Here is a 67395-nt window from a genome sequence, read left to right on the forward strand (position 1 = left end):
CTACAGAGAGGCAGGTCGAATATCGTGACAGCAAGAAATCTGTTTCTGCGCAGCAATCCAAATCTAGTATTGGCTTTACTATCAAAGACTTTACTTGGCACAACAATGCAATAAAATAAAGATAAGGAGAGGTTGATACAGTAGTAAAAAACTTCCAAGACTCAAATATAAAATAAAGTGCGAAGTAAAATAATGGGTTGTCTCCCATAAGCGCTTTTCTTTAACGCCTTTCGACTAGGCGCGAAAGTGTGAATCAAGTATTGTCAAGAGATGAAGCATCAACATAGGTGTTGGGAGTTTTCTCAACTATGCATTTTATCTTATCTATGTGAGTTTCGGAGGCTCCCTTTTCATTATTCTTAGGTTTGCTATCCTCGTCAAACAAATTTTCGGGGACAAGCCAACCATAGTTATTCTCTAGAGCGTCATTCATTCCCGAGGAGCTTACAAGGTATTGTTGTCTTAATCTCCCCACCATCATTAATATTATTAGTGTACCTTACTCTCTCCATATCCATCTTTTCAAGGATACTAACAAAATTGGTATAAGAGTCAAGCATATTGTATTTGATAAAGACCTTTCTAGCCTCTCTTGCTACGCCACCAAATTCTTTAAGAAGGGTTTCTAAAACAAAATCTTTCTTTTCCCCTTCTTCCATATCACCGAGTGTGAGAAACATGTGTTGGATTATAGGATTGAGATTAACAAATTTAGTTTCCAACATGTGTACTAAAGAAGCAACCGCAATTTCATAAGTAGGAGCAAGTTCTACCAAGTGTCTATCTTCAAAATCTTCAGTGGTTCTAACATGAGTGAAAAAATCTTCTATATTATCTCTCCCAATTATAGACCCACGTCCTACCGGTATGTCTTTTAGAGTGTACTTAGGAGGAAACATGATGAAATAAACAAAAAGTAAATAAAGTAAATGCAAGTAACTAATTTTTTTGTGTTTTTAATATGGAGAACAAGACAGTAAATAAAGTAAAACTAGCAACTATTTTTTTGTGCTTTGATATAATGCAGCAAACAAAGTAGTAAATAAAATAAAGTAAAGCAAGACAAAACCAAAGTAGAGAGATTGGAAGTGGAGACTCCCCTTGCAGCGTGTCTTGATCTCCCCGACAACGGCGCCAGAAATTTGCTTGATGCATGTAGTTGACACGTCCGTTGGGAACCCCAAGAGGAAGGTGTGATGCGCACAGTAGCAAGTTTCCCTCAGTAAGAAACCAAGGTTTAATCGAACCAGTAGGAGTCAAGAAGCATGTTGAAGGTTGATGGTGGCGGAATGTAGTGCGACGCAACACCAGGGATTCCGGCGCCAACATGGAACCTGCACAACACAATCACAGAACTTTGCCCCAACGTAACAGCGAGGTTGTCAATCTCACCGGCTTGCTATAAACAAAGGATTAGATGTATAGTGTGGATGATGATGTTTGTTTGCGAAGAACAGTAAAGAACAATTGCAGCAGATTCTATTTCAGATGTAAAGAATAGGACCGGGGTCCACAGTTCACTAGCGGTGTCTCTCCCATAAGATAGCAGATGTTGGGTGAACAAATTACAATTGGGCAATTGACAAATAAAGATTGCATAACAATGCACATACATATATCATGATGAGTACTATGAGATTTAATCAGGGCATTACGACAAAGTACATAGACCGCTATCCAGCATGCATCTATGCCTAAAAAGTCCACCTTCGAGGTTATCATCCGACCCCCTCCAGTATTAAGTTGTAAACAACAGACAATTGCATTAAGTATGGTGCGTAATGTGATCAACACAAATATCCTTAGACAAAGCATCGATATTTTATCCCTAGTAGCAACAACACATCCACAACCTTAGAACTTTCTGTCACTGTCCCAGATTTAATGGAGGCATGAACCCACTATCGAGCATAAATACTCCCTCTTGGAGTCACAAGTATAGACTTGGCCAGAGCCTCTACTAGCAACGGAGAGCATGCAAGAACATAAATAACATATATGATAGATTGATAATCAACTTGACATAGTATTCAATATTCATCGGATCCCAACAAACACAACATGAAGGATTACAAATAGATGATCTTGATCATGATAGGCAGCTCACAAGATCTAACATGATAGCACAATGGGGAGAAGACGACCATCTAGCTACTGCTATGGACCCATAGTCCGGGGGTGAACTACTCACACATCGATCCGGGGCGATCATGGCGATGAAGAGACCTCCGGGAGATGATTCCCCTCTCCGACGGGGTGCCGGAGGCGATCTCCTGAATCCCCGAGATGGGATTGGCGGCGGCGTCTGCGGAAGGTTTTCCGTATCGTGGCTCTCGGTGCGGGGGTTTCGCGATGGAGGCTTTCGGTAGGCGGAAGGGCAGGTCAAAGGGCGTCACGGGGGCCCCACACAGCAGGGCCGCGCGGGCCCCCCTTAGGCCGCGCCGCCCTACTGTGGCGGCGCCCCGTGGCCCCACTTCGTCTCTCCCTCGGACTTCTGGAAGCTTCGTGCAAAAATAGGACCTTGGGCGCGTTGATTTCGTCCAATTCCGAGAATATTTCCTTACTAGGATTTCTGAAACCAAAAACAGCAGAAAACAGCAACTGGCTCTTCGTCATCTCGTCAATAGGTTAGTGCCTGAAAATGCATAATAATGACATATAATGTGTATAAAACATGTGAGTATCATCATAAAAGTAGCATGGAACATAAGAAATTATAGATACGTTTGAGACGTATCAAGGTTCTACCTTATACCCTCCAAAAAACACTGCAAATATTTTTGGCAACTGGCTAAAAAGGTGGATGCTAGGTTTTAGACTCTTGTTAGAGTGGGAGCGATTGCCGTTATATGGTCGATTTAGTTATGTACAAATGATAAGGTTTTTGAAAATAAATATTCTTCTCTTATGAGGTCTGATGCGTGTAGTTGACACGTCCGTTGGGAACCCCAAGAGGAAGGTGTGATGCGCACAGTAGCAAGTTTCCCTCAGTAAGAAACCAAGGTTTAATCGAACCAGTAGGAGTCAAGAAGCACGTTGAAGGTTGATGGTGGCGGAGTATAGTGCGGCGCAACACCAGGGATTCCGGCGCCAACGTGGAACCTGCACAACACAATCACGGAACTTTGCCCCAACGTAACAGCGAGGTTGTCAATCTCACCGGCTTGCTGTAAACAAAGGATTAGATGTATAGTGTGGATGATGATGTTTGTTTGCGAAGAACAGTAAAGAACAATTGCAGCAGATTGTATTTCAGATGTAAAGAATAGGACCGGGGTCCACAGTCCACTAGCGGTGTCTCTCCCATAAGATAGCAAATGTTGGGTGAACAAATTACAGTTGGGCAATTGACAAATAAAGAAGGCATAACAATGCACATACATATATCATGATGAGTACTATGAGATTTAATCAGGGCATTACGACAAAGTACATAGACCGCTATCCAGCATGCATCTATGCCTAAAAAGTCCACCTTCGGGTTATCATCCGAACCCCCTCCGGTATTAAGTTGTAAACAACGGACAATTGCATTAAGTATGGTGCGTAATGTAATCAACACAAATATCCTTAGACAAAGCATCGATGTTTTATCCCTAGTAGCAACGAGCACATCCACAACCTTAGAACTTTACGTCACTCTGTCCCAGATTTAATGGAGGCATGAACCCACTATCGAGCATAAATACTCCCTCTTGGAGTCACAAGTATCAACTTGGCCAGAGCCTCTACTAGCAACGGAGAGCATGCAAGAACATAAATAACATATATGATAGATTGATAATCAACTTGACATAGTATTCAATATTCATCGGATCCCAACAAACACAACATGAAGGATTACAAATAGATGATCTTGATCATGATAGGCAGCTCACAAGATCTAACATGATAGCACAATGGGGAGAAGACGACCATCTAGCTACTGCTATGGACCCATAGTCCAGGGGTGAACTACTCACACATCGATCCGGAGGCGATCATGGCGATGAAGAGACCTCCGGGAGATGATTCCCCTCTCCGGCGAGGGTGCCGGAGGCGATATCTCCTGAATCCCCTGAGATGGGATTGGCGGCGGCGTCTCTGGAAGGTTTTCCGTATCGTGGCTCTCGGTACTGGGGGTTTCGCGACGGAGGCTTTCAGTAGGCGGAAGGGCAGGTCAAAGGGCGTCACGGGGGCCCCACACAGCAGGGCCGCGCGGGCCCCCCTTAGGCCGCGCCGCCCTACTGTGGCGGCGCCCCGTGGCCCCACTTCGTCTCTCCCTCGGACTTCTGGAAGCTTCGTGCAAAAATAGGACCCTAGGCGCGTTGATTTCGTCCAATTCGAGAATATTTCCTTACTAGGATTTACGAAACCAAAAACAGCGAGAAAACAGACAATCGGCTCTTCGGCATCTCGTCAATAGGTTAGTGCCTGAAAATGCATAATAATGACATATAATGTGTATAAAACATGTTAGTATCATCATAAAAGTAGCATGGAACATAAGAAATTATAGATACGTTTGAGACGTATCAAGGTTCTACCTTATACCCTCCAAAAAACACTGCAAATATTTTTGGCAACTGGCTAAAAAGGTGGATGCTAGGTTTTAGACTCTTGTTAGAGTGGGAGCGATTGCCGTTATATGGTCGGTTTAGTTATGTACAAATGATAAGGTTTTTGAAAATAAATATTCTTCTCTTATGAGGTCTGATGCGTGTAGTTGACACGTCCGTTGGGAACCCCAAGAGGAAGGTGTGATGCGCACAGTAGCAAGTTTCCCTCAGTAAGAAACCAAGGTTTAATCGAACCAGTAGGAGTCAAGAAGCACATTGAAGGTTGATGGTGGCGGAGTATAGTGCGGCGCAACACCAGGGATTCCGGCGCCAACGTGGAACCTGCACAACACAATCACAGAACTTTGCCCCAACGTAACAGCGAGGTTGTCAATCTCACCGGCTTGCTGTAAACAAAGGATTAGATGTATAGTATGGATGATGATGTTTGTTTGCGAAGAACAGTAAAGAACAATTGCAGCAGATTGTATTTCAGATGTAAAGAATAGGACCGGGGTCCACAGTCCACTAGCGGTGTCTCTCCCATAAGATAGCAGATGTTGGGTGAACAAATTACAGTTGGGCTATTGACAAATAAAGAAGGCATAACAATGCACATACATATATCATGATGAGTACTATGAGATTTAATCAGGGCATTACGACAAAGTACATAGACCGCTATCCAGCATGCATCTATGCCTAAAAGTCCACCTTCGAGTTATCATCCGAACCCCTCCGGTATTAAGTTGTAAACAACGGACAATTGCATTAAGTATGGTGCGTAATGTAATCAACACAAATATCCTTAGACAAAGCATCGATGTTTTATCCCTAGTAGCAACGAGCACATCCACAACCTTAGAACTTTACGTCACTGTCCCAGATTTAATGGAGGCATTAACCCACTATCGAGCATAAATACTCCCTCTTGGAGTCACAAGTATCAACTTGGCCAGAGCCTCTACTAGCAACGGAGAGCATGCAAGAACATAAATAACATATATGATAGATTGATAATCAACTTGACATAGTATTCAATATTCATCGGATCCCAACAAACACAACATGAAGGATTACAAATAGATGATCTTGATCATGATAGGCAGCTCACAAGATCTAACATGATAGCACAATGGGGAGAAGACGATCATCTAGCTACTGCTATGGACCCATAGTCCAGGGGTGAACTACTCACACATCGATCCGGGGGCGATCATGGCGATGAAGAGACCTCCGGGAGATGATTCCCCTCTCCGGCAGGGTGCCGGAGGCGATCTCCTGAATCCCCGAGATGGGATTGGCGGCGGCGTCTCTGGAAGGTTTTCCGTATCGTGGCTCTCGGTACTGGGGGTTTCGCGATGGAGGCTTTCAGTAGGCGGAAGGGCAGGTCAAAGGGCGTCACGGGGGCCCCACACAGCAGGGCCGCGCGGGCCCCCCTTAGGCCGTGCCGCCCTACTGTGGCGGCGCCCCGTGGCCCCACTTCGTCTCTCCCTCGGACTTCTGGAAGCTTCGTGCAAAAATAGGACCCTGGGCGCGTTGATTTCGTCCAATTCCGAGAATATTTCCTTACTAGGATTTCTGAAACCAAAAACAGACAGAACAAGCAATCGGCTCTTCGTCATCTCGTCAATAGGTTAGTGCTCGAAAATGCATAATAATGACATATAATGTGTATAAAACATGTGAGTATCATCATAAAAGTAGCATGGAACATAAGAAATTATAGATACGTTTGAGACGTATCAAGGTTCTACCTTATACCCTCCAAAAAACACTGCAAATATTTTTGGCAATCGGCTAAAAAGGTGGATGCTAGGTTTTAGACTCTTGTTAGAGTGGGAGCGATTGCCGTTATATGGTCGATTTAGTTATGTACAAATGATAAGGTTTTTGAAAATAAATATTCTTCTCTTATGAGGTCTGATGCGTGTAGTTGACACGTCCGTTGGGAACCCCAAGAGGAAGGTGTGATGCGCACAGTAGCAAGTTTCCCTCAGTAAGAAACCAAGGTTTAATCGAACCGATGAGGAGTCAAGAAGCACGTTGAAGGTTGATGGTGGCGGAGTATAGTGCGGCGCAACACCAGGGATTCCGGCGCCAACGTGGAACCCGCACAACACAATCACGGAACTTTGCCCCAACGTAACAGACGAGGTTGTCAATCTCACCGGCTTGCTGTAAACAAAGGATTAGATGTATAGTGTGGATGATGATGTTTGTTTGCGAAGAACAGTAAAGAACAATTGCAGCAGATTGTATTTCAGATGTAAAGAATAGGACCGGGGTCCACAGTCCACTAGCGGTGTCTCTCCCATAAGATAGAAGATGTTGGGTGAACAAATTACAGTTGGGCAATTGACAAATAAAGAAGGCATAACAATGCACATACTGTTATCACCAGAATTTGACCGAGTCAGAGGTGGGCCGCGATCAAGATGGACGTGAAGAATATATATATATAAGAAATACGTGAATCGGCCTTTTATACCAGGTTGGGCTTAATTGCCCGTGTATCTGTAACATATTAGATCGCATCTTAGTTTAGAAGTTAGAGTTTTACCCGTGCACGGTTTAGTGCACGCCCACATTAGAAAGTCCCCTGGACTATAAATATGTATCTAGGGTTTATGGAATAAACAACAACCAACGTTCAACCACAAACAAATCTCGGCGCATCGCCAACTCCTTCGTCTTGAGGGTTTCTACTGGTAAGCATCATGCTGCCTAGATCGCATCTTGCGATCTAGGCAACGACAAGCCTGCCCACGTTGTTCATGCGTTGCTCGTATCGAAGCCTTTTTGATGGCGAGCAACGTAGTTATCTTAGACATGTTAGGGTTAGCATAGTTCTTCATATTACATGCTATCGTAGTGCAACCCTTGCATGTCTAGCCGCCCTTACACCTATCTTAGGTGTAGGGGCGGCACCCGCTTGATCATAGTTTAGTAGATCTGATCCGTTACGGTTGCTCCTTGTTCTACAAGGATTAGTTTAATATCTGCAATAGTTAGGCCTTACAAAGGGTTGGAGGATCCAGCGGCGTGTAGGGTGGCGTTTGCTAGCCCTAGAAAGGATGTTCCGGGGATCAACCTCGTGTTGGTTTTTAGGCCCTATCTAGGATCGGCTTACGGTCACCGTGCGCGAGCGCGAGGCCCAATCGTGAGTAGGATGATCCGATTATGCGGTGAAAACCCTAAATCGTCGTAGATCTAATCAGCTTTACCTTGATCAAGCAGGACCACCATATATTCGGACACCTCGTCCGAATCATGGGTGGATCGGCTCTTTGAGCCGATTCACGAGATAACCCGAGAGCCGATCGAGGCTCGTATTTAACGTTTACGTGTGTGCCTCGCAGGAAACTAAGCGAGGCATCATCCACACCTTCCCCGACCGGGTATAGGTCAGTGTGGCACGCCCTTTCGGTTGGCATCGGCGCGTGCGACCAGGAGGCTTTGCGGGCCGTCGCTCCGAGGGACTCGGGGCCAGCCGCAGCCCTAGTTGTTCCCGGCTCTACCGTGTTGCCCGTCTCTCGCCCGCCAGGGGGTTTCGACGTCAACACATTCCGGCACGCCCGGTGGGACCGCCTTCGACATCCACAACATCGCCATCTACATCCGAGATGGCGGAAGACACTCCGGTCACGTACGAGGATCTGCCTGATGAGCTCAAGAAGAAACATGACGAGATCAAGGCGACCCTTGAGGCCGAACTCATCGGCTCCTTCCACCGAACCCGCTCCCATGGCGTCAGGTGGAAGGTTTTCACACCTGAAGGCGCGCTCGATGGAGTGGACCTGTCCGCCCCGTCAGAAGAACGCACCAGGTCGTTGCGGCAGGAGATCAACTACATGGTGGCTCATTCGCTGCACCACCACTCTGAGAGCCTGGTGAACACCTTGGAGCGTGTTGCTCTGCGCGTCGTCAAGGAAATCATGGGCCACCGGTATTCTCCGTCGGGACCAGCTCTGGGGACTTTCAGGGGAGAGATACCACTCCAGCCCCAGCCGTTCGCATGGGCAGCACCGGAACTGCCGAACTCGTCGGCATACGTCGTCTACAAGATTGGTGGTGATCCTAGTGACTACCAATTCCTACCTGAGGCACCCAAGGAGATCCCGCCCGGATACGCGTGCGAATATGTACCGGACTGCAACGCCTGGGCACTCTCGAACCAGGCTGCAATATCAGGGGCCTCTGGAACGGCAGGAGGAACGTCAGGAGCTGATCCTGAGAAGCAATCGTGGCTGGCTAAGTACGCCACCCCGACAAACCTCCAAAGCCCAGCTCCTGCAGTTGGCTTAGAACCGGAAAAGCAAGCATGGCTGGTTAAGTATGCCACCCCGGCGAATCTTCAGGGTTCGACACCTTCAGCCATCACAACGGATCAGATTTGTGCAATTCTGAAAGATCAGTTCGGTATGATGCCGAAAAGGAAGGCGTTCGGCTACACCAAGCCGTACCCCAACAACTACGAACTGATCCCGCTGCCACCCAAATATCGGCTCCCGGACTTCACGAAGTTTAGTGGATCAGATGGGGCCAGCTCCATCGAGCATGTGAGCCGATATTTGGCACAGCTGGGCACGATCTCAGCGTCGGACGAGTTGCGCGTGAGGTTCTTCGCACGAGTCCCTCACAGGATCGGCTTTCGGGTGGTACACATCGCTACCACCGAACTCCATCCAGACTTGGAAGCAGCTTGGAAGAGCAGTTCCATGAGCAAGTATCACTCGTAGGCTTCCGATGTTGGCATTGCCGATCTAGCGCAAGTACGACGAAGCGCGGGGAGACAGCGGCGAATACGTCCAGCGATTCAGGACCATTAGGAACCGATGCTTTTCGGCTCATATAAGTGAAAAAGAAGCGATCGAGTTGGCGGTGGTGGGTCTCTCATCATCAATCAAGGACGTGGCCTCCCAAGCAGTACTACCCTTCGTTGGCGCACATGGTGCGTGCTGTCGGCATATGAACAGCCGCCACCCGGATGTTTACCGAGACAAATTCAAGCGGGTGGTGACTGTGGTTTAGGCAGACGAAGATGAAGGTGCCATGGGAGATCAGGAGGTGGCAGTGGCTGAATGGACTCGAGCGACAGGCCCCGTGACCTGCAAGTGGGTGAAGCCACAAGGCCCTCCAAAAGGGTTCGACTTCGACGTGACGAAGACGGAGCAGATTTTTGATCTCTTACTCACGGAGAAGCATATAAAGGTACCCGGAGGCCACAAGTTCCCCACGGTGCAAGACCTGAACGGAAGGCCGTACTGCAAATGGCATAACACGTTCTCCCACACCACCAACGACTGCAGGGTGTGGCGGCAGCAGATCCAAACGGCGATAGAAAACGGACGGTTGATTTTCAACCAATACGCCATGAAGGTCGACACACACCCCTTCCCCGCCGTAAACATGGTGGAGTATGCTTACCATGGAGGGTGCCGACCGGATTCTCGTGCCAAACCAATATGGTAGATCTTGGACACCACGCTGGCAAGGATGGAGATGAGGGCAGCTGCTCTCATAACGAGGATACAGAAGAAGCCGCTCCACGCGATCGGCTCCGCCAAGATGGCAAGCGCTATGTAACAGAGGGAGAAGTGAAGAACATAAGATATCAGCGACCTCTCTCTGATCACCTCCTCAACAAGTATGTGAGTCAGTACGACCAACGCCGACGGTCCAGCGATGATGATGAAAGAGATCGTCTGGCTAGAGAAGCCAGAAGACATCGTCGGCATAATCGCGATGAGGAGGAGCACGAGCGTTGTGCCAAGGGAAAGGAAAGGGAGCGAGACGACGAGGACAGGCACTGGGATTGTCCTTTCTTCAGGCACTGCTGGGATTCAGGAATGAGCCGATTGCCAATAATCGGCAATTGCCCAGAATGCGACCGGAAGAAGAAGGAGGCAGCCAACGTGTTCGTGTTCGAGCGCTTAGGACCTCTCCCGCCACAGAGCAAACGAGCTGAGTCCCCTCGGTTGAAAGATCTCGAAGATTCAGAAGACGAGGGAGAAGAAGAAGACAGGTATCACCGGCCAAGGTGGTGCCCTGATGGACTCAACCGTTCCCAAAAACGCAGGGTTCAACGATTGCGCGGCCTGGAAGAAGCCGAGAGGTTATACTTGCATACATTGAGGAAAGCAAGGCCTGATCTGGCTGCGAAGGTTCAGCGAACCCTGGATGAAGAGGGTCGACCACGGAAAATGGAGTGGCGCCCCAAGCAAAGGAAAACCGATGATGAAACATCGGCTGGCACAAACATGGTGCTCGTTCTTCCGACGAAGCTCAGCGCTCCACGATTACACGATGCACCCAAGGTGGGCGACAGCAAGCGCACCAATATAAGAAAGTCAGAGATTGGGCTGGTTTTGTCTACCGGCCTAAACGAGTAGCAAGAGCACATCAATGAGCAAACGTGGCGAGGCCGATCCTTGTGATCGGCCCCAAAAAATTTATGAAGGGACATTACAAAACCTTCACCAAGCAAGCAAAGTGCAGGCCGATTCCAGCAATCGGCCAAAAAATTATCCTCACCATCCATTCTGCCTGGGTTCAACATGTTATCCAACGGAGCCGATACCATCAATTCTCTTGACAGAATCGGCTCGGGGGGGCACCCAGGTGGATAAAACACGAGGATATGCAACGGAAGCGTCTCATCCTTTAATGATGGGTATTGGAATATGGGGGCCGATGCACTAGTCGGCCGTAAAAAAAAATCTGAAAATTCGAAAATTTTCGAGCACAGCCGATGCAACAGACATCGACTTAAGGATATGAAAGCCGATGCATGGCCATCGACTCAAGAGGAATAACTGTTACGATCAGAGGGTCAATGGAGCACAAAGAGGGTTTTTAATGGAAGAACTCCCCAATGGAGTAGTTTAAGAGCTCGGATCCTCTCTCCAAGGACAAGGCCAAGAGCAGCCTGGACGTGCAGATCAGGTCAAGGATGGATTGCATTAGATCCACCAAAGGGGAGCCGATCTAGCCGGCAAGAACTGAAGAAGCTCGGGGGGCAGCTCACCTTGAAGGCTCTCTGCTTTGAGAAGCCGATTTATGTTCAACTCGGCTGGCTCTGCATAAGAAGCTCCCTCAGACATGATCAAGCCCAGGTCCATACAGCTAATTTGTGTATTCCTCGTCTCTGTTTTGCCTTGGCTGAGACTCGGGGGGCAACAGGCCTGGTAGATGCTCTATTGAGGAACCGATTGGGGTACCATCGGCTGATCTCCATTGCAACCTTCTTCACAAAATGATGAGCGCTCGCTAAGAAGGATCGCTGAAACCGGTGGGAGAAATTTAAGGGCTCTCTTGGAAGTCCCACAGTATCTACCGGAAAGAGAATCATCAGTTGAAGAATGGAAGGGTAAATGTCGAAGGACCGATGCGTTGCTATCGGCTCGTTACGCATTGGCAAAGGCGACGAATCGGCAAGATCAGATTGGGGAAAGTTCTTCATTGATTGATTTCTTACATAAGGAGCTGATTTCTCCCAAAAGGAAGCACTAGGGGATACATGGCCCCACCTACTGCTACTGGTCCTATGCTAGATGTCCTATCTACGGGCCGTCGCTGCCCTCACCATCGCCGTCGTCACCGCCGTCGGCGCTACTCCTGGCAGGCTCGTCGTCTCTCCAATGGCCGCCGACCGGGCCTTCGTTGTCCTCGTCTTCTTCGTCAGCGTCGTCATCATCACTGTCGAAGTCGCTGAGGTTTCCCGGCCAAGGGCAGAACCGCTTGGCCGGGGGCTCGTCGGAGGAGGTGTCGTCCTCCTCCTCCTCCTCCTCCTCTTCTTCCTCCTCCTCCTCCTCGTGAGAGGAGAAGTCGCAGGAGAAGCGATCGTCGTCGCTCTCCTCCTCCGCTGTCCCATCGGCGAGGAAGCGGAGGTCGCTTTCCCCATCGGTCAAGGACTTGTCGTCCTCTGACCAAAGGGAGAAGTCATGGCTAGACTCCTCCCCGGCCGCAATAGCGCGACGGGTGTTCGCTGCGTGGACCTCTGCCGGGTTCGGCTCCGGCGTCGGCTCGCGAGACGAAGAGGACCGGGCGGAAAGATCCGATGAAGCAGGGGAGGAAGAGGACATGGTGGCGTAGGAGGGTTTTTTGGAGTGCTAATGTGGAAGGGGTGAAGAGGAGAACTGTTCGATGCGGTTAAATAAAAGGAGATGGGGATTTAATTTTCGAGCAGTTTTCGAGGACATGGTACCAAAACTGTCAAATCGTGCAGAGAAGTTGGGAAGGCGAGTCGTCATGATGAAGCATGCTGCGACGGTTCTGCTCTGCCATGACATGACCCCTCAGAGGAAAAACAGAGTGGTTTTGAAATTATCATTACCAAAACCAGGGGGGCATGTGTTATCACCAGAATTTGACCGAGTCAGAGGTGGGCCGCGATCAAGATGGACGTGAAGAATATATATATAAAAGAAATACGTGAATCGACCTTTTATACCAGGTTGGGCTTAATTGCTCGTGTATCTGTAACATATTAGATCGCATCTTAGTTTAGAAGTTAGAGTTTTACCCGTGCACGGTTTAGTGCACGCCCACATTAGAAAGTCCCCTGGACTATAAATATGTATCTAGGGTTTATGGAATAAACAACAACCAACGTTCAACCACAAACAAATCTCGGCGCATCGCCAACTCCTTCGTCTTGAGGGTTTCTACCGGTAAGAATCATGCTGCCTAGATCGCATCTTGCGATCTAGGCAGCACAAGCCTGCCCACGTTGTTCATGCGTTGCTCGTATCGAAGCCTTTTTGATGGCGAGCAACGTAGTTATCTTAGACATGTTAGGGTTAGCATAGTTCTTCATATTACATGCTATCGTAGTGCAACCCTTGCATGTCTAGCCGCCCTTACACCTATCTTAGGTGTAGGGGCGGCACCCCGCTTGATCATAGTTTAGTAGATCTGATCCGTTACGGTTGCTCCTTGTTCTACAAGGATTAGTTTAATATCTGCAATAGTTAGGCCTTACAAAGGGTTGGAGGATCCAGCGGCGTGTAGGGTGGCGTTTGCTAGCCCTAGAAAGGATGTTCCGGGGATCAACCTCGTGTTGGTTTTTAGGCCCCGTCTAGGATCGGCTTACGGTCACCGTGCGCGAGCGCGAGGCCCAATCGTGAGTAGGATGATCCGATTATGCGGTGAAAACCCTAAATCGTCGTAGATCTAATCAGCTTTACCTTGATCAAGCGGGACCACCATATATTCGGACACCTCGTCCGAATCATGGGTGGATCGGCTCTTTGAGCCGATTCACAGGATAACTCGAGAGCCGATCGAGGCTCGTATTTAACGTTTACGTGTGTGCCCTGCAGGAAACTAAGCGAGGCATCATCCACACCTTCCTGACCAGGTATAGGTCGGGTGGCACGCCCTTGCAGTTGGCATCGGCGCGTGCGACCAGGAGGCTTTGCGGGCCGTCGCTCTGAGGTACTGGGGCCAGCCGCAGCCCTAGTTGTTCCCGGCTCTACTGTGTTGCCCGTCTCTGCCCGCCAGGGGGTTTCTGACGTCAACACATACATATATCATGATGAGTACTATGAGATTTAATCAGGGCATTACGACAAAGTACATAGACCGCTATCCAGCATGCATCTATGCCTAAAAAGTCCACCTTCGAGTTATCATCCGAACCCCCTCCGGTATTAAGTTGTAAACAACGAGACAATTGCATTAAGTATGGTGCGTAATGTAATCAACACAAATATCCTTAGACAAAGCATCGATGTTTTATCCCTAGTAGCAACAAGCACATCCACAACCTTAGAACTTTCCGTCACCGTCCCAGATTTAATGGAGGCATGAACCCACTATCGAGCATAAATACTCCCTCTTGGAGTCACAAGTATCAACTTGGCCAGAGCCTCTACTATCAACGGAGAGCATGCAAGAACATAAATAACATATATGATAGATTGATAATCAACTTGACATAGTATTCAATATTCATCCGATCCCAACAAACACAACATGAAGGATTACAAATAGATGATCTTGATCATGATAGGCAGCTCACAAGATCTAACATGATAGCACAATGGGGAGAAGACGACCATCTAGCTACTGCTATGGACCCATAGTCCAGGGGTGAACTACTCACACATCGATCCGGAGGCGATCATGGCGATGAAGAGACCTCCGGGAGATGATTCCCCTCTCCGGCAGTGCCGGAGGCGATATCCCGAATCCCCCGAGATGGGATTGGCGGCGGCGTCTCCGGAAGGTTTTCCGTATCGTGGCTCTCGGTATCGGGGGTTTCGCGACGGAGGCTTTCGGTAGGCGGAAGGGCAGGTCAAAGGGCGTCACGGGGCCCCACACAGCAGGGCCGCGCGGGCCCCCCTTAGGCCGCGCCGCCCTACTGTGGCGGCGCCCCGTGGCCCCACTTCGTCTCTCCCTCGGACTTCTGGAAGCTTCGTGCAAAAATAGGACCCTAGGCGCGTTGATTTCGTCCAATTCCGAGAATATTTCCTTACTAGGATTTCTGAAACCAAAAACAGCAGAAACAAAGAACCGGCTCTTCGGCATCTCGTCAATAGGTTAGTGCCTGAAAATGCATAATAATGACATATAATGTGTATAAAACATGTGAGTATCATCATAAAAGTAGCATGGAACATAAGAAATTATAGATACGTTTGAGACGTATCAAGGTTCTACCTTATACCCTCCAAAAAACACTGCAAATATTTTTGGCAACTGGCTAAAAAGGTGGATGCTAGGTTTTAGACTCTTGTTAGAGTGGGAGCGATTGCCGTTATATGGTCGGTTTAGTTATGTACAAATGATAAGGTTTTTGAAAATAAATATTCTTCTCTTATGAGGTCTGATGCGTGTAGTTGACACGTCCGTTGGGAACCCCAAGAGGAAGGTGTGATGCGCACGATAGCAAGTTTCCCTCGCAAGAAACCAAGGTTTAATCGAATCAGTAGGAGTCAAGAAGCACGTTGAAGGTTGATGGTGGCGGAGTATAGTGCAGCGCAACACCAGGGATTCCGGCGCCAACGTGGAACCTGCACAACACAATCACAGAACTTTTCCCCAACGTAACAGCGAGGTTGTCAATCTCACCGGCTTGCTATAAACAAAGGATTAGATGTATAGTATGGATGATGATGTTTGTTTGCGAAGAACAGTAAAGAACAATTGCAGCAGATTGTATTTCAGATGTAAAGAATAGGACCGGGGTCCACAGTCCACTAGTGGTGTCTCTCCCATAAGATAGCGAGATGTTGGGTGAACAAATTACAGTTGGGCAATTGACAAATAAAGAAGGCATAACAATGCACATACATATATCATGATGAGTACTATGAGATTTAATCGGGGCATTACGACAAAGTACATAGACCGCTATCCAGACATGCATCTATGCCTAAAAAGTCCACCTTCAGAGTTATCATCCGAACCCCCTCCGGTATTAAGTTGTAAACAACAGACAATTGCATTAAGTATGGTGCGTAATGTAATCAACACAAATATCCTTAGACAAAGCATCGATGTTTTATCCCTAGTAGCAACAACGACATCCACAACCTTAGAACTTTCTCGTCATCTGTCCCGCATTTAATGGAGGCATTAACCCACTATCGAGCATAAATACTCCCTCTTGGAGTCACAAGTATCAACTTGGCCGAGCCTCTACTAGCAACGGAGAGCATGCAAGAACATAAATAACATATATGATAGATTGATAATCAACTTGACATAGTATTCAATATTCATCGGATCCCAACAAACACAACATGAAGGATTACAAATAGATGATCTTGATCATGATAGGCAGCTCACAAGATCTAACATGATAGCACAATGGGGAGAAGACGACCATCTAGCTACTGCTATGGACCCATAGTCCAGGGGTGAACTACTCACACATCGATCCGGAGGCGATCATGGCGATGAAGAGACCTCCGGGAGATGATTCCCCTCTCCGGCAGGGTGCCGGAGGCGATCTCCCGAATCCCCGAGATGGGATTGGCGGCAGCGGCGTCTCTGTAAGGTTTTCCGTATCGTGGCTCTCGGTACTGGGGGTTTCGCGACGGAGGCTTTAAGTAGGCGGAAGGGCAGGTCAAAGGGCGTCACGGGGGCCTCACACAGCAGGGCCGCGCGGGCCCCCTGTTGGCCGCGCTGGCCTACTGTGGCGGCGCCCCGTGGCCCCACTTCGTCTCTCCCTCGGACTTCTGGAAGTTTCGTGCAAAAATAGGACCCTGGGCGTTGATTTCGTCCAATTCCGAGAATATTTCCTTACTAGGATATCTGAAACCAAAAACAGCAGAGACAAAGAATCGGCTCTTCGGCATCTCGTCAATAGGTTAGTGCCGGAAAATGCATAATAATGACATATAATGTGTATAAAACATATGAGTATCATCATAAAAGTAGCATGGAACATAAGAAATTATAGATACGTTTGAGACGTATCAAGGTCATCTACCGGTGTACAACTTTACTCCATTTATGGTCGTCGCCTCAGCGTTTGGAGGACCGTGACCTCTTTACGGAGGTGTCTACGCAGTTGGATTAAATGGCCAAGAAGTTTATTACCCAACATGGGTGGCTGCATAATGATGTCTACGCACGCTTCTATTCTTGTAGACAGTGTTGAGTCTCCAAGTGCAGAGGTTTGTAGAACATCAGCAAGTTTCCCTTAAGTGAATGACCTAAGGTTTATCAAACTCAGGGAGGTAGAGGTCAAAGATATCCCTCTCAAGCAACCCTACAATCACGATACAAGAAGTCTATTGTGTCCCCAACACACCTAATACACTTGTCAGGTGTATAGGTGCACTAGTTCGACGAAGAGATAATGAAATACAAGTAACATGAATGATTGTAAGTAGTAATTGCAATCTGAAATAAAAATGGCAGCAAGCAAACATGTAGCAGAACTGGTTGTAAACGGTGTTTCAATGCTTGGAAACAAGGCCTAGGGATCATACTTTCACTAGTGGACACTCTCAACAATGATACCATAATTGAATACATAGATATTATCACTTTACTATGCTACTCTGAACCACTCTCCGGTTTGGTAATAAACACAAATTCACTCTGTAGGGCTGCATAAGCATTCCTTAAAGTTCGCATTTCCAATCTATGAACACTCCACGCTGTCACTTTGAGCATACAAAGATGGTACTAACTAGACACCACAATTCATAAGTATTTCTGTAAATTAAGCTTAAGAAACAAACACGATGTGCACACTATCACCTTCACACCGTTGGACATGATGTCCCCGGAGATCACATAATAAAACCACTTGAGTAGCATAATAGTTGAAGAATAACATCTACATATTCAACTAGACTACAAAGCTCATGATCACATAAAGATCATACCATGGAGAGATGGATAGTCCACATAGCTGCCGGTAAAGCCCTCAGCCTCGGGAGAGAACCACTCACTCCTCATCATGGGAGGCAGCAACAACGATGAAGATGGCGGTGGAGTCGATGGAGATGGCTCCAGGGGCAATTCCCCGTCCCGGCAGGGTGCCGGAACAGAGACTTCTATCCCCCGAATATTATTTGCGACATCGGCGGAGCTACGGAACTTTTCATGGATGGAGGCCGATTCATTTAGGGTTTTTGCAATGGGAGGTATTTATAGGCGGAAGGGCGAGGTCGGTGGCCGCCAGGGGCTCCAGACCACCCCTAGGCGCTGATGGGATTCGTAGCATAGAAAACAAAAAATTCCTACCGCAAGAACGAATAACAAACCAAGATCCAATCTAGAAGATGGTAGCAACGAGAAGATCATGAGACTAATAACCCTCGAAGATTTCCAAAGCCTACGAGATTAGATCTCGTTGTTGCTGTAGTCGATCACTTGCCGCTTTCGAAAGCGCGTAGAAGATCTTGACGGTGCCACAGTCGGGCAGCACCTTGATACGTCTCCGACGTATCAATAATTTCTTATGTTCCATGCCATATTATTGATGATACCTACATGTTTTATGCACACTTTATGTCATATTCGTGCATTTTCTGGAACTAACCTATTAACAAGATGCCGAAGAGCCAGTTCTCGTTTTCTGCTGTTTTTGGTTTCGTGAAATCCTAGTAACGAAATATTCTTGGAATTGGACGAAATCAAGACCCGGGGTCCTATTTTTCCCGGAGCCTTCCGAACACCCGAGAGCCGCCGTAGGAAACCCTGGGGGCCCCACACCACACCCTGGCGCGGCCAGGGGGGGCCGCGCCGCCCTATGGTGTGGGCCCCCCAGGCCCCCTCCGAGGCTGCCTCTTCGCCTATTAAAGCCGTCTCGACCTAAAAACGCGATAACTCTTGACGAAACTCCAGAAAGACTCCAGGGGCGCCGCCACATCGCGAAACTCCAATTCGGGGACGAAGTCTCTGTTCCGGCACCTGCCGGGACGGGGAATTGCCCCCGGAGCCATCTCCACCGCCGTCTCCACCGCCATCTTCACCGCCATCGCCGCCTCCATGATGAGGAGGGAGTAATTCACCCCAGGGCTGAGGGCTCGCTCGTAGCTATGTGGTTCATCTCTCTCTCTCTTTGTGATCTAGTTGAATATCATCTATGTGCTACTCTAGTGATGTTATTAAAGTAGTCTATTCCTCCTCCATGATGTAATGTTGGCAGTGTGTGCATCATGAAGTACTTGGTTTATGCTATGATTATGATCTCTTGTAGATTATGAAGTTAACTATTGCTATGATAGTATTGATGTGTATTATTCCTCCTACATAGCATGAAGGTGACAGTGTGCATGCTATGTTAGTACTTGGTTTAGTCGAATTGATCTTTCATGCACTCTAAGGTTATTTAAATATGAACATTGAATTGTGGAGCTTGTTAACTCCGGCATTGAGGGTTCGTGTAATCCTACGCAATGTGTTCATCATCCAACAAGAGTGTAGAGTATGCATTTATCTATTCTGTTATGTGATCAATGTTGAGAGTGTCCACTAGTGAAAGTGTAATCCCTAGGCCTTGTTCCTAAATATCGCTATCGCTGCTTGTTTACTGTTTTACTCGTGTTACTACGCTACCATATTACCACCATCAACTACACGCCAAGCAAGCTATTTTCTGGCGCCGTTACTACTCGCTCATATTCATTCATACCACCTGTATTTCACTATCTCTTCGCCGAACTAGTGCACCTATTAGGTGTGTTGGGGACACAAGAGACTTCTTGCTTTGTGGTTGCAGTGGTTGCTTGAGAGGGATATCTTTGACCTCTTCCTCCCCGAGTTCGATAAACCTTGGGTGATTCACTTAAGGGAAACTTGCTGCTGTTCTACAAACCTCTCGCTCTTGGAGGCCCAACACTGTCTACAAGAATAGAAGCTCCCGTAGACATCAAGCTATTTTCTCGGCGCCGTTGCCGGGAGGAAAGGTAAAAATGCACTCATACTCCGGTTCCGATAATGATGCTTTTCCGGCGCCATTGTGTTTGTGCTCGAAGCTATTTCCTTTAGATCCCGCAATTGCATCTTTTTGTTTCTTGTTTACACTAGTTTGGCATAATGGACAACAATGAGCTTCTTATTCTATTTCCTGATTTAAGACATGGATGGTTTGATGCGAAAATTAAAAAACCTATGAAATCTTATTTGCATGCTGGTAGTAATATTAGTATGAACGCTTTGAACACCATTGTTGATAATAATATAGAAAGTTCTAAGCTTGGGGAAGCTGGTTTTTATGATCTTTTTAGTCCCCCAAGCATTGAGGAGAAATTTTTTTTTTATGATACTTTGCCTCCTATTTATGATGATTATAATAGTGGTCTTTTGGTACAACCTACTATGGAGAGTAAATTTTATTGTGATTATACTATGCCTCCTACACTTGATGAGAATAATAATGATAGCTACTTTGTTGAATTTGCTCCCACTATTACTAATAAAATTGATTATGCTTATGTGGAGAGTAATAATTTTATGCATGAGACTCATGATAAGAAAGCTTTATGTGATGGTTATATTGTTGAGTTTTCTCATGACACTACTGAAAGTTATTATGAGAGAGGAAAATATGGTTGTAGAAATTTTCATGTTACTAAAACACCTCTCTATGTGCTGAAATTTTTGAAGCTATACTTGTTTTATCTTCCTATGCTTGTTACTTTGCTCTTCATGAACTTGTTTATTTACAAGATTCCTATGCATAGGAAGCATGTTAGACTTAAATGTGTTTTTAATTTGCCTCTTGATGCTCTCTTTTGCTTCACATACTATCTTTTGCGAGTGCATCATTAAAACTGCTGAGCCCATCTTAACGGCTATAAAGAAAGAACTTCTTGGGAGATAACCCATGTGTTATTTTGCTACAGTACTTTGTTTTATATTTGAGTCTTGGAAGTTGTTTACTACTGTAGCAACCTCTCCTTATCTTAGTTTTGAGTTTTGTTGTGCCAAGTAAAGTCTTTGATAGTAAAGTAAGTACTAGATTTGGATTACTGCTGCAGTTCCAGCATTTCTTTGTTGTCACGAATCTGGGTCTACCTCCCTGTAGGTAGCTCAGAAAATTAAGCCAATTTACGTGCATGATCCTAAGATATGTACGCAACTTTCATTAAATTTGAGCATTTTCATTTGAGCAAGTCTGTTGGCCTAATAAAATCCATCTTTACGGACTGTTCTGTTTTGACAGATTCTGCCTTTTTATTTCGCATTGCCTCTTTTGCTATGTTGGATAAATTTCTTTGATCCATTAATGTCCAGTAGCTTTATGCAATGTCCAAAAGTGTTAAGAATGATTGTGTCACCTCTGAACATGTGAATTTTTATTGTGCACTAACCCTCTAATGAGTTGTTTCGAGTTTGGTGTGGAGGAAGTTTTCAAGGATCAAGAGAGGAGTATGATGCAATATGATCAAGGAGAGTGAAAGCTCTAAGCTTGGGGATGCCCCGGTGGTTCACCCCTGCATATTATAAGAAGACTCAAGCGTCTAAGCTTGGGGATGCCCAAGGCATCCCCTTCTTCATCGACAACATTATCGAGTTCCTCCCCCGAAACTATATTTTTATTCCGTCACATCTTATGCACTTTGCTTGGAGCGTCGGTTTGTTTTTATTTTTTGTTTTGTTTGAATAAAATGAATCCTAGCATTCACTTTGTGGGAGAGAGACACGCTCCGCTGTAGCATATGGACAAGTATGTCCTTAGGCTCTACTCATAGTATTCATGGCGAAGTTTCTTCTTCGTTAAATTGTTATATGGTTGGAATTGGAAAATACTACATGTAGTAACTCTAAAATGTCTTGGATAATTTGATACTTGGCAATTGTTGTGCTCATGTTTAAGCTCTTGCATCATATACTTTGCACCCATTAATGAAGAAACACTTAGAGCTTGCTAATTTGGTTTGCATATTTGGTTTCTCTAGAGTCTAGATAACATCTAGTATTGAGTTTTGAACAACAAGGAAGACGGTGTAGAGTCTTATAATGTTTACAATATGTCTTTTATGTGAGTTTTGCTGCACCGTTCATCCTTGTGTTTGTTTCAAATAACCTTGCTAGCCTAAACCTTGTATCGAGAGGGAATACTTCTCATGCATCCAAAATACTTGAGCCAACCACTATGCCATTTGTGTCCACCATACCTACCTACTACATGGTATTTATCCGCCATTCCAAAGTAAATTGCTTGAGTGCTACCTTTAAAATTCCATCATTCACCTTTGCAATATATAGCTCATGGGACAAATAGCTTAAAAACTATTGTGGTATTGAATATGTACTTATGCACTTTATCTCTTATTAAGTTGCTTGTTGTGCGATAACCATGCTTCGGGGACGCCATCAACTATTCTTTGTTGAATATCATGTGAGTTGCTATGCATGTCCGTCTTGTCTGAAGTAAGAGAGATCTACCACCTTAATGGTTGGAGCATGCATATTGTTAGAGAAGAACATTGGGCCCTAACTAAAGCCATGATTCATGGTGGAAGTTTCAGTTTTGGACACACATCTTCAATCTCATATGAGAATAGTAATTGTTGCCACATGCTTATGCATTAAAGAGGAGTCCATTATCTGTTGTCCATGTTATCCCGGTATGGATGTCTAAGTTGAGAATAATCAAAAGCGAGAAATCCAAAATGCGAGCTTTCTCCTTAGACCTTTGTACAGGCGGCATGGAGGTACCCCTTTGTGACACTTGGTTAAAACATGTGCATTGCAAAGATCCGGTAGTCCAAGCTAATTAGGACAAGGTGCGGGCACTATTAGTATACTATGGATGAGGCTTGCAACTTGTAAGATATAACTTTCATAACTCATATGCTTTATTACTACCGTTGACAAAATTGTTTCATGTTTTCAAAATAAAAGCTCTAGCACAAATATAGCAATCGATGCTTTCCTCTTTGAAGGACCATTTTTTTTATTTTTATGTTGAGTCAGTTCACCTATCTCTCTCCACCTCAAGAAGCAAACACTTGTGTGAACTGTGCATTGATTCCTACATACTTGCATATTGTACTTGTTATATTACTCTATGTTGACAATTATCCATGAGATATGCATGTTACAAGTTGAAAGCAACCGCTGAAACTTAATCTTCCTTTGTGTTGCTTCAATACCTTTACTTTGATTTATTGCTTTATGAGTTAATACTTATAAAAGACTTATTGATGCTTGTCTTGAAGTACTATTCATGAAAAGTCTTTGCATTATGATTCACTTGTTTACTCATGTCATTACCATTGTTTTGATCGCTGCATCCACTACATATGTTTACAAATAGTATGATCAAGGTTATGATGGCATGTCACTTCAGAAATTATCTTTGTTATCGTTTTACTCGCTCGGGACGAGCAGTAACTAAGCTTAGGGATGCTTGATACGTCTCCGACGTATCGATAATTTCTTATGTTCCATGCCATATTATTGATGATACCTACATGTTTTATGCACACTTTATGTCATATTCGTGCATTTTCTCGGAACTAACCTATTAACAAGATGCCGAAGAGCCGCTTCTCGTTTTCTCGCTGTTTTTGGTTTCGTAAATCCTAGTAACGAAATATTCTCGAATTGGACGAAATCAAGACCCAGGGTCCTATTTTTCCCGGAGCCTTCCAGAACACCCGAGAGCCGCCAGAGGGAAACCCTGGGGGCCCCACACCACACCCTGGCGCGGCCAGAGGGGGGGCCGCGCCGCCCTATGGTGTGGCCCCCCCAGGCCCCCTCCGAGGCTGCCACTTCGCCTATTAAAGCCGTCTCGACCTAAAAACGCGATAACTCTTGACGAAACTCCAGAAAGACTCCAGGGGCGCCGCCACATCGCGAAACTCCAATTCGGGGGACAGAAGTCTCTGTTCCGGCACCCTGCCGGGACGGGGAATTGCCCCCGGAGCCATCTCCACCGCCGTCTCCACCGCCATCTTCACCGCCATCGCTGCCTCCATGATGAGGAGGGAGTAATTCACCCCTGGGGCTGAGGACTCTGCTGTAGCTATGTGGTTCATCTCTCTCTCTCTTTGTGATCTAGTTGAATATCATCTATGTGCTACTCTAGTGATGTTATTAAAGTAGTCTATTCCTCCTCCATGATGTAATGTTGGCAAGTGTGTGCATCATGAAGTACTTGGTTTATGCTATGATTATGATCTCTTGTAGATTATGAAGTTAACTATTGCTATGATAGTATTGATGTGTATTATTCCTCCTACATAGCATGAAGGTGACGAGTGTGCATGCTATGTTAGTACTTGGTTTAGTCGAATTGATCTTTCATGCACTCTAAGGTTATTTAAATATGAACATTGAATTGTGGAGCTTGTTAACTCCGGCATTGAGGGTTCGTGTAATCCTACGCAATGTGTTCATCATCCAACAAGAGTGTAGAGTATGCATTTATCTATTCTGTTATGTGATCAATGTTGAGAGTGTCCACTAGTGAAAGTGTAATCCCTAGGCCTTGTTCCTAAATACTGCTATCGCTGCTTGTTTACTGTTTTACTGTGTTACTGTTATCACCAGAATTTGACCGAAGCAGAGGTGGGCCGCGATCAAGATGGGCTTGAAGATTATATACGGGAGGAATACGTGAATCGGCCTTATATGCAAAGTTTGGGCTAGTTTGCCCTTGTATCTGTAACATAGTAGATTACGTGTCGGTTAGTTAGAGTTTGCCTCGTGCACGGTTGGGATTATTCCCACGTTAGAAAGTCTACGGACTATAAATATGTATCTAGGGTTTATGGAATAAACAACAACCAACGTTCAACACAAACCAATCTCGGCGCATCGCCAACTCCTTCGTCTCGAGGGTTTCTTCCGGTAGCACCATGCTGCCTAGATCGCATCTTGCGATCTAGGCAAGCACAAGCTTATTACGTTGTTCATGCGTTGCTCGTACTCGAAGCCTTTTTGATGGCGAGCAACGTAGTTATCTTAGATGTGTTAGGGTTAGCATTGTTCTTCGTATCATATGCTATCGTAGTGCAACCCTTATACATCTAGCCGCCCTTACACCTATCTTAGGTGTAGGGCGGCACCCCGCTTGATCATTGTTTAGTAGATCCGATCCGTTACGGTTGCTCCTTGTTCTTCAAGGATTAGTTTAATATCCGCAATAGTTAGGCCTTACAAAGGGTTGGAGGATCCAGCGGCGTGTAGGGTGTAGTTTGCTAGCCCTAGACAGGATGTTCCGGGGATCAACCTCGTGTTGGTTTTTAGGCCCCGTCTAGGATCGGCTTACGATCACCGTACGCGAGCGCGAGGCCCAATCGTGAGTAGGATGATCCGATTATGCGGTGAAAACCCTAAATCGTCGTAGATCGCTTTAGCTTAATCTTGATCAAGCAGGACCACCATATATTCGTACACCTCGTACGGATCATGGGTGGATCGGCTCTTTGAGCCGATTCACAGGATAACCTGAGAGCCGATCGAGGCTCGTATTTAACGTTTACGTGTATGCCATGCAGGAAACTAAGCGAGGCATCATCCAACACCTTCCCGACCGGTATAGGTCGGGTGGCACGCCCTTGCGACTGCATCGGACGTGTGACCAGAAGGCTTTGCGGGCCGTCGCTCTGAGGGACCAGGGCCAGCCGCAGCCCTGAGTTGTTCTCGGCTCTACGGTGTTGCCAGTCGCTGCCCGCCGGTGGGTTTCTGACCGCAACGGTTACTACTGCTACCATATTACCACCATCAACTACACGCCAGCAAGCTATTTTCTGGCGCCGTTACTACTGCTCATATTCATTCATACCACCCGTATTTCACTATCTCTTCGCCGAACTAGTGCACCTATTAGGTGTGTTGGGGACACAAGAGACTTCTTGCTTTGTGGTTGCAGGGTTGCTTGAGAGGGATATCTTTGACCTCTTCCTCCCTGAGTTCGATAAACCTTGGGTGATTCACTTAAGGAAAACTTGCTGCTGTTCTACAAACCTCTGCTCTTGGAGGCCCAATACTGTCTACAAGAATAGAAGCTCCCGTAGACATCACACCTCCGTACTCGGTCACACGTTCGGTGTTGATGATGACGTCCTTCTCCCCGTTCTAGCGGGCAGCGGATGTAGTAGATCCTCCTCATAATCCCGACAGCATGACAGCGTGGTGGCGGTGGTGGTGGAGATCTCCGGCAGGGCTTCGCCTAAGCACTACGTGAGAGAGGTGGAGAAGGGAGTGGTGCTAGGGTTTGGGAGAGGGGGCTCTCTTGGGCGCCGGCCTTGGGGAGCCCTAGGTGGTGCGGCCAACATTGTGGCTGCCCCCTCCCTCTCCTCCTCATTATATAGGTGGAACACCCAAGGGTTTGCCCAAAGATCTGAATAAGACCCCAATTCAAAAACTGACATATGGACGAAACCTAGAGGGACAGGGACTCTCCCCTTCCCCCCCTTGTTGGCCGGCCAAGGAGGTGGAGTCCACCATGGACTCCACCCTCCCACTTGGTTGGCTGGTTAGGGTTGGTGGAGTCCAACCGGGACTCCACCTTCCATGGTGATTTCTTCCGGAAAGTTCTAGAACATTCTAGCGCCTTCCATAAATGCACCGGATCATTTTCAAACTTGGAAAGTGACTTCCTATATGAATATTATTCTCCGGACCATTCCGGACCTCCTCGTGATGTCCTGGATCCTATCCGAGACTCCGAACAAAATTCAAACTCCATTCCATATTTCATACTGTATCTACTTAAAACGACATCAAACCTTAAGTGTGTCACCCTACAGTTCATGAACTATGCAGACATGGTTGAGACTTCTCTCCGAGAAATAACCAATAGCGGGATCTGGAGATCCATAATGGCTCCCACATATTCAACGATAACTTAGTGATCGATTGAACCATTTACATACGATACTGATTCCCTTTGTCACGCGATACTCTACTTGTCCGAGGTTCGATCATCGGTATCACGATACCTTGTTCAACCTCGTCACCGACAAGTATTCTTTACTCGTACCGTGGCATATCATCTCTTGTGAACTATTCACATGCTTGCAAGCTAATCAGACGACATTCCACCGAGAGGGCCCAGAGTATATCTATCCATCATCGGGATGGACAAATCCCACTCTCGATCCATATGCCTCAACTCATACTTTCCGAATACTTAATCCCACCTTTATAACCACCCATTTACGCAGTGGCGTTTGATGTAATCAAAGTACCCTTCCGGTATAAGTGATTTACATGATCTCATGGTCGAAGGACTAGGTAACTATGTATCGAAAGCTTATAGCAAACTGAACTTAATGACGTGATCTTATGCTACGCTTATTTGGGTGTATGTCCATTATATCATTCATCTAATGACATAACCTTGTTATTAATAACATCCAATGTTCATGATCACGAAACCATGATCATCTATTAATCAACAAGCTAGTTATACAAGAGGCTTACTAGGGACTCCTTGTTGTTTACATAACACACATGTATCAATGTTTCGGTTAATACAATTATAGCATGGTATGCAAACATTTATCATAAACACAAATATATATTATAATAACCATTTTATTATTGCCTCTTGGGCATATCTCCAACAGGCGCGGGCCATGGCTAGGCAAATCACGTCATACTAACAAATGAACCTGCAATTACTGAAGAAAATCGCGTCAAGAGTACAGAAAAGTTGACTACGCTCGAAAAGGCGGTTCTAGGGACTTCTCTCCAGTGGCTAGCTTGGCAAAGAAAGGTGTCCTGTGAAGAACATTGATGTCATTGCAAGATCTGGGAATCCCAAATAAAGCATGCCAAATCCATGTCTCCTGATCGACGACAACTTCAAAGATGATTGTGGAGTCCTTCTTGTGTCCTTGGAATTGGCATGGACAAGCCGCCGTACAATTATTCCACCTACAATGCATACAATCTATGGATCCAAGCATTCCCGGGAAACCACGGGCGGCATTGTTCGCCAATATTCTAGCGGTGTCTTGAGCATTGGGAGCTCTCAAGTACTTAGGGGCAAACACATTCACCATAGCAATAGCGAAGTGCTTGACGCACTTGTTGGCTTGGCTGTCACTCATCGCCAAGTTATCATGAACAAGATCAGCCATGATTCCATACGCCATCTGGCGCAATGCAGCGGTGACCTTCTGAAATGTGTTATGCCCAAGTTGGCCGGCTGCATTCCTTCTTTGTTCAAAGAAGGGGTCACACAAGGTCACCGCCTTAGCAATGAACTTGAACAACTCCAGCCCCATCCGAAACCGGCGATGGAACCACCGCTCGGGATAGATTGGATCCTCAATGAAGTAGTTGCGCATGAGCCGCTGGTCGGCATCGATCCTCTCTTGGCGAAGCTTCAGCGTGTCGAGTACCGAGCCGCCACGCTTCAGATGTTTGTTGTTGCGTCGTGTAGTCAAAAGAGCTTGAACTCTTGCTTGAGGATATCTATACAAAACATAATTCTACCATTAACAAACTAGCACAAAAAAGTAGCAGAAAACCAAAACTAATCCCGGGTGCATATGCACCCGGTATGTATAAAACATATTTCAAAAATATAAAAAAATTAGAAAAAAAAAATTAGCATGTAGAGGGACATGTTCTATGTGTGCACGTAAAGTTTCACATAAAACCGACAATTTTTATACCCTGTGTAAAAAAGACAAATAATACCTCGAGAAATAGACTATTTTAGCACCAAAAATTTGTCTTTTTTGCACAGGGTACAAAACATCTTAATTTTTGCTGAGACAACTTTGTGAGCATGTAACATGTCAAGGTATACATGCGGCATTTTTATTTATATTTTTTTTGACATTTGTAAATATATTTAATATGTATTTCAAATAAAGGGTGCATATGCACCCGGGTGCAGAAACACCCTGTCCAAAAAAGTAGACCAAAATGACACAATCAAATTAAGAAAATGATCAAGAAACTACCTTCGGCCTCCTGTCGAACACCGGTTGTGCGTCGACGGGAGGCAGGCTCGACGACGGTGCCCATGCGCGTTTCCGGCCATCTCTCTTTGCGGAGACAGTCCGACAAGGTGCGGCGGGGACACGTCGGCGGGCGGTGGGGACATGTCGGTGGGCGACGGGGGAGCTACGGCTGGCCAGATTTAGGTCAAGTCGCCGAGAACGGCGCTGCGGTCACACGGTCGGATGGGGAGATGTGCACGCGATAAGGAACAAAAGTGACGGTTGGAGGGGGCGTGTGGCTGTAAAATTGGACCACGCCTCGGACCACATTTTTTATACCTAACCATTTTTTGCACCCAAGTGCTGTACAGTATATGATAGGTTTTTTACACCTACACCATCTAATGGGATGCTCTAATCAAAGTGTAAAAATGAAAATAAATGGAGGCAATAATTCGACACACACACAGTCTGTAATGAGAAGGAATAATTAGGGTTCTTGCTTTAACTGCACTCCACCTCATTCTCTCTCTGTCTCTCCGAATCGATTCTTCCACCGCTGCCACCTTCCCCGTTCCCCACCGACGAGAGGGAAAGCTTCCATCTTTGTCCACATTCACCCGCCGCAGCTTCTCATCCCTCTCGTGTCGGCCACGATGACGCCGCACTCCATGTGACCCCGTCCCCCGCAGGTGATTTTCTCTCCCCTTGTTTTCCGAGCTGAAATTCGAGGACTGTTGACTGATTGCCGGTTCTGGGAGTGTGATTTATCCCCGATTTTTTTTCCTCTTTCTTTCTTTCTGGTGCACGGGAGAGAGGGGGGGAATTTCTCTTGCTGTCAGCGACTTTTTTTTTTGTTTTGCTCTTAATTTTGGAGCTCGAAGCTGCAGCCTTTGACCAACTGCTCGAAATCTTCTAGATCTGTCCGGCCGAGTTCACCCAAAATCGATAATTGAGCTACGATTTCTAATTTCTGGTCACGGTTCGTGGTACTATTTTTTTGTCTTGCAGATTCAGCGACTGGAGCTCGTGGCGGCCAATTTTGCTCGCGAGGCTGGAATTATCGAGCGGCGCATATATGAGTAATTGGAGGTTCGTGGAGAGCTCCAGCATCTGGGTGAATTTGGTCGCCGTCTCCGCCAATTTCGCCATCGCGGCGGTGGAATTCGCGGTGTGGAGCTCCGCCTGGTGCCTCCTGGCCGTTTTTGCCCCCAGTTTCTGATTCCCCAATCCGTGGGGTCGATTGGATGAGTATTGCGAAAATTGGGCAAGAAATGACCTTCTAACTGAATTTTGAGTGAGGGGCATTTCGACTGGATTGGATTCCAAGATGGAGGAGAGGCAGTCTGATGCCAGTGACGCGTTCGCCGGCAATCCGAGAGGCGAGGACGACTTCAGGAGCTGCTGCGGGGACGAGGAGGAGTGGGAGGACACGGAGGAGTCCTTCACGGCCGGCATCGCCGACGAGGAGCTTAACGAGACCTCGGTCCGCCTATTCTTCAAGGGCGTGTCGTCGAGCTCGGACGACGCCGAGGGGAAGAAGCTGTCTGGGATTGGCGTGGTGATGGAGAGGGCACCAGGGGTGCCTGTTCTTAGGGTGCAGAAGAAGCTCAACTTCTTTGTGGACGAGCTGGTGGCTGAGCACCTGGCACTGATGGACGGCCTGTCTGTTGCGTTGCAGAATGGCATAACGAAGATCTTCGCCTTCACCAATTCGGAGAAGTTGTACTTTCAGGTAAGAGTTTCTGATTCTTGCAGTATAATTGATGAATACATTGAGATAATTCGTTTCAGGCAGCTCACTGACTGATATGATCTTTGTTCCGTCTTTGTTAATCAGAATAAAAGAGTCACTTAATTGATCTTAAAATATCACTTAACTCTTCAGTTTAATGAAAATGACTATCATGGTTGTTTTCTTGAGGTGTGATGACACTTCACACGATGATTTGTATCATCCTTGGAAATCCACAATCCTTGCTGCTAAATCTAAATGACCGTAATTTTGTAATTCCGATGAATGACCTTTTTCCCTTGTGGCTATTCCAAATTAGTCAATAATAGGTGTATACATAGCCGTTAGATTGTTATATCAAGTCGGAAATATGGAAAATCTTGTATGAATTATAATGCGAGGAACAGAGTGCTAAAAAGTGAAATGGCAGTGAATGTGCATGTACTGCCCTATTTAAGGTAGTCTGTACAGAAGCTATATAGTTCATTCTGTTCCGCGGCGCTATTTTAGTTTGGATAATTAACTACCAGTTCTTCATATTTTGATAAACTCAACAAGTCTTTATTTTCTTATTTTTCACAACAGATAGCAGAAGCTGAAATTCTCGAAGACCAGCTTTTAGTAGCTTTAGGGCACAGGATTCTGGAGCTGGTCGATAAGCTGGAAGACTTCGATCTAATACTGCTTCCTAGCTTCGAACTCGAGAGGCCCTTGAAGTTGGCCAAAGAAGCAATAGGTGTCATGTATGTATCTCCCTACGAGGTCGTCACCTGCCCAATATGCTGCGAGGAAAGACGGGGTTCCCAGATGATCAAGGTGGGCTGTTCCCACACATTCTGCTACAGCTGCTTGATAGCCTATGTCGAGGAAAAGCTGCACACGTCAAAGCTGCCTATAAGATGCCCGCAATTAAGGTGTAAATATCACATTTCAGCTGGTGAGTGTAAATCGTTCCTGCCAGTTAGCAGCTACGAATCCCTGGAGAGGGCTTTTGCAATGGCTGGCACATCAGTGATGGAAAGATTTTATTGCCCCTTTCCGAACTGTTCGGTTTTATTAGACCTTAGCCAGCACTTCTCGAGGGCAAGCTCCTCCAGTCAGTCGGATCTCAACTGCATCGAGTGCCCAGAATGCCATGGTGATATCTGTATCAACTGTGGAGTGCCGTGGCACATCATGATGGGTTGCGACGAGTACCAGAGCCTGCCCCTTGAGGACAGAGACGCGGGAGACTTGTCTTTGCATCGGTTGGCACAGAACAATAGATGGAGGCGTTGCAACGGGTGTCGAAGCATGATCGAGCTCACGCAAGGCTGCTTCCATATGACTTGCTGGTATGATTTCTGGTTGTATTAAAGCTTTCTGGTTGTTTCAGTTTAACCCTCAGATGCCCTGAGATTCATGAGGTTTCTAGACAAGTATGTGCAGAAGTCGAACTAAGTTCTGCTGTACCAGTCTACTTAATTCTGTAAGCAATTTTCTAGTTTTAACCTCCATGCTGAAGTCCTCTTTGCAACTTCGGCAGGTGTGGCCATGAGTTCTGCTACTCCTGTGGTGCGGAGTACAACCGCGGCGTGCAGACATGCCAGTGTGTCTTCTGGGACGAAGATAGCATCACCGAGCCCTCGGCGGCACAGTCATGCCAGGCATCCGAGATCTGGGCATGGGACACATTTGACTGCATGCCCACAGCCATCGAGGGCTACTCGGAGCAGGAGAGGGCGCAGCTGGCGCTTATCCAGCGGTTCCTCGCAGGTGGGTTCAGCCTTGGAGGTGACCACCACCCGAGTCAGAGTCAGTCACCGCCCCGATGCGCAGACTCATACGTTGTCGACACCATGAAGGACCTCCACCAGTTGCCATGGCTCGAGCGGTTCGTGTCGGTGATCAGCGACAGCTACAACGACGATTACATCCAGTGAATGAAGAATTTGAACATCATAGATAACATTAGAGAGAAAAGAATATGGCACATACTGATTTCCAGTCGGAATAATGTGTTCCCATGAACCTGTCGAAAATTGACAAGGAAAAATTATATGCATCTATACCTTTGCTTGGCTTCCCTTTATTCATTCTCTTCTGGTATCTTTGGATCACCAAAGATGTTCTTTTTATTTAAAAAAATGACTTCTGTTACTTGACTAACGACTTTTGTGACAAATTGTGCTGAATAGAATCAGCAATTTTATTGTCACAAATTGCACAATTTCAATTCCAATATTCTGTGGTTTGTTTCAAGCGCCAAATATATAACATATTAAACCAAAGCGTGAATATTCACTCTGGTCATTCAGAAACTTTTGAACATGGGAATGCACTGTAGTAACATATCTGAATATCTGCAGCAGAAACATTCAACTATTCACATTTACAGAACGAAACATGACAAGAAACAAGGGCTAGAACTGTAGCAAGCTGGGATACACATTTTTCGCAATCATCATCAGCATCTGCGGCGCATATACATTTTTTGTGGATTTCAAAGGCCTTTAGCTGTCCCTGGCAGCGGTCTCTTCAGGACATTTTACGACGAGCAGCATGATGAACTGCTCACCATCCTCTCAGTTGGTCTCTGCGAGAGGACCATCCCTGCCTGCGGGTTCTGGGACTGCTGTCCCTGGAGCAATCTCTTCGCTGAAATCGGATGTGCCAACAAAGAAGTAGTGATTAGAAATTTGCAGGAGCAAGGAATGGACTTTCCTTCTTTTGGATGCAGACAACAGTAAAATGAATGACAGTATTTTATGCCCACCGATCTCGTAAAACACATCGTTCACATTGGCTGCTGTTTTAGCAGATGTTTCCATGAAGAAGAGTCCGTTCTCTTGAGCATAAGTCTTTGCTTCCTGCACCGCAAGTAATTTACCCCTTAATAAACCGTTCAAATAACCCAATGACAGGGAACCAAAATGTTGTTCTCTCGCATGTAATGAAAAACTACGAGAACCAAACAAGCTGAAAATGATGCATGCATTTGTTTGCAGGTTTGTCAGCAGCACATTGTGATGATGCTTATTGACTCCCAAATGATTAAACCAATCAGCATAATACTCCTCTTGCAATTCAAGCATAACATTTTTTTCAGTTGTGATATTTCATGTAAAGTAATGATTTTTTTCCTACACATTGTTCTCTAGCTTCACGGAGAACACAGCTCCAAATATACATAAGAAACATGCAACCTGCTACTGGTTTGGTAGTGCCATGTAAGAGAGAATTGTGAAAGTTACGATGTCAAGGCATGGAAACAATTAGAAGTGAGATTCAAGAAGCAGGGTTACATACTTCAACTGGCACCTGCCTTGCCTCTAACATATCAGCCTTGTTCCCAGCAAGAGCCATTACTGTGTTCGGATTTCCTGCATTGAAACAATCTAGGTTTAGAAACTGTCATCTGCCAGCACATCTACACAAAAACACCCTCTCCAAGCACTAGCAGTGCTGTCCTTGCACTCACAAGATCAAATTTTCTGAGCAAACAATAGCCACATAAATACATATTTCCAAGTCTCAAATAAAGAAATTAGTACCATAAAGGCGTAAAATGATTACCTTGTGCTTGAAGTTCTTGAACCCATTTCTTTGCACGTGTAAAAGAGGCCTGTAAGGTAGAACGATGATGTTCTAATTAACTAATATTCACCTACTTATACATAATTGGTACACTTTATGGATAATGAGCAAATGAGAATGGATCTAAACTTGCTTGTGGTACAAATCAGGATTGGTTTACATTTGCACAGTACAAATCAGGACGTAATTAAACTTGCATGTTGTGCAGCCGTGCAGGTCAAGTTGTGATTCACCAGCTATGCATTGCCTGGGAGTACACCTAACCGAAATAGCCGTACTTGTAGGCAATATATAAGATCCTCATAAGGATTCTCTTATAGCTGTCAAATAACAATCCACGAAAGACTATATGACTTTGTTAAAATCAATCAAACAAACAAAGATGCTGCAGCTTCTCTGCATGTAGCTTGCTCACAAAACACAGGCAAAGGAGTAACAAAGTGCAAAGGGGTTTGTTGGTTCATCTTTCCATACTTGAATCTGAATCCTCGTTCAGCAAAGCAACTTGGCAACATATGCTTAAAATAGCACATCCCATGAGGGATCAGCCGATGTTGAATCGTACGCCAACTATAATGCCTATGTCCATATACAGCAATTACTCGCTAGAAAAGCCAATTTTAGAGAAAGTGGTTACCACACGCAGGCAGATACCACACGCATGCTGAACTGTCAGAGCTAGTGCAGAAGTATTTTTCCAGATCACAGTTGGAAGTTATATATGCCTGCTCAGCAAAGTGATTATTGTGGTGTCAACACATTTCAGTTACAGGTTCATATGGTTGCCATGACAATCAGGCATGGCTCTGTCGAACAGAGCAGGGTATTGGATGGCTGGGTGCAACTGATAATGATTGGATCGAAATGTTCCACTCACTAGGTAATAAGTTGAGATTGTCTGGGTTTCAACAAAGAAAGCTTGACAGAGGCAGATAATTCGCCCTGAAGTTGTCAGGGTTACGTATTGTGGTTGGTGAAGTGTAAGCAACAAGTCCACCAGACCAGAGAGTATTCCCATTTAAACTAGCTAGTAGCGCAAACCTTTTGCTACAACGATAGAAGTATGGAAGAGCAAGATTTTACAGATTTAAAAGTTGGTACCAGTTACTCCCTTGAAGACCACAGTTGGTGATTCAATACTACTACTAAGTTTGATGATATTCGCTTAATAAAAATAACGAGTTGAAGCAAGTCATTAAAATGCGCTATTCATACAAACAATGGTGGTGTCATACAAACAATGGTGGTGTCATACAAACAACGAGTTGATATTCCTTGTTTATACTCCGTTCTCAAGCAATGCATCTCTAGACGCTCCGTGATCATACTATACTAACCGCATTGGTTATGTCGTAGACGACGACCGCTGCTGCGGCACCCCGGTAGTACATGGGCGCTAGGCTGTGGTACCTCTCCTGCCCCGCCGTGTCCCAGATCTCGAACTTGACAGTCTCGTCGTTGACCGCCAGGGTCTGCGAGAAGAAGGCGGCACCAATGGTCGACTCCTGCAGGCAGCCAAACAAACAAACAAACAAACCAACGGTGAGGAACACAGTAGACCACCACATGTGAAGAGAACCAGAACTAGTGCTCACCTGGAACTCGACGAACTGTCCTTTCACGAACCGGAGCACCAGGCTGGACTTGCCGGTGCCCACGTCGCCGAGAAGCACCTAGAAGAGGTAAAGACATACAGTATATATCAGCAATATGGGGGAGCTCACGCTAGAGAGTAAATTTTCGATTTTTTTTTTGATTCCATGATCACAGGCAGCTATTCCTTCCTTATTGACCGAAAACATGCCCTCGTTTGAATACACAGAATGAATGAATCCCTGATGTAGCGAATCTAATCTGAACAAGAATAATAAGGCTAAAATTCAGCGCCGCGCCGCGTGCTGCCGGAACCGAGCAAGTTAAATCAGGGATCATGTGCTCACCAGCTTGGCGTTGCGGATCTTGCTAACGCCGCCGGCGCTGGCCGCCATCGGATCAGGCGGGCTCGGGAGAATTACGCGCGCGCGGGCGGGGGAGCGGATTCGGGGCAGAACTCGAGGACGACGGTGAGTGGATGGATCGAAGGGTAGAAAAGTTTGGGAAATCTTCAAGAGAGAGAGAGAGAGAGGTCGAGTTCGGTCCGTTGTGTTCCTGTTCTTGTTGCGTGGCGTGGCCGATGGGTTTGACGTGTTTGTTGCATCCTTCCCCTGTTTCCTCTGTTATTACTTCCGAGTTAAGGCTAAGTGAGATCCCTTTTCCCCGTCCGGCCCCTCTACTAGTTTGTAATAATTACAGTACCACTATTTCCCCCTCTGGTCCGACTTGACTTGAGTAAGTTATAACACGACATTTATTCTCCATTAAATCACGGTTTCATTCAGAGAGTTTATTTCCAATTTCATCGTCTCAATAGGCTCCGACCGAGACCTGTTTAGAGATATCTTCTTCCTTGAAGTCGATTTTCTTGGTCTCTATCGCGGTCTTGAACGAAGTTTTCTGTTCGGAGATCTGCTTCTTCGTGGTCCACCGCGGCTCTGTAGCCTTGCAGCTCCTCTCCCGATATCACAGACTCTGCGAAGGCGGCTTCGCCTAACTCGCACTCGTGAGCCTTCTTGTAGTCTCCGAATACGGTAATCATACCATTGGGACCCGGAATCTTGAGCTTGTTGTAGATGTAGTACGCTCTCGCGTGAAACTTGTGGTAGGTGGGCCTGCCGAAGATGACGTGGTAGGAGCTCTTGAAGGGCACGACCTCAAACGTGATCATCTCTTCGCGGAAATTATTGATATCGCCGAAGGCCACGGGAAGTCTGGTGCTGCCAAGGAAGTTTGTCTTTTTACCCGGAACCACACTATGAAATTCAGTGGTACTGTGTTTGAGCTGTTCCTTGGTAAGGTTCATTCGCTCCAGAGTCTCCAGTACATGATGTTCAAGCTGGCTCCGCCATCCATAAGGCATTTGGAGAAGTCATAGTCGTCGATGCGGGGACTTACAACCAAGGCATATCACTCTTTCGGAATGACGGTAGGATGATCCTGCCTATCAAACATACACGGAGTTTCCGACCACCTGACGTACTGTGGCACAGCCGGAACTGTGGCGTTCAGGATCCGGAGAGCTGACTTGCTGGCACGGACCGTTGGGGTTCCAAGAAAGGTGTGGTACGCGCCCACACTCTTTTTGACGAAGGGGTTGGGTTTGTTGGCTGCGGATCCTTCCTTGGGATCCGGCGAAGCATCGTCCTCCTCCATCGCCTCGGAACTGTCTTCCTCCTTATCCTTGTTTTTGGCCTTTCCTCCTTTGCCGCGCATGCGGTACTTGCGGGCTCGTTTGTATCCTCCTTCCGGGTCAGTTTTGAGATCATAGACCCACTTGCAGTTGTGATTGGTGTGGGAGGACTTGCCGATAGCCGGATCAATGTGGGCTAAGGAAGGCATGTCTCTGTATTCCTCATAAGTTTGGGGAGTGCGGGTTCCGGCAGCGGTGACCTCATCACCACGCTGCTGGCCCCTGCCGACTTCGCCTCCGCGGCCGCGGCCTCTTCCCACCTCCTTGACCTCCGCGCTGGAAAGCCATGGCGGTCAAATCGGATCCGCCGCTTCTTTGGTCATCGGGGGGATTCTTCCGCTTGGTGCCGCTGCTGTTACCATTATCACGGTTCTTCTTTTGCTGATGCAAGGGTATTGCTGTAGCTGCGAGATCTCCGCCTGCGTCGTCATCGGCGGCGGTGTGATCGCTGGCGATGGTGATCATGTCATCCAAAGTCAGTTTGTTTGCATTGACCAAGCAGGTGAGCTTGTGTCGCAGCAGTCCTCCTCTCTGCAATCCACCTATGAAGGCGTGCATAGATGTGCGATTGTCAATGTTCTCGCACTCATTCCTGGTTTGCAACCATCGGGTGAGAAAGCTCCTTGATGTTTCTCCCTTCTTCTGGATACATGCCTGTAGATCGCTTGTCGTGGCAGGTCTCTTGTAGGTGCCCCTGAAGTGCTTCTCGAAGGCATTCTTCAGGTCAAACCAGCAAAAGATGGAGTTCTTTTTGAGGTCACTGAGCCAGATCCAGGCTGGACCTACAAGGTACAGCTAGAGCATGCGGCAGGCGATGTTAGGGGTTCCTCCGGCGAAGGTTACTGCATTGTAGTAATCCTCGATCCAGGTATCCGGCCTTTCAGTGCCATCATAATGCTTCAGGTTTCCGGGTAGCTTGAGGTTCATCCTTGGCTTTGGTTCCTCTCGGATCATCCCGCCAAAGCACTTTGGGCCGATGTAGTCAGATATGTATTCGTTGAGTCGTTCCAGCGCATCACGTGAGCCATTGCAGGGGGATTTTTAGCGTGAGCGAGATCTTCGGCCGCCACCTCCGCCTCCACCTCCGCCTCCACCGCTAGGTGGTGGGGAGGGAGACCTGCGAGGGGGCCGATACGACCTCTTGCTTCCGCCTTCATATTCTCCTCGCCCTTCGCGCTGCTGGCTCCGGCTTTGATGGCTACCTTCACCATGGTGCTGGTCGTCTTCGTCGTTCCGGCTTCTGCGAGGCTCCGGGTCGCGCTCTTCATGTCGGCTCCAACGGGGTTCCGGCGTGCGCTCCCTGTTCCTGTTCCTTTGAGGGACCATGTTGTCGCGGATGTTTATTCCACCAGGCCCATGGGGTCTAGTGTTTCCGGCTGGACTACGGCGGCGAGGTGGCGAAGGACGCGGGTATCCGTTGGGCGGAGGTGATGGATTCCGGTACTTGTCCCTACCAGTGTACTTCGCATCCTTTCCCTTCTTTGGGTCTGACGGAGGTGTCTTTGATGATACAGGATTGGATTTGGGTGTTCTCTGGTTCTCCTTCTGCGCTCGAAAGATCCGGTACGTGATTCGTCGTCGCGGTGCTTGCTTCTGGAGGCGTCCTTTTGCGCAGTGGAAACACATAACTCTGTGTTAGATTCCAACTTGCGCAAAGTGTCTGCCTTGCTCTGCTACCGCACCGCCGAAGCGACGAGCGTGCGGAGGTGGTTGATGTCGATTTCCTCATTCTTCTTATTCAGAAGCTCCGCAGCCTTCTGCATGTTCTCCTTTGGAGCTGTGAGCGGCTGCTGATTAGAGGGAGTTGCGAAGGTGATCTTGCGGGGGCTAATGGCGTCCCGCCGGATCTTACCAGCTTCCTTGTGAGCGTCCTTTATCATGGACTCCCAATGTTCTCGGAGTTTTTTAGCCTTCTGCAAGGAGTCAACAGCTTCACGCTCTCTTTGGCGGAAACAATCCATTACTTCTTGAGCTTCTTGCCTTTCTTCCAACATCGCTGCTACGGTGGTGGAAATTTTCTTGGCGGTAGCCAGCATCTCCCATCTTGTAGCTTCTAGAGCTACTGGATCCGCGGCTTCCTCCGGAGTTATAGGCTTGTTGAGGACTTCTGTGTGAACTAAGGCTCCTATGCCTGCTTGCTCCACGAGCTCTTCCGGGGTCAGGTAATCCTTGGCCAAAGAGAAGTTGTCTTCTCCGGATTTCGACGCAGCACGATGACGAGGTCGCGGTGGCGGAGTATCCGAATTGGATGCTATCGGGAGGGCTACGCCAGGTGGAGTCTCTTCTTCGGCAGCGTCCTCGCCAAACCCAGTTATGGTCGCTAAGACCTGCTTAGGTGGAGCAGATTCCGCCTCAGCTGCCTCCTCGTCCTACAACTCCTTCGTGAGGCGGTTGTACTCTTCTGTATCCATAGTGGAGGCGTCATCGGAGACTGGGCTGAGGTTGCCCAGGATTGATTCTTCTCCGGCATCCTCTTGCTGATCCGGTGCGCTGCTATCTCCGGCAGCCTCCTGCTGTTCCGGGACGTCGCCGGTTCCGGCAGCCTCATCCTGCATGGGTCCGACTTCTTCCTGAGGAAGAGTGGTTCCAGCGGTATGTGCGAGGAAGTGCAGCATGCCACCTTTGCTTCTCTAACACCTGGGAGACCCAGGCGGATCTGCATTGGTCTTCCACCGTAGTTTCCTGCTCCGGGGCGGATTGGGTGGGTTTTGAATTTTTCAGATCCAAGGCGGAATCTTCCATAGGAATTTCCTGCATCTCAGATCGGATCTTCGCGACTGCATCCTGCTCAGCGGCGGTCGCGTCAGCGTTACTTACCAAAGCGTTTCCGTCGAAATCGACGGTTTCGCCGATGAAGATGTGAATGCCGCTGATTGGGACGATGGGGAGCCTGATGGGGCCGGTCTTAGCCGGAATCCAGCACTCGTCCTGCGGGACGATCGGAAAGTTTCCGGCGTAAAGGACACGCCCCACAGCGATGGATTCGTCGTAGCTTCCCATGGCGGAACCCTCCCGGTTCCGGCCTCCTGACGCCGCAGGCCCCACTGTGGGCGCCAACTGTCGTTGCCTATTCGATGGTACTCCAGAGGAGGGATCCTCATGGAGGGGAGAATAAGTAGGGGCCATAGGGCGGAGAGTCCTCGGGACGGTGGTACGCGATTTACCCAGCTTCAGAACACCTGCTCGAAGACAGGGCCTACTACTGCTTGTCTGGAATTATCTGAGCGCTTTCGCGTTGTTACAATGAGTTGTGGTTGTGCCTCTAGGGCTCCCGGGATCCGGCTTATAAAGACGCACTGATCTAGGGTTTACATTGAGAGTCCTAGCCGGAATACAAGTTGCCTAACTACGGTACAATGTCTTGCCGTGTACGTCAAGGATCCGCCTTCAATCTATGTCGTGCAGGATCCGGATACCTTATGGGCTTCTACGGATCCGGCCTCCTTCGTAGGTCGGTTGAGATCCGACTCCTCGCTTCTGGGCTGGACTTCATCCTTCAGGATCTACAACAATTGGACCGCCCGATGGGCCACATGCCACATCACCATCTGTGGGCCACCCGGGCTTGCCGGATCTAGACCATGCCGTTGATATACCCATAGAGTATACCCACAACAACACGGAAGAGAACATATTTGAACTAATGTGAAGCTGAACCTTTGTGATCCTAATTCACAAGGTAAGTGAGTATATGTGGGAATATATATACGATTCTGTCAGCTAAGTAAGTATTGAATGAGTGGTGAGCAAGTCTTTCAAAACTTGTTGTATCGTTTCCTTTATCATGCAAGTATCCATTGCAAAATTATCCAATCATTGTAATTAAATGGTGAAAACTTCATGAAAGGAGGAGATGAATGCGAACTGCATGAAGAAGCTTAACAAAACTGAAACATAGAAAAACTGAAATTGTTACAATTTACTAACGTATCTCAAAAGTTCATAAATAGCTCACATAACTCAACTGGATTGAGCTTAAGTATGAATAAGCTTCTCTCCAAATTTAACAATGACAAACTTTTAACATTTCATACCAAACTGTACATGCCAATTGAACCAACATAACCACAAATTAGAGTATTAGAATGCAGAATTTGGTAAACAACATGATGGTAAAGATAAAGAAAAGGTATTTAAACAAGTTCCCTAATTGCAGACAGAAGACCGGAACTCCTGAGAATTTTGCACTGTGCGCAAAACTCGCTGCACGCTCTTAGAGCATGTCTAACAGGCCCCTTACTTTTCTGCCCCGTATATCGCGATTATTTCGCCCCGTATAAAAAAAATGTTCGTCGATACACCGTTCCGTCTAGCAGACCCCGTATTTCACCCCGTAAATTCGTAAATTTAAAACCCCGGGAAACTTTCATATTCATAGTTCGTCGACCATACATACGGATCAACGTATATACATCCAAAATGCACGATCCTAAATGGATCGCGACTTCTAGTCGGAGAGGTCGACGATGTACGAGTCCGCCTCCGCCTCCCGCAACTGCGCCTCCTTCACGGCGGCGATGGCCGCCGCCTCCTCTTCCTCCTCTGCCCTCTTCCTCTCGGCGTCGTCCTTGAGGGACTCTTGTATCGCCTTCAACAAGTCGGGGTCCTCCTCCTCCTCGCCGGCAAGCGGAGCTCCTCCGTCGCTGGTGCTCCCGATGCTCGCGTTCCAAGCCGCCTTCGCCCAGCGTCGGCGCTCCCACTCGGCGCGCCACTCGTCGAACTTGGGGCCGCTCATCGGCTTCATCGGCGAATCCTGGTTGTACCAGCGCCCGCCCGCCGCGAACTCAACGAGCTTCGGCGGGACGTACGCGGCGTCGGCGTACCTGCAGGCAGCACGACGGCTCCCGGTGGCGGATCTCTTGCATTGGAGACGCCACGCATCCTCCACGTTGTCCGGCGAGCGGGATCGCTTCGATCCGCTCGCCGACGAGGCGGTACTGCGGCGGCGTGCGTCCATGCCGAAGCTGGGGTGAAATGTGGAGGTAGGTAGTGAGGGATTGCTCGCCGGAGCAGGATGGAGGAGGCGGCGGCGCACGGTGGAGCTAGGGTTGCGAGTGAGGGCACCTGCGCCCGGTATAAGTAGGGGGCGGCGGGGCCGATTTCCTAGGCCCCGTATTCCGCCGAAACGGGCTGGCCTGAATACGGGGCCTGCTAGACGGCCCAAATCGCGCCTGCCCCGTATCCCGCCGGAATTTTACGGGGTGGGCGGGTTATAAGGGTCTTGTTAGACATGCTCTTATGAAGACCAACTACTGATGCAAACTAGAGGTTACTTTTGGTAACCGACAATCTCTATCCAAAGATACATGTGTCCTTTCAAGATGAGCTAACAACCAAAATGAAGTAACCATGTTGTTATGGACGGCAAAGTGGCGCAGTAGTGCTTCAGATAACATGCAAAGGCGCAAAAAAAAAAAGTACTGCATAATGTTACGACCATATACTCAAAGCCGAAATTGAACTCAAGCCAATTTACGTATTCTATGCAACTATATAACAGATAACTGAACGCAAGCTGATCTGTGTATCCTACTGACAGACTGATGTTAGTTGAGAATTCATTGAGAAAACTCCCATCTCACAAATATGACTAATAACAGGAGCAATAAACAACTGGTTTATGAGACAGGGGCTGGGAGAAAATTAAACATTTCCGTTCAGAACAAAGGCTAGAGTTTGACCTTTTAACAAGTACTATGATGTCAGGAGGAATGCACATCTTTTTTTTGGAGCAACCGGGCAGCTGCCTATTCATTAAGAAAAGGGAAATTTCGTCAGTTTATAAGGGAAACTGACCGAAAACCGTACAACCCAAACTTCACACACCGGCCCCGAGGCCGCACACCACACGAGCCGACGACACTTCCGTCCAAGCAAGACGCATCACTCAAAACAGAAAGCTCCCGGAGCCGCTGCTCCGACGTCCACACCGGTTCCGAGACCGCGCACACTGGCGACAACTCGAAAAACAACCCAAACACAACACACCGGCCCCGAGGCCGCGCACGCTACGGGCCGACGACACTAAAGCCCAAGCAAGAAGGGAAGACACTCAAAGACACAAGAGTTTCGGAGCCGCTGCTCCAGCGTTCACACCGGTCCCAAGACCGCGCACCCACCTGGCCGACGGAGCAGCTACGATGCAAAGCAAGCCAAAACTTGCCTAGTGGAGTACCAGACCTCCAAGACATCGCATCGCCCCCAAGGGGGAGACGACGATGACGCCGTCGATGCCCGCTCTAGCGAAAGCCAAAGCTCAGGTTTTCACCCGAAGAGTCTGAAACTTCACACGATGAGGGAGGTGAAGGAGCTCCTCGACAATGCCTCCAACGAGGGGAACGGCGTGTTGCTATCAAAAACCCACCGGCGAGCAGCGACGGGCAACACCGTAGAGCCGGGAGGCTCCCAGGACTGCGGTGGACCCTGGTCCCTCGGGCAACGGCCTGCAATGCCTCTGGCACACGTCCTGGTGTTTGCGAGGGCGTGCCACCTGACCTATACCTGGTCAGGAAGGTGATGGATTGCCTCGATTAGTTTCCTGCATGGCAAACACGTAAACATTAAATACGAGCCCCGATCGGCTCTTAGGTTGCCCTGTGGATCGGCTCAAAGAGCCGATTGCCCCATGGTTCATGTTAGATTTATAATGACATGGGGATCATGCTATATCGATATCAAGCTAAACTAATCTACGATAGTCTAGGGTTTTCACCGCATAATCGGAACATCCTACGCGTAGTTGAGCCTAGCAGATACGTAAGATGATGGAAAACCAGCCCTAAAGAGGCCTAAAAACCAACATGAAGTTGATCACCGGAACAATCCTTCTAGGGCTTAATAAACCACACCTTACGCACTACCGGATCGTTCAACCCGTTTATAAGGCCTAACCATGCGGATATCAAACCAATCCTTGAAGAACAAGGAGCAACTATAACGGATTAGATCTACTAAATAAAGAACAAGCAAGATGCGGCCCTTACACCTAAAATAGGTGTAAGGGCAGCTAGATATCGAGGGGTAGCGTAGCTAAGCAAGTATATCATGAAATCATCGACGCCAGCCCCAAAACATCTACGATAAGGGTGTTACTCGCCATCAAAAAGGCTTCAGCACGAGCAACACCAACAACGAATAAACGAATACTGCCTAGATCGCAAGATGCGATCTAGGAAGCATGTTGCTTACCCGGGAGAAACCCTCGAAACAAGGGCTGGCGATGCGCCTAGATTGATTTGTTGTGAATGTGATCGTCCTCCTTCTCAATAACCCTAGATACATATTTATAGTCCGTGGACTTTCTAATTTAGGAATAATCCTAACCGTGTACGAGCTATACTCTATCTCTTAAATCTAACCGACAAGTAACCTACTATAATTTACAGATACACGGGCAATCTAGCTCAAACTCCCGCACAAGGCCGGTTCAGAGACACTTCAATATACATGTCTTGTAAGCCCATCTTCGGTCACGGCCCACCTCCTGCTCTGGCTAAATTCCGGTGGTAACACATGCCCCCCTGGTTTTGACAATGATAATTTCAAAACCACTCTGTATTTCTTCGTAAGGTCACGTCGTGGCAGACCAGAACCGTCGCAGTATCCTTCATCATGATGCCTTGCCTTCTCAACTTCTCTGCACGATTTGACAGTTCTTTGGCACCACTTCCTCGGAAACCGCTGTAACATTAACTCTCCACTATATCCCTTTATTTAACCGCGCCGAGCAGTTCGCCTCTTCATCCTCTTGCTTCGTACTAGCCGTCGGCAAAAAACCCCTTCCACTGTAGCCATGTCTTCCTCCTCCTCCTCCTCTGCCTCATCAGGTCTCTCCTCCTTATCTTCTTCCTCCCGTGAGCCCACGCCAGAGTGGGACTCGCTGGCGGCGTACGACCTCCTCGCCCCGGAGAAGTGGGACCTCGAGGACCATGATTCCTCCGTCTGGTCCGAGGACGACAAGTCCTTGACCGACGGAGAAGATGACTTCCAGTTCCTCGTCGACGAGGAGCTGGAGGCGGAGAGCGAGGATGACAGCTTCTCGTGGGATGACTTCACCTCCTCCAACGAGGAGGAGGACGAGGAGGACGACGATTCCTCCGATGAATACCCGCCGGCGAAGCGCTTCCGCGTCGGGTCGGATGACGACGACGACGATGACGAGGAGGAAGAAGCCCCCGTAAAGGGCTACGGGAGCAGCGACGAGGAGCCCGCCAGCAGCAGTGCCGGCGGCAGCAACGACGACGACGAGGGCAGCGACGGCCCTTAGATTAGGGACTACTAGTATAGGACCAGTAGTAGTAGTAATCGGCTTTTGTTCTTTCTTCCTTGAGCAATCGGCTCTTCCCTGTAAAAGCCCCTTTTATTAATGAAGAAAATATTTCTAAGCCGATTTTGCTTCCTTATCATTTTTGCCCACTGTCAACGCAAGTCAACGTGCCAAGAGCCGATGGCAGCGCATCGGCCTTTGCCATAAAACGCGAGCAAGGCCAACTCAGTTGCCTATTCAAATGGTAACCTGCAACCCTTATCTGAAAGAGTAAACTCAGATCCCCAAATCACCATTCGAGCAGATCCAACTCACGGCCATGCGAATCTCGGATCTCAAACGCGCAGATCCCACATCGCAGCGAATCCAATGGCGGAATCATCCAACGCCAACGCTACGGTCTCGGGCCTGAAGGTAATCCTCAACCGCTCCTCGCTGTCCGAGTATAGAGCTCAAATTAACAGCCAACACCTGAATTGATGTCTTATTTCGTCATTAATTTCTAGGTATCAGACATTCTACTGCCGCATCCTTCCCTTCCAAATTCTCTCTGTCTTGGCCCTCGTTCTACCGAGAGTCCTGCCCAATTGATTTCATGCGAGGCCAATAGAATTCCCTTCGTGAACCAGAATTTGGATCTGACTTCTTGGGCCGACTGCTTACGAGCCTGGCCTAATCCTCCTGAAGATTGGGTTTCATGGTACAATAGAATATCAAAAACTCACCAAGCCACCTGGGAAACCGCAGGAATAGCCGATGCTTTAGCTTTATCACTGTCTCCCCTTGAGAAACATGAAAACCTTCTGAAAACCATCGGCTACTTTTGGTCTGATGCTTTGAACTACTTCATGTTTGGTCATGACCCCATGACACCACTAGTAGGAAAACCCTTATAGGTGAAGCTTAGTTCTGTGGCGCACCGTTTTGAATGCGCCACAGAAACTTATTTTGTGGCGCACCAGGCACGGTGCGCCACAGAAATAGCTTAATTTTGTGGCGCACACTCGGGTAGTGCGCCACAGAAACTATGTGGGGCCCACATCCTGCCACCACCATTTATTACTGTAGGTATTTATGTGGCGCACATGTCGTGCTGCACCACGAAATAACTCTTTCGTGGCGCACCGGCTTTGGTGCGCCACGAAGTAGTTGATTCTGTGGCGCACCTTCTCCGGTGCGCCACAGAATTAAGGGACTTATATCATCTCGCCCGTGCCCTTCCCCGCCTGTTCACCTCTCCCCTCCCGGCCGAGCCCCTCCCCTCACCCCTCTCCTCCGTGGTCGCCTGGATCCGCCGCCGCCGCCTTCCTCCGTGGTCGCCTGGAGGATTCCTCCCCTCTCCCCTCTCCCCTCTCCTCCGTGGTCGCCTGGATCCGCCACCGCCGCCTTCCTCCGTGGTCGCCTGGATCCTCCATGGCCGTCGCCGCCGCCGTCGCTGCTGCCTTCCTCCGCGAGGGGCGCATGCCGCCGCTGTCCTCCCATCCCCGCCACCTGCAGCACAAGCTGCCCCTACGGCGAGGAGGGGCCGCCGTCGCGGCAAGGTGGAGGATCCGCCGCCTCCTCCTCCTCCTCCACCCCTGCCGTCATCTTCAAGCTCGTCCTCCACCCCTGTCATCGGTGCTCTCTCTCCCCTCCCCTCCTCTCCCTCTTAATTCCTCCTCCGCTGCCCCTATGGCTTGTGTTTGCAAGCTCTGGTGATCATTTGATCACCAATTGGTTAATAATTACTTACTACTTTCTCTATCTATGCATGTTGCTTGATATACTGTGTTGTTGCTTGATTTGTATAGCTTCTCACCATGTACTGGTGGTTCCTTATGCTTTGAAAAGCATATGAATGGATGCATGATGCTTGCCAAGCATCCCTATTGCCTAGCAGTTGACTAATTCATTTATCTGTGAAACTTTATCTTGTTAATGTAGATAATTGAGATGAACTACTTTGCAGTAATGATTCTATTACTCGTATTTACTTAAGCTAGATGGATGCCAACTATTGTTGGGGACCCTAGCTTCATTTTGAATCCTGTTGGGTAATGATAAGTGTGTAGGCTTGGTGGTTTGGATGGTTTGGTGGTTGAATTGGCCTTTGCGGTCATGAACTGGCTGGCTTGGTAAATCATCCGGGATGGTTTCCTTCCTAGTTCCATTTGGAAGATGCTACTATTCAATTGGTTGGCATAACCATGGTGACTTGAGTTGGTCAAATTCCTGGTCCTTGCCATTTGTACCAGGCTTCACTTGGTTTCTGATGGTTTAAAAGACTAGGTGATGCTAGGTTATTAAGTTGGCTGTCAAGGTTGGTTTTATCTAGTTAACTTGGATAGGCTATGTGTTCTTGCTTACTTATGCATATCCATCTCTACTGGATTGACTAGCTCAGGCTTGGCCTCTCTCTTGCCAGCATCACTTGGTTATTACCAAGTGATGAATAATCCCTTTATGGTACCCCAGCTTTGTTTTGAACTCAACTAAGTAATGATAAATTTCTATTTCTTGTTGGCTTTGATGAAAATAGAGATATCCACAGTAGGGGATCATATAAATGAATGCCACTGTGGTATCCTTTGAAGAAAAAAGGACTGTTTCTGATGGTTTTAAAAGGCTAGGTGGTGCTAGGTGATTCGAGTTGGCTACCAAGACTTGTCTCATCCGGTTAGTTGGGATATGCTATGTGTTGTTGCTTGTTTAGGCATATCTATCACTTACTGGATTTACTCGGTTCTTGATTGGCCTCTCTTTTGCCGACATCACTTGGTCTATATACCAAGTGATGAATAATCCCTTTGGAGCATCTCGCTCCATGCATGCTATGTGTGTTTGAGCATCTTGACTTATGTCACCATGGTTGCTCGGTTTGTTGGGTAATGATAAGTGTGTAGGCTTGGTGGTTTGGATGGTTTGGTGGTTGAATTGGCCTTTGCGATCATGAACTCGCTGGCTTGGTAAATCATCTGGGATGGTTTCCTTCCTAGTTCCATTTGGAAGATGCTACTATTCAATTGGTTGGCATAACCATGGTGACTTGAGTTGGTCAAATTCCTGGTCCTTGCCATTTGTACCAGGCTTCACTTGGTTTCTGATGGTTTAAAAGACTAGGTGATGCTAGGTTATTAAGTTGGCTGTCAAGGTTGGTTTTATCTGGTTAACTTGGATAGGCTATGTGTTCTTGCTTACTTATGCATATCCATCTCTACTGGATTGACTAGCTCAGGCTTGGCCTCTCTCTTGCCAGACATCACTTGGTTACTACCAAGTGATGAATAATCCCTTTATGGTACCCCAGCTTTGTTTTGAACTCAACTGAGTAATGATAAATTTCTATTTCTTGTTGGCTTTGATGAAAATAGAGATATCCACAGTAGGGGATCATGTAAATGAATGCCACTGTGGTATCCTTTGAAGAAAAAAGGACTGTTTCTGATGGTTTTAAAAGGCTAGGTGGTGCTAGGTGATTCAGTTGGCTACCAAGACTTGTCTCATCTCGGTTAGTTGGGATATGCTATGTGTTGTTGCTTGCTTAGGCATATCTATCACTTACTGGATTTACTCGGTTCTTGATTGGCCTCTCTTTTGCCAGCATCACTTGGTCTATATACCAAGTGATGAATAATCCCTTTGGAGCATCTCGCTCCATGCATGCTATGTGTGTTTGAGCATCTTGACTTATGTCACCATGGTTGCTCGGTTTGTTGGTGTTTTTGTACTTGCCGATGATTAGATGGTTGGTCGATCACTCGTACACTCGGGGTGGAGCAAGTGAGGCTTGGTGTGATGGCACAAATATCAACTTGTGCATCCTACCTGGCCTCACTGACTCCATCCCTGGATGTTAATATTTGTTTCGACCAACAAAGTATGAGGCATATGATATCTAGTTGACATACCACTTGGCTCTTTCTTCCATTTTATTGCCGATGATTAGAATGTTTGGTCACCTATACGCCGCAATATACTTTGTAGACGAGCCCCCTTTCTCGGCCGCCGTTCCGTGAACGAGTCCTTGACGAGACAACAACGCCGACATGCCTCTCCGGCGCAGCACCACTTTTCTTCTCTCGCCGTCCAGTACGTGAACGGGTCCTTAATGCCAAGACGGTGCCAGCCTCCCTAGCATCATGCCGACCCCTGTTGTCGCGCTTCAGGCCGTATCGATCACGCGCCTCGCACTCTTCGCCTTTTGCCCGGTGAACGAATAGACTAATCGTTGGAATAAGGAAGCCGATGACGGCCGATCGCAATTTAATCTTGCGACCGGCTGTCATCGGTTTCCTTATTCCAACGATCAGCCTATTGGTTCACCGGCAAGAAGGCGAACAAGTGCAGGCGCGGACACACGGCTTGAAGCGCGGCAACACGGCCCGGCATAATGCTGGGCAGGCCGGCACGGTCTTTGCATCAAGGAATCGTTCACTGTACAGCAAGGGACTGGCGTGGTTCTGCGCCGAAGATGCAGATCGGCGTTGTTGTGTCATCAAGCACCCGTTGACGGAACGCCGACCGGGGAAAGGGGGCCCTTCTGCAAAGTATACGGCGGTGTATACTGCAACTATGGTTTCTTACCATAGTATTTGTGTTGACCAACAATGTATGAGGCACATATTCTATTTTGTCATTCCATTTGCTTTGAGATTTTCAAAATGCCGATGATTAAAATGTTTGGTCACCGTACACTCGGGGTGGCGTAAGTGAGCTCGGTAAGATAGCACAAATATCAATCTCTTGTGCATCCTACCTGGCCTCGCTTACACCATCCCCGAATGTTAATATTTGTGTTGACCAACAATGTATGAGGCACTTATTCCATTTTGTCATTCCATTTGCTTTGAGATTTTCAAAATGCCGATGATTAAAATGTTTGGTCACCGTACACTTGGGGGTGGCGTAAGTGAGCCTGGTAAGATAGCACAAATATCAATCTCTTGTGCATCGGACTTGGTCTCACTTACGCCATCCCCTGAATGTTAATATTTGTGTTGACCAACAATGTATGAGGCACTTATTCCATTTTGTCATTCCATTTGCTTTGAGATTTTCAAAATGCCGATGATTAAAATGTTTGGTCACCGTACACTCGGGAGCGGTGTAAGTGAGCCTGGTAAGATAGCACAAATATCAATCTCTTGTGCATCGGATCGGTCTCACTTACACCGTCCCCGAATGTTAATATTTGTGTTGACCAACAATGTATGAGGCATTTATTCCATTTCTCTTGTGCATCGGACTTGTTGGTCTCACTTTCTTCCATTTTCATCATAGTAGGAACTGGATGAAGGACCCCGATGCAAGCGAGCCTCGGTGGGTAGAGATGACGGAGCAAAGGAGGAACCGGATGAAGACTACTTTGTATCTCGAAATTGTGAATTTTGTATGAATTAAGAGTTGTATGCAAAACATTTGACACTTGCCACTATATATGTATCTCGATCGGGATCTAAGTAATGTGATGATGATGTCTATGTTATATCTCGTGCAATGTACATGATATTTATATTATATCCGAATGTTGTCGTATATAACCCGTATATCCGTATATTGTCGTTTATAAACCGCATGTGTACATGAGGCAAGCACAAAATCGTGTATAATACAAGCAAATTCTATGGCGCATCGCAAACCAATTCCGTGGCGCAGTCTTTTCCGTGGCGCACCTAAGAGCACGTGCGCCACGTAAACCTTAATTCCGTGGCGCATGGGCCGGGTGCGCCACAGAAAGCTTATTTTTGTGGCGACGTTTCTGTGGCGCACCTCCCATGCGCCATATAATCCATTTTTGGTGCGCCACTGATGAGGCTTTTCCTACTAGTGCACCGACCTTACTAGATGTGGCCATGATCACCGGCCTAGACATTGCATCCCCAAGCCCATCTGCCTTTAGGCTGCCAAAGGTCCCTTTCACGCTTTCTTCCAAAACAGAGTGCACAAACTGGGGTGCTTACCTTCGGCGCCACATGAAAAACAAAGGCCCTGTAACAGAGAAAGAACACACGGCCTTCCTGAATTTCTCGGTTGGAACACTTCATATTCTGTGGTCCTTCACTTGCTCCAACCAAGAATTACCTTTCCTTGGCCTATGAACTTGCCGGAGGCACCCAGCTTGGCATTGGCAAACTGTTTCTTGGAGAGGTCTATAGATATCTCCAGCTAATGTCTGTTAAACTATTCTCCCAAAAGACAGTCAAAACAGGAGGTCCCTGGTGGTTTATTCAGCTATGGGCTCAGCTGTACTTCCAAAACCAAACCCCAAACTTTCCACCTTTGGCTACTTGCACCTTCCCAGATACTAATGGGAAGCGGATCCGATGCACCAGCTACGGCCAAGCTCTATATAGCCTTCCAGGCAGCAAACTGACCCTCAAGGGAGCGTCAGAGTGGTTCAGAACTTTCTACCAAGGCCTGGACAATCCTCTCTTCTTTCCTTATGCGGAGTCTGAAAATTTTGAAAATCCAGTCTCCTTCAGGCTAGATAGTTTTGCCGATGACGCTAGCACTCGGCAATTGTATTCCATCATGATCCGTCCCTGCTTCCTTCCAGTTGGCATGAGCACCTCAAACAGTATCATAAAACCTGGTTATGAGTCTTATCAGCCGGTCTTAGCAGCCCGACAACTTGGTCTTGGACAGGTATCTCCCCATTTCTTTCTGCACCACCTGACAGAGAGCAGAGCTGAGCTACCTGATGTCCTCACCAGTCAGAGGTGTTATTCCTTCTTTGATGCTCTAGCCATCCCAATTCCTCACAACCTCTCTTTCACCTCATCAACCGATGGTTTTGAGACCTCGGTGGTCCATGTGGAAGACTCATGCCTTCAGGAGAGCTTCCGGGACCGTTGCTCGAAACAACTTGATGCCGACTATGATATCCCTGCAGAACAGGTACCACTACTCCCAAATTATCTTGCAGTAGCTTACAATGATTTCTTTTTTATAATCCTGCTTTGTCTCCTTGCAGCAGCAAGACGGTCCAGAACCTGTAGATGATGACGGCCTCCCTTTCAGATTCCTCCCACCGGCTCCGGTGGTCCTCTTCTGCAAAAACTCACCATCTTTGAAAAAGGTTGTGATGCAGAGCCAGCCGATGACGCCAAAATCGGCTTCCAAAAGCAGAGTGTCTTCGGGCCGCCTGCCCCCGAGCCTCAATTAAGGCGAGAACAGCAGTGAGGAAGGTAGCTGCCAGGAAGACCTTGAAGCGCCAAAGCCCTACTCCAGCTCAAGAAAGTTCGCACGTAAGTTGACCCATGCCTTGGCTGATTTCATCTATCCTGCTAGGCTTCTGCAACATGCATGTATTTCTTTTACAGACCTCCACTGAAGAAAACTCCAGTGAGGACACCCAGTCCAGTCGAAGGGACATGAGCCCAGGCAATTCTGGGAAAACCACCACGCAAAGCCAGCCAGACTTGCCACCGTCGGCTTCCAAGAAAAGGTCAGCCCCTGAACCTGTTGTCTCCCAAACTCCCATCAAAGTAGGGCAGGGTAGTCTACGCACAAAGAGCCGATGCATCAAGAGAGCTCGCAAGGAACCGCCAGCCTCTTCATCAAACCAGGAGGTTTCGAATGTAATTCCCTCCATACACTCTTCATCGGCTATTTCATGCTAACCCATTGTTGTTCTTATCGGCTAACCACTCCCTTTGCAGGCTGATGACACCTCCAGTGGGGAAGTCGAGGAGGTGCCAATTAATGCCATCCGCCACCCTGGACCTAGCAACTTCTAAAAGTGTAGCTGACAAGGTGGCCAACTTGGCCAAGCCCACAGCAGAAACACAAGAGCCGATCACCTCTTCATCGGCTGTTCCTCTGGTCTTAGGAGAGGTACGGTCCTTTCCCTTAGCTCTACGCTTCTCTTTTGCTGCCTCCTGACGTTATTCTTGTTGATTGTCAGGGTTATGACCTCTCAAGTTTGTTAACGTTCGACCCTGAATCCATCGAGCCAGCTCCTTCTGAAGCAAGTAAGGAGTCAGGGCCCCGTGCTACCCATGGTCAACTCCAGCATCTCAAGGCCCTGCTCTCCTCCTCGATTGAGGCATTGGTTGAAGACTCCGACGAAGTGAAGAGCATTCTTGAAGACATCCAGCCTCACCTCCCGGTGACGTTGCAGGTGAAACTCTGGCCAGTTGTGACTCTATCTGCCTACAGGTCAAGGGTGAAATCGGCTCGTCAGAGAATCGACCTACGCCGCGCCCAGCTCCCGTTGAAAGCCGATATAGCAGACAAATGCCAGCGGCTTAATGAGAAGAAGGCAGCTCTGGACGCCAAAACTGACACCTCTGTCAGCACTGCTGAGCTTGAGACCCTGCGAAAGGGGTTGGAGGACCTCGAAGAGAGGGTCCGGGCAACCAAGCAGCTCATCCAAGATAAGGAAGCTCTTATTGCCCACTCCCACGAGGCAGCAGAAGGCCTCAAAACTGAACTGAAAACCGATCTGGCCGAGATACGTGCCCTGAACAAGCAGGTGGTGGCAGACAAGGACGAAGATGATGAGGCCGAAATCGCCGAGGTGGATCGTGTTCGTGCTGACGCCCTCCATGCCCTTGAGACATTTCTTCAGTAGAGCCTCCCTGTGTAATCTGAAAACTGCATTATCGAGCTTGTACTCTAGAGTCGATGGCTATGCATCGCCCTTTTTAGCTCTAAAGTCGATGTCTGTGCATCGGCTGTGTATATATATATTTTTTTACTGGCCGGTTTCGTGCATCGGCCCCATATTCCATTGTCCGTTATCCCATATTAGGTGCCCCCCGAGCCGAATCTTTCAAGTGATTGAAGATATCGGCTCTTGCTGGGGCCGATCGCAGGGATCGGCCTTCCCACGTATGTCGATGGATGTTCCTCTTTCTACTCTATCAGGCCGGTGGATAAGACCAGCCTCACCCCGTTTTTTGTCACCTTGATGCGATCACAGCCATCCAAACTGATCCAAGAGAGCGGCTCTTGGTCTTCCGAGTCCCAAATGTTCATGCCAGCTATTGAGACCTCGATCGAGTCATCTGCATGTACGACTTCTACGTCGTCTCCATCCCATTGTATTAGGCATTGGTGCATTGTAGATGGAATGCAGCAGTTGGCGTGAATCCAATCCCTCCCTAGTAGGACAGCGTAGGTGCTCTTGCTGTCGACGATGAAGAACGTTGTTGGGATGGTCTTTCGGCCTACAGTTAGATCCACGTTCAGAACGCCTTGTGTCCCTGATGCTTGGCCGTTGAAGTCGTTTAGTGTGACGTTGGTCTTGATCAGATCTGCACTGGAGCGTCCCAAACGCCGTAGCATGGAATATGGCATTATATTGACTGCCGCTCCCGTGTCAACCAACATCTTGCCGACAGGCTGCCCATTGATATAACCTTTTAGGTACAGGGCCTTCATGTGTTTGTAGCCCTTCTCTCATGGCTTTTCAAAGATGACTGGCCGTGGACCGCAGTCAAACTGTGCTATCGGCACTTCTTCAATTCCTGGCGGACGGAACTCTGATGGAAGTATGAACACCATGTTTGTGCCAGCCGATGTACTCACATCGGCTTTTACTTGCTTGGGACGCCAAACTTTCTTTGGTGGACGATTCTCCTCGTCCAAAGTCTGTTGAATTTTCACGGCCAGATCAGGCCGCGCTTTCCTCAAAGTGTGCAAGTATTGCGCTTCGGCTTGCTCCAAGCTACGTAGCCGCTGAACCCTACGCTTTTGGGAGTGGCTGAGTCCATCAGGGCACCACCTTGGCCGGTGGTACCTATCCTCTTCTTCATCTTCTGACTCCTCAAAGTCTTCATCTTGAGATGACTCAGCTCGTTTGTTCCGTGGCGGGAGAGGCCCTAGACGCTTGAAAACTAAAACTTCCCCGCATCCTTCTTCCGACGTCTACACTCTGGGCAGTTGTTGACTGTGGGCAATCGGCTCATTCCTGAATCCCAGCAGTGTTTAAAGAAGGGACAGTCCCAGTGTCTATCCATGTCTTCCTGCTCCCTTGACCTATCCTTAGCGCGGTGTTCCCATCGTCGTCTCTATCATTCCGATGACGTCCTCCATTGTCCATGTCAGACCGATGATGTCTCTCGTCATCTCTGTCGTACTACCGACGTCGATCATACTGATACTCATATTTGTTAAGGAGATGCATGGAGAGTGGTCGTTGATATCGCACGCTTCTCACTTGTTCCTCGGTGAGGTACCGTCTGTCATCATATCGGGGCCGGTCGCGTGGATCGGCCTCCTCTTTTTCCTTGTTGCGGGAGTGACTACTTTCCTCTTTATCCTTGCCATGGTGGCGCACAGACCCTGCCATGTTAACATCGAACGAGAAATCCAGTCGACGCCTTGCGGAGTGGTTGGGTTCCACCATGTTGACGCCAGGGAACGGATATGTGTCCACTTTCATGGCAAACTGCCCAAAGAGCAGTCGGCCTTGTTCTATCGCCATTTGGATCTTCTGGCGAAACCCCTTGCAGTCATTGGTGGTATGGGTGAACGAGTGATGTGATACGTCTCCGACGTATCGATAATTTCTTATGTTCCATGCCATATTATTGATGATACCTACATGTTTTATGCACACTTTATGTCATATTCGTGCATTTTCTGGAACTAACCTATTAACAAGATGCCGAAGAGCCAGTTCTCGTTTTCTGCTGTTTTTGGTTCCGAAATACTAGTAACGAAATATTCTCGGAATTGGACGAAATCAAGACCCGGGGTCCTATTTTTCCCGAGCCTTCCAGAACACCCGAGAGCCGCCGGAGGGAAGCCCCGGGGGCCCCACACCACACCCGGCGCGGCCGGAGGGGGCCGCGCCGCCCTATGGTGTGGGCCCCCCGAGCCCCCTCCGAGGCTGCCCTTCCGCCTATTTAAAGCCTCCGTCGCGAAAACCCCGATACGAAGAACCACGATACGGAAAACCTTCCGGAGCCGCCGCCATCGCGAAGCCAAGATCCGGGGATCGGAGTCTCCGTTCCGGCACCCTCGCCGAAACGGGGAAGTGCCCCGGAAGGCTTCTCCATCGACACCGCTGCCATCTCCACCGCCATCTTCATCACCGCCGCTGCTCCCATGAGGAGGGAGTAGTTCTCCATCGAGGCTCGGGGCTGTACCGGTAGCTATGTGGTTCATCTCTCTCCTATGTACTTCAATACAATAATCTCATGAGCTGCCTTACATGATTGAGATTCATATGATGATGCTTGTAATCTAGATGTCACTATGCTAGTCAAGTGAATTTTACTTATGTGATCTCCGGAGACTCCTTGTCCCACGTGTGTAAAGGTGACAGTGTGTGCACTCGTGTGGGTCTCTTAGGCTATATTTCACGTGAATACTTATTCACTGTTATGAATGGCGTAGTGAAGTGCTTATTTATATCTCTTTATGATTGCAATGCATTTTGTATCACAATTTATCTATGTGCTACTCTAGCAATGTTATTAAAGTAGTTTTATTCCTCCTGCACGGTGTAATGGTGACAGTGTGTGCATCCGTGTTAGTACTTGGTTTATGCTATGATTATGATCTCTTGTAGATTATGAAGTTAACTATTGCTATGATAGTATTGATGTGTATTATTCTTCCTACATAGCATGAAGGTGACAGTGTGCATGCTATGTTAGTACTTGGTTTAGTCGAATTGATCTTTCATGCACTCTAAGGTTATTTAAATATGAACATTGAATTGTGGAGCTTGTTAACTCCGGCATTGAGGATTCGTGTAATCCTACGCAATGTGTTCATCATCCAACAAGAGTGTAGAGTATGCATTTATCTATTCTGATATGTGATCAATGTTGATAGTGTCCACTAGTGAAAGTCTAATCCCTAGGCCTTGTTCCTAAATATCGCTATCGCTGCTTGTTTACTGTTTTATCTGCGTTACTCATCGCTGCGCTACTACTGCTGCGTTACTACTGCTTGTTTACTGTCCTGGGCAAAGCACTTTTCTAGTGCCGTTGCTACTACTTATTCATACCACCTGTATTTCACTATCTCTTCGCCGAACTAGTACACCTATTAGGTGTGTTGGGGACACAAGAGACTTCTTGCTTTGTGGTTGCGGTGGTTGCATGAGAGGGATATCTTTGACCTCTTCCTCCCTGAGATTGATAAACCTTGGGTGATCCACTTAAGGGAAACTTGCTGCTGTTCTACAAACCTCTGCTCTTGGAGGCCCAACACTGTCTACAAGAATAGAAGCTCCCGTAGACATCAAGCACTTTTCTGGCGCCGTTGCCGGGGAGGAAAGGTAAAAGGCACTCATACTCCGGTCTCAGGTAAAGTACTTTTCTGGCGCCGTTGTGTGTGTGCTCGAAGCTATTTCCTTTAGATCCTGCAATTGCATCTTTTTGTTTCTTGTTTACACTAGTTTGGCATAATGGACAACAGTGAGCTTCTTATTCTATTTCCCGATTTAAAACATGGATTGTTTGATGCGAAAATTAAAAAACCTATGGAATCTTATTTGCATGCTGGTAGTAATATTAGTATGAACGCTTTCAACACCATTGTTGATAATGATATAGAAAGTTCTAAGCATGGGGAAGTCTGGTTTTCATGATCTTTTTAGTCCCCCAAGCATTGAGGAGAAAATTTTCTTTGATGATACTTTGCCTCCTATTTATGATGATTATAATAGTGGTCTTTTGGTACAACCTACTATGGAGAGTAAATTTGATTATGATTACAATATGCCTCCTATATTTGATGATGAGAATAATAATGATAGCTACTTTGTTAAATTTGCTCCCACTATTACTAATAAAATTGATTATGCTTACGTGGAGAGTAATAATTTTATGCATGAGACTCATGATAAGAATGCTTTATGTGATAGGTACATTGTTGAGTTTGCTCATGATGTTACTGAAAATTATTATGAGAGAGGAAAATATGGTTGTAGAAATTTTCATGTTACTAAAACACCTCTCTATGTGCTGAAATTTTTGAAGCTACACTTGTTTTATCTTCCTATGCTTGTTACTTTGCTCTTCATGAACTTGTTTATTTACAAGATTCCTATGCATAGGAAGCATGTTAGACTTAAATGTGTTTTGAATTTGCCTCTTGATGCTCTCTTTTGCTTCAAATACTATTTCTTGCGAGTGCATCATTAAAACTGTCGAGCCCATCTTAACGGCTATAAAGAAAGAACTTCTTGGGAGATAACCCATGTGTTATTTTGCTACAGTACTTTGTTTTATATTTGTGTCTTGGAAGTTTTTTACTACTGTAGCAACCTCTCCTTATCTTAGTTTTATGTTTTGTTGTGCCAAGTAAAGTCTTTGATAGTAAAGTAAGTACTAGATTTGGATTACTGCGCAGTTCCAGATTTCTTTGTCTGTCACGAATCTGGGTCTACCTCCCTGTAGGTAGCTCAGAAAATTAAGCCAATTTACGTGCATGATCCTCAGATATGTACGCAACTTTCATTCAATTTGAGAATTTTCATTTGAGCAAGTCTGGTGGCCTAATAAAATCCATCTTTACGTACTGTTCTGTTTTGACAGATTCTGCCTTTTATTTCGCATTGCCTCTTTTGCTATGTTGGATGAATTTCTTTGATCCATTAATGTCCAGTAGCTTTGTGCAATGTCCAGAAGTGTTAAGAATGATTGTGTCACCTCTGAACATGTTAATTTTTATTGTGCACTAACCCTCTAATGAGTTGTTTCGAGTTTGGTGTGGAGGAAGTTTTCAAGGATCAAGAGAGGAGTATGATGCAGTATGATCAAGGAGAGTGAAAGCTCTAAGCTTGGGGATGCCCCGGTGGTTCACCCCTGCATATTCTAAGAAGACTCAAGCGTCTAAGCTTGGGGATGCCCAAGGCATCCCCTTCTTCATCGACAACATTATCGAGTTCCTCCCCTGAAACTATATTTTTATTCCGTCACATCTTATGCACTTTGCTTGGAGCGTCGGTTTGTTTTTGTTTTTTGTTTTGTTTGAATAAAATGGATCCTAGCATTCACTTTATGGGAGAGAGACATGATACGTCTCCGACGTATCGATAATTTCTTATGTTCCATGCCACATTATTGATGTTATCTACATGTTTTATGCACACTTTATGTCATATTCGTGCATTTTCTGGAACTAACCTATTAACAAGATGCCGAAGTGCCGATTGCTGTTTTCTCGCTGTTTTTGGTTTCAGAAATCCTAGTAAGGAAATATTCTCGGAATTGGACGAAATCAAAGCCCGGGGGCCTATTTTTCCACGAAGCTTCCGAAGTCCGAAGACGAGACAAAGAGGGGCCACGGGGTGGCCAAACCCTAGGGCGGCGCGGCCCCACCCTCGGCCGCGCCGGCCTATGGTGTGGGCCCCCGTGCCGCCTCTTGACTTGCCCTTCCGCCTACTTAAAGCCTCCGTGACGAAACCCCCGGTACCGAGAGCCACGATACGGAAAACCTTACCGAGACGCCGTCGCCGCCGATCCCATCTCGGGGGATCCAGGAGATCGCCTCCGGCACCTGCCGGAGAGGGGAATCATCCCCGGAGGACTCTACGCCGCCATGGTCGCCTCCGGTGTGATGTGTGAGTAGTCTACCCCTGGACTATGGGTCCATAGCAGTAGCTAGATGGTTGTCTTCTCCCCATTGTGCTATCATTGTCGGATCTTGTGAGCTGCCTAACATGATCAAGATCATCTATCCGTAATTCTATATGTTGCGTTTGTTGGGATCCGATGAATAGAGAATACTTGTTATGTTGATTATCAAAGTTATGCTTATGTGTTGTTTATGATCTTGCATGCTCTCCGTTACTAGTAGATGCTCTGGCCAAGTAGATGCTTGTAACTCCAAGAGGGAGTACTTATGCTCGATAGTGGGTTCATGCCTCGCATTGACACCGGGACGATGTGACGAAAGTTCTAAGGTTGTGTTGTGCTCGTTGCCACTAGGGATAAAACATTGATGCTATGTCTAAGGATGTAGTTGTTGATTACATTACGCACCATACTTAATGCAATTGTCTCGTTGTTTGCAACTTAATACCGGAGGGGTTCGGATGATAACCTCGAAGGTGGACTTTTTAGGCATAGATGCGGTTGGATGGCGGTCTATGTACTTTGTCGTAATGCCCAATTAAATCTCACTATACTCATCATGATATGTATGTGCATTGTCATGCTCTCTTTATTTGTCAATTGCCCAACCGTAATTTGTTCACCCAACATGCTGTTCGTCTTATGGGAGAGACACCTCTAGTGAACTGTGGACCCCGGTCCAATTCTCTTTATCGAAATACAATCTACTGCAATACTTGTTTTACTCGTTTTCTCTGCAAACAATCATCTTCCACACAATACGGTTAATCCTTTGTTACAGCAAGCCGGTGAGATTGACAACCTCACTGTTTCGTTGGGGCAAAGTACTTTGGTTGTGTTGTGTAGGTTCCACGTTGGCGCCGGAATCCCTGGTGTTGCGCCGCACTACATCTCGCCGCCATCAACCTTCAACGTGCTTCTTGACTCCTATTGGTCCGATTAAACCTTGGTTTCTTACTGAGGGAAACTTGCCGCTGTGCGCATCACACCTTCCTCTTGGGGTTCCCAACGGACGCGTGTCGAACGAAAAGACAATACGTCAATCACGCGCATCAAGCAAATTTCTGGCGCCGTTGCCGGGGAGATCAAGACACGCTGCAAGGGGAGTCTCCACTTCTCAATCTCTTTACTTTGTTTTTGTCTTGCTTAGTTTTATTTACTACTTTGTTTGCTGCACTTATATCAAACACAAAAAAATTAGTTGCTAGTTTTACTTTATTTGCTATCTTGTTTGCTATATTGAAAACACAAAAAAATTAGTTTACTAGCATTTACTTTACTTATTTCATCATGTTTCCTTTTAATTTTACCACAAAGAACATACCGGTAGGACGTGGGTCTATAGTTGGGAGAAATAATATAGAAGAATTCTTCAACCATGTTAGTACCATTGAAAATTTTGAAGATAGACACTTGGTAGACCTTGCGCCTACTTATGAAATTGGCTGCTGCGCATTTAGTTCGCTTGTTGGAAACTAAATTTGTTAATCTTAATCCTATAATCCAACACATGTTTTTCACACTTGGTGATATGGAAGAAGGGGAAAAGAAAGATTTTATTTTAGAAACCCTTCTTAGAGAATTTGGTGGTCTAGCAAGAGAAGCTAGAAAGGTCTTTGCTAAATTTAATATGCTTGGTTCTCCTACTAATTTTGTTAGTCTCCTTGAAAAGATGGATATGGATAGAATAAGATACACTAATAATATTGATGATGGTGGAGAGATCAAAGCACCAATACCATGTAAGCTCCTAGCTATGAATGATGCGCTAGAAAATAACTATGCTTGGCTTGTTCCCGAAAATTTGTTTGATGAGAGTAGCACGCCTAAAACTAATGAAAAGGGAGATGCTAAAACTTATGTATCTAATATACTATGCCTGGTTGAGAAAACTCCACACCCCGCTGTAGAAGTACCACCCTTCGATGTTACTTGATACACACTTTCTGCGCCTAGATGAAAGGCGTTAAAGAAAAGCGCTTATGGGAGACAACCCATGTTTTTACCTACAGTACTTTGTTTTTATTTTGTGTCTTGGAAGTTGTTTACTACTGTAGCAACCTCTCCTTATCTTAGTTTTGTGTTTTGTTGTGCCAAGTTAAGCCGTTGATAGAAAAGTAAGTACTAGATTTGGATTACTGCGCAGTTCCAGATTTCTTTGCTGTCACGAATCTGGGTCTATCTCCCTGTAGGTAGCTCAGAAAATTACGCCAATTTACGTGCATGATCCTCAGATATGTACGCAACTTTCATTCAATTTGAGCATTTTCATTTGAGCAAGTCTGGTGCCATTTTAAAATTCGTCAATACGAACTGTTCTGTTTTGACAGATTCTGCCTTTTATTTCGCATTGCCTCTTTCGCTATGTTGGATGAATTTCTTTGATCCACTAATGTCCAGTAGCATTATGCAATGTCCAGAAGTGTTAAGAATGATTGTGTCACCTCTGAATATGTCAATTTATATTGTGCACTAACCCTCTAATGAGTTGTTTCGAGTTTGGTGTGGAGGAAGTTTTCAAGGATCAAGAGAGGAGTATGATGCAACATGATTAAGGAGAGTGAAAGCTCTAAGCTTGGGGATGCACCCGGTGGTTCACCCCTGCATATATCAAGAAGACTCAAGCGTCTAAGCTTGGGGATGCCCAAGGCATCCCCTTCTTCATCGACAACATTATCGGGTTCCTCCCCTGAAACTATATTTTTATTCCATCACATCTTATGTGCTTTTTCTTGGAGCGTCGGTTTGTTTTTGTTTTTTGTTTTGTTTGAATAAAATGGATCCTAGCATTCACTTTATGGGAGAGATACACGCTCCGCTGTAGCATATGGACAAATATGTCCTTGGTTTCTACTCATAGTATTCATGGCGAAGTTTCTCCTTCGTTAAATTGTTATATGGTTGGAATTGGAAAATGATACATGTAGTAATTGCTATAAATGTCTTGGGTAATGTGATACTTGGCAATTGTTGTGCTCATGTTTAAGCTCTTGCATCATATGCTTTGCACCCATTAATGAAGAAATACATAGAGCATGCTAAAATTTGGTTTGCATATTTGGTTTCTCTAAGGTCTAGATAATTTCTAGTATTGAGTTTGAACAACAAGGAAGACGGTGTAGAGTCTTATAATGTTTTCAATATGTCTTTTATGTGAGTTTTGCTGCACCGGTTCATCCTTGTGTTTGTTTCAAATAAGCCTTGCTAGCCTAAACCTTGTATCGAGAGGGAATACTTCTCATGCATCCAAAATACTTGAGCCACCACTATGCCATTTGTGTCCACCATACCTACCTATACTACATGGTATTTTCCCGCCATTCCAAAGTAAATTGCTTGAGTGCTACCTTTAAAATTCCATCATTTACCTTTGCAATATATAGCTCATGGGACAAATAGCTTAAAAACTATTGTGGTATTGAATATGTAATTATGCACTTTATCTCTTATTAAGTTGCTTGTTGTGCGATAACCATGTTTATCGGGGAACGCCATCAACTCATTGTTGAATTTCATGTGAGTTGCTATGCATGTTCGTCTTGTCTGAAGTAAGGGCGATCTACACTGAGTTGAATGGTTTGAGCATGCATATTGTGAGAGAAGAACATTGGGCCGTGATGTCTACGTTCCCCCTCCTTTCCTGTAGACAGTGTTGGGCCTCCAAGTGCAGAGGTTTGTAGAACAGCAGCAAGTTTCCCTTAAGTGGATACCCAAGGTTTATCGAACTCAGGGAGGAAGAGGTCAAAGATATCCCTCTCATGCAACCCCGCAACCACAAAGCAAGAAGTCTCTTGTGTCCCCAACACACCAAATAGGTGCACTAGTTCGGCGAAGAGATAGTGAAATACAGGTGGTATAAATAAGTATGAGCAGTAGCAACGATGCCAGAAAAGTGCTTGGCGTGTAGTTGATGGTGGTGGTATTGTAGCAGTAGTAACACAGTAGTACAGTAAACAAGCAGTAGTAATGTAGCAGTAGTAACACAGCAGTAGTAACGCAACGAGTAGTAACGCAAGGTATTTAGGAACAAGGCCTAGGGATTACACTTTCACTAGTGGACACTCTCAACATTGATCACATAACGAACGGATAAATGCATACTCTACACTTTTGTTGGATGATGAACACATTGCGTAGGATTACACGAACCCTCAATGCCGGAGTTAACAAGCTCCACAATAATGCTCATGTTTAAGTAACCTTTAGTGTAAGATAGATCAACGCTACTAAACCAAGTACTAGCATAGCATGCACACTTGTCACCTTCATGCATATGTAGGAGGAATAGATCACATCAATATTATCATAGCAATAGTTAACTTCATAATCTACAAGAGATCATAATCATAGCATAAACCAAGTACTAACACGGTGCACGCACTGTCACCTTTGCACACATGCGGGAGGAATAAACTACTTTAATAACAAATCACTAGAGTAGCACATAGATAAATTGTGATACAAACACATTGCAATCTTAAAGAGATATAAATAAGCACCTCACTATGCCATTCAAAGTGAATAAGTATTCTGTGAAATCTAGCCTAAGAGACCCACACGGTGCACACACTGTCACCTTTACACACGTGGGACGAGGAGTCTCCGGAGATCACATAAGTAAAACTCACTTGACTAGCATAATGACATCTAGATTACAAGCATCATCATATGAATCTCAATCATGTAGGGCAGCTCATGAGATTATTGTATTGAAACACATAGGAGAGAGATGAACCACATAGCTACCGGTACAGCCCCGAGCCTCGATGGAGAACTACTCCCTCCTCATGGGAGCAGCAGCGGTGATGAAGATGGCGGTGGAGATGGCAGCGGTGTCGATGGAGAAGCCTTCCGGGGCACTTCCCCGCTCCGGCAGGGTGCCGGAACAGAGATCCTGTCCCCCGGATCTTGGCTTCGCGATGGCGGCGGCTGCGGCAGGTTTCGTGGGTTTCGTCAATTGGTATCGGGTTTTCGATCCAGGGGCTTTATATAGGCGAAGAGGCGGCGCAGGAGGGCTGACAGGGGGGCCACACCATAGGGCGGCGCGGCCCCCCCTCTCGCCGCGCCAGCCTAGGGTTTGGTGGCCCTGTGGCCCCCTCCGGTCCTTCCCGGTGTTCTGGATGCTTCCGATGAAAATAGGAACTTTGGCGTTGATTTCGTCCGATTCCGAGAATATTTCGTTACTAGGATTTACGAAACCAAAAACAGCAGAAAACAGGAAGCGGCACTTCGGCATCTTGTTAATAGGTTAGTTCCAGAAAATGCACGAATATGACATAAAGTGTGCATAAAACATGTAGATAACATCAATAATGTGGCATGGAACACAAGAAATTATCGATACGTTGGAGACGTATCAGCATCCCCAAGCTTAGTTCTGCTCGTCCCGAGCAGGTAAAACGATAACAAAGATAATTTCCGGAGTGACATGCCATCATAATCTTGATCATACTATTTGTAAAGCATATGTAGTGAATGCAGCGATCAAAGCAATGTGTATGACATGAGTAAACAAGTGAATCATAAAGCAAAGACTTTTCATGAATAGCACTTCAAGACAAGCATCAATAAGTCTTGCATAAGAGTTAACTCATAAAGCAATAATTCAAAGTAAAGGCATTGAAGCAACACAAAAGAAGATTAAGTTTCAGCGGTTGCTTTCAACTTATAACATGTATATCTCATAGATAGTTGTCAATGCAGAGCAATATAACAAATGCAATAAGCAAGTATGTAAGAATCAATGCACAGTTCACACAAATGTTTGCTTCTTGAGGTGGAGAGAAATAGGTGAACTGACTCAACAATAAAAGTAAAAGAATGGTCCTCATAGAGGAAAAGCATCGATTGCTATATTTGTGCTAGAGCTTTGATTTTGAAAACATGAAACAATTTTGTCAACGGTAGTAATAAAGCATATGCATCATGTAAATTATATCTTATAAGTTGCAAGCCTCATGCATAGTGTACTAATAGTGCCCGCACCTTGTCCTAATTAGCTTGGACTACCTGGATTATCACCGCAATACATATGCTTTAACCAAGTATCACAAAGGGGTACCTCTATGCCGCCTGTACAAAGGTCTAAGGAGAAAGCTCGCATTTGGATTTCTCGCTTTTGATTATTCTCAACTTAGACATCCATACCGGGACAACATAGACAACGAGATAATGGACTCCTCTTTTAATGCTTTAAGCATTCAACAACAATTAATTCTTTTCTCATTAGAGATTTGAGGATGTTTGTCCAAAACTGAAACTTCCACCATGGAACATGGCTTTAGTTAGCGGCCCAATGTTCTTCTCTCACAGTATGCATGCTCAAACCATTCAACTCAGTGTAGATCGCCCTTACTTCAGACAAGACGAACATGCATAGCAACTCACATGAAATTCAACAATGAGTTGATGGCGTTCCCCAGTAAACATGGTTATCGCACAACAAGCAACTTAATAAGAGATAAAGTGCATAATTACATATTCAATACCACAATAGTTTTTAAGCTATTTGTCCCATGAGCTATATATTGCAAAGGTGAATGATGGAATTTTAAAGGTAGCACTCAAGCAATTTACTTTGGAATGGCGGAGAAATACCATGTAGTAGGTAGGTATGGTGGACACAAATGGCATGGTGTTGTTTGGCTCAAGGTTTTGGATGCATGAGAAGTATTCCCTCTCGATACAAGGTTTAGGCTAGCAAGGTTGTTTGAAGCAAGCACAAGTATGAACTAGTACAGCAAAACTCACATAAAGGACATATTACAAGCATTATAAGACTATACATCGTCTTCCTTGTCGTTCAAACACCTTACTAGAAATTATCTAGACCTTAGAGAGACCAATTATGCAAACCAAATTTTAGCATGCTCTATGTATTTCTTCATTAATGGGTGCAAAGTATATGATGCAAGAGCTTAAACATGAGCACAACAATTGCCAAGTATCACATTACCCAAGACATTATAGCAATTACTACATGTAGCATTTTCCAATTCCAACCATATAACAATTTAACGAAGAGGAAACTTCGCCATGAATATTATGAGCTAAGAACACATGTGTTCATACGAACCAGCGGAGCGTGTCTCTCTCCCACACAAGCATGATGTAATCCAATTTATTCAAACAAAAACAAAA

The 67395-nt window shown here is 46.6% G+C and overlaps 2 protein-coding genes across 2 annotated transcripts; one reads left to right on the top strand and one right to left on the bottom strand.

The window, feature by feature from the left end:
* Positions 1-29370: 29370 nt before the first annotated feature.
* LOC124654287 (E3 ubiquitin-protein ligase RSL1-like) lies at positions 29371-32676 on the top strand. The gene is made up of 4 exons (XM_047193302.1): positions 29371-29562; positions 29882-30605; positions 31191-31939; positions 32131-32676. The coding sequence occupies exons 2-4, from the start codon at positions 30201-30203 to the stop codon at positions 32525-32527; spliced, it is 1551 nt and encodes a 516-aa protein (XP_047049258.1). The 5' UTR covers positions 29371-29562; positions 29882-30200; the 3' UTR covers positions 32528-32676.
* A 182-nt stretch (positions 32677-32858) lies between these two features.
* On the bottom strand, positions 32859-36373 carry LOC124654288 (ras-related protein Rab5A). Its single transcript, XM_047193303.1, has 7 exons — positions 36122-36373; positions 35777-35854; positions 35519-35686; positions 34161-34209; positions 33894-33967; positions 33361-33454; positions 32859-33242 (listed from the first exon to the last, which is right to left on the bottom strand). Exons 1-7 carry the CDS (start codon positions 36167-36169, stop codon positions 33133-33135), a joined length of 621 nt encoding a protein of 206 aa, XP_047049259.1. The 5' UTR covers positions 36170-36373; the 3' UTR covers positions 32859-33132.
* Between the last annotated feature and the right edge of the window lie 31022 nt (positions 36374-67395).

The sequence above is a fragment of the Lolium rigidum genome, chromosome 5, assembly GCF_022539505.1.
Source record: "Lolium rigidum isolate FL_2022 chromosome 5, APGP_CSIRO_Lrig_0.1, whole genome shotgun sequence".
NCBI lineage: Eukaryota > Viridiplantae > Streptophyta > Magnoliopsida > Poales > Poaceae > Lolium > Lolium rigidum.

Bases quoted from the DNA above. Each gene is read 5' to 3' on its own strand.
- LOC124654287 (XM_047193302.1), top strand. From the start codon at position 30,201: ATGGAGGAGAGGCAGTCTGATGCCAGTGACGCGTTCGCCGGCAATCCG. The intron at 30,606-31,190 runs GTAAGAGTTTCT...TTTTCACAACAG, and splicing joins CGGAGAAGTTGTACTTTCAG to ATAGCAGAAGCTGAAATTCT. The intron at 31,940-32,130 runs GTATGATTTCTG...CAACTTCGGCAG, and splicing joins TGCTTCCATATGACTTGCTG to GTGTGGCCATGAGTTCTGCT.
- LOC124654288 (XM_047193303.1), bottom strand. From the start codon at position 36,169: ATGGCGGCCAGCGCCGGCGGCGTTAGCAAGATCCGCAACGCCAAGCTG. The intron at 35,687-35,776 runs GTGAGCACTAGT...GGCTGCCTGCAG, and splicing joins GACAGTTCGTCGAGTTCCAG to GAGTCGACCATTGGTGCCGC. The intron at 33,243-33,360 runs GTGGGCATAAAA...ATCCGATTTCAG, and splicing joins CGATGTGTTTTACGAGATCG to CGAAGAGATTGCTCCAGGGA.